This window comes from Nuphar pumila, chromosome 15 (genome assembly GCF_984573655.1).
Source record: "Nuphar pumila chromosome 15, dmNupPumi1.hap1.1, whole genome shotgun sequence".
NCBI classification, from domain to species: domain Eukaryota; kingdom Viridiplantae; phylum Streptophyta; class Magnoliopsida; order Nymphaeales; family Nymphaeaceae; genus Nuphar; species Nuphar pumila.
The window spans coordinates 2457770-2522047 of record NC_143263.1 but is presented as its reverse complement, the minus strand read 5'-3'; the positions used below and the strand labels follow the sequence as shown (position 1 = coordinate 2522047).

The following is a 64278-nucleotide window of genomic DNA, read 5'->3' as shown; positions in this document are numbered from 1 at the left end:
AGATTTTCTAGTTGTTTGCTTATATGTGGATGATTTGATCTATGTTGGATCGAATACAAAAATGGTCGTCAAGTTTAAAGAGGACATGATGAAGGAGTATGAGATGACAAATTTAGGAATTATGAAATATTTTCTTAGAATACAGGAGAAAGGAAAATTTTTTATTTCTCAAGAAAAATATCATGAAGAGTTGCTGAATTTTGAAATATTTGCAAGGTACAAAATTTTTTGAAATCAAATATGTTGTTGAAAACAACATTCAACTTGTGTGCTATACAAATAGTGATTGGGCAGGGTCACTTGATGATCGAAAAAGTACTTCAGGATATGTCTTTTGCTTAGGATCCAAAATCATATCTTGGTCATCAAAAAAGCAAAATACAATTGCATTGTTGACTGCAGAGGCCGAATATATCGCAGCTACCACAACAACCAATGAAGCAGTTTGGCTTAGAAGAATTCTTTTAGATTTACAGCAAAAGCTTGAAGGACCTATCATCATCAATTGTGACAATAAGTCTCCCATTGCTATGATGAAAAATCCAGTTTTCCATAGCCGTTCAAAGCACATTGAGATTTGTCATCATTTCATCAGCAAATTAAGCAAGCTGCAAATATGTTCACCAAGCCATTGCCCATAGAGAAGTTCAAAAATTTCAGATCCTCTTTAAGAATTACAAATTAAGGGGGGTGCCAAAATTAGTAATTTGTAATTTGGAAGAGGTGTTTTAGATTTTCAAAGAGACACCTTGCTTGATGAAATGATGCAACTTTATGTCTCTTTGAAATTTACCGAAAGGTATTAGGTTTTTTTTGAAAAGGTGTAACCTTTTGAAAGGACATGATATGTTTCTTTTAGGCTCTATATAAAGCTCTCATCCTTCTTGTGTTGGGCATGCAATCTCAACTCATTTGCTTAATAAAATATTATTATTATTTTGAGTGCATTTGTGTTCTTCTCAATCTTATTTTTTGTGGCCATAGCCATATTTAGTTGCATCAATTAGGGTATTCAAAATCCAACAGAAACATGGGCACCTCTTTACTGCAATTTACTGCATACTATAGTGTTGTGAGAGTATGGTTTATTTATAAGTAATTCCTTTTCTTAACTAGGTAATTCCATTTTTTACAACTTAGCATTGCTGCCTGTCGTTTTCTTTTTTTTTTCCTTTGATGGTAAACAATGGTGTAAACCAAAACAGTCACTGGATTACTGAGCTTTATCATCAACATACTGGAATCAGTCGAAAGCACTCTCAAACTAGACTGTTCATGCTTCATGTCAGAAGACTTCAATGGAGAAGGCTTGCATGCTTCATAGGGTTTGCTACTAAAGTAGCCGCACTATCAAAAACGACTTTTTTGAGAAATATCTGGCACATGCACCGCAGACAACGTGCTTCTCATGAATGATTAATTGATGACTTAATATGCATATTGTGATCTAGTAGACAAAAACAATTCTAATTGTTTATTGGTCAACGTTACCATGCTTTCAGTAGGCTTGTAGCTCTAGAATGGAGGATGGATGTGGATGAATTGCTTTCTGTAGGTGAGATTTTGGTAGGAGCAGTGGCTGAACAAAGAAGGAAGATCAGACGGGCTTTAACTTCATAGATGAGTTTTTTTTATCACATATAGAAGTGATTAATGACCATGAAAATTCACAGCATCTGAATCATTGCCATTTCATTTTATGCTAAAACTTGCAGTTTCCCATACTCTTGCACACACTGCATTTTCATATCATTATGTTTGTGTTAACATCAAATTTGTTATTGCAATTCAACAGTCTGCCTCTGATCTTTTGGACTGTATTAAACGTGACCATTGTAAAAAGCCGAGGAACAATGGAAATGGTGCACAGCAAGTGGATAAGCACTACAGAGTAGAAGTAATTTTTGTGCACAAGTTATTCTATCTCCACTTGGAGTGCATTTTCACCAAGAATACATGTTAATGGAAACCTAAAACTCTTGCTTTTCCACAGGGAATGAGAAAAAGTCGGTGGTTCTGTTGGTTCTTCTCCTAGTTAATTCATCGATTAGATATATGGAGGAGCATAATGGCTTCTGACATATCAAACATCAAACAAGGCCTAGCTCCGAGTGTGCAATCCACAGTTTGGGAGCAATAAGCTCAAAGATGTATTTTGTCATGTAAGCAATATTTTTTTTTTGGCTATTCTAATACTGAATTTAAGGTCATTGACATAAAATAACATAATGGATACCTACAACAAGAAGCAAGCCAATCCACTTTGTGGTGGCATTACGGTGAAACAAAAAAACGTTGTAAGGGGATATAATTCATATGTAATTTGCTGTATTTCTCTACTCTCCTGCCAATTCTAGTATAATTCTTTTGACATTGAACATGAACATGATCTTTGTGTTGGGGTTTTGTTTCAAAACTAGTGTTAGAACCTAGGTTTGCCTACCTAATTTCTGCATTTACCTAAGTGGGTGATCATTTATTCCTAAAAGTTTAGTTACACATCAAAAGAGTATGAGAACTTCACTTGTGTTGATACCACACCTAGCCCTTAGCTGAAAGCAGTTTGGGCTTTTATGGTGACTCTTTTGGCCATCTTAAGCCCTTAATTGATAGTTGTTAGGGTTGGGGCTTATATACCTCAACCCAATCCCATTTCCATCATCATTCACAAGTTCTATTTTCCTAGTGTTTTACTTGTTTTCTCTCTAGTGGGTTCAGACCTTGATTTAGTTAAGACTTTGCCTAAGTCGGGCCTAGGAACTAACCTAAGTTGAGCTTAAGTTCTAGCTTATGTTGATCATAGGTTTACCTAACATAGTCAAGAGGCTATTCAATTTTGTCTGTGTCAAATTGCTCGGTTTCACGTAGTGCAGGGCGTGACAGACCTTCATAAATAGGCGAAAGTTCAATAGTATCTTAAAAGTAAAGTTGCACAAATAACCATTGCACCAAGGATTTGATTTTAAGCAGGCCAACTGTCAATGCATGCAACACATGCCTCCAAATGCACCTGGTTCTAGCTTAATTATCATGCCCACTAAGTGAATATTTTTTTCTAACACTTTGTTGCTCAATCATAACTCCAAAGATCAAACAATTTCTTGGTGCTACATGGTCATTTAGACTTGGACATTACACTTGATGTTGCGGCGTAGTTCACAAGGGCTTTTTAGCACATGGTTAGATTGGTCAGAATAAGGCTTCGAAGTTGGAGGTTGAGAGCTCGATACCTAACGTGTCCTTTTTGCTGCAATGCCAGAGCCAACAAGAAACTATCCTTGGTGGGCAGGGTGAGAACTCGTGCAGTTTTGCTCTGTGGATGCCAACCAGGTCCACGGCCAACATATCAGCTCTTGGCCTGTAACAAGACATCCAAATCATAGGTATGGTTTCTCTAAATTGAACAAAAGATGCTGCAGTGTAAATCTGATCTTTCTGCACATGTGAATCTCAAGTTGACGGGACGTCACAAGTGCGAAACTCCCTTGCCTTAAGGTCGAAGTTGGGTGTACTCCCCATTGGATAGAGAGGACCTCAAGGGTTTTACCAACCAGCAGCCAACCAAAGTGCGGACAGTGATGGGGTTTTTTCCTTGGATTATCAAAAAAATAAAATCTATATGCATGATACTTTTGTTCCACAGAATTGGAGCTCTGTTTGAAAGACCCCCCCTCTTGACTGGCGCCCTAATTGGGACGTTTTGTAGATAACCGTTATCTGTACAACATATTTTTAGTCAGTACTACTGTTAGGGATCTGCCTAACCCTAGCCTGCTTTAAAAAAAAAAAAAAGAGTTCGATGCCTTTGAGTTGGTCACTTACCGAAGCCCTGTTGTTGACTCGTTTCCAATGCAAGCACCCAGTTGCACCTATTACAAGACACTAGCTTGATATGTTTGAGGCTGTCGACAGGTTGGATTTGCATCATGGATCAGCCTTGATGCTATCTCATTGTCATTCTACTGGACTTGGACCTAAGTTTGGGAAACAGAAGACGACCCAGAATCCCCTTTCTCTATTTTCATGATCTCTCCTTCCCTCTCTCCACCATCTTCCATTAAAATTCGACACCCAATTCATCCTCAAAGGAGAAATCGAGATCTTCCCTTTCATTCATGTAAGTTTTTCGATTCCCACTGCTTGTTTTTCGAAAAGGTGCGAAATACTAGGAAAAATTGTTGTTTTTGGGTTTATTTATTTATTTATTTGCTCATTTTTATCTTGCTTGACCTTCATTTGTAATTAGAACCAAATGTAGAAGTCCCTTCTTCGATTTCCCTGTTTCTAGTTTATGGTGTTGTCTGGACGCACCCAATTATCCGAAAAAAGTAAGATAAACTGCGAATTTTCATAGTGGGCACCACTTATCCAGAAAAGTAGGGTAGTTTGTGAAAGATGCTTGAGGATCAATTGTGTTTTTCTCGTTATCTGGTGAGTTGTATTAGGAGGTCTGCAGGTAAAGAAAAATCTGCTAACTGTAGGTGTCACTAGAATATGAGAACTACCATGTGAATTGGGCATTTCCAGCACTTTTTTTTTTGCAAATTCAACCATGTTGATGTGTTCGGCATGGTGAATTTGCTAGGAATCAACTGTTGGATATTGTATTATGCACCATAATCGGACGATTCAAGAACTGGTCCTTATAAAACCAAACATGTAGATCACATCCGTAAGGTTAGATTCAATAAAAAGAATTAAAACCCCATGAAAATCGCGGTTCACATGGTAGTTTTCATATTCTAGTGACTCGTTACTCTAGTATCTTGTTTTAACATGCTAACAAAAAAGAGCTCAGTGTAGGTGGGTGCTATTAGGAGAAGAAAAAATAATGCACCTATCGGAGACAATGCTGAGAGAAGCACTGAAAGGAGTTATTGAGATGGATTTTGAGCTTTAGTACACAAAAAGGCTAATTTGAAAAATAGTATTGTTGAGGTGGGGATGTGAATTTGGTTTTAGAGTTGTCAGTCTTAAGATTACTTAAATTTGGTATGCTTCATATAGTTTGAAGGATTTGAATGATAGTGCTGTGTTGAGTGAATGATATGATCACTGATAGGATTACAAGACTTAGCTCTAAGATTAATGTGCTCGAGCCTTTAAGACTAGCAAGAATTAATTGTAATGGAAATTTTGTTTTTGACATTCAGTCATGGTAACAGAGAACACTATAAAGACACCATTGATCCTGAAGTATTGTGACAGTGGCATTTTTTTTATGACTATTAGTTGTTTATATATGTTTCTTTTCTTCTATCCTTTCTGCTGTCTAGCTTGGTGTTTGCATATTCATCCACTTATGCCATGCACTTTATTAGGCGCTTTGATTTCTCATTCTAGCTTTACCACTTTTACATAATTTAACACAGGGAATATCATATCATCTGTAAATCTCTGCTCCTGTTGCTTAAATTTATTTATATCTACATTATTCTGTTCTTCGATTTCTCATTCTAGTTTTACATAATTTACAGCAGGGATTTATATCCTATCATCTGAAAATAGACTTACAAATTTATCTTTTGTTTTGATGAATCTCTAGCGTTCTGTTTGGATGATGCCAAAATCGGGTTTAAAAAACCAGTTTTGATGTCCAAACCTGTTTTTTTCTGTGAAACTGGGTGATTCTTAGGTTAGATGGGTAGATTTTTTTTATGGTTCCCCTCTTGTTTGCTCCTGTCTCCTATACCTATTCCTCAGGCTTCTGTCTTGAACATAAAGCTCAGAGTGATGCATCTGAATAATTCTTAAGCATTTCCAATTATATCCAGTTCTTAATGCCAGTTTGTTGAATGCGATGCGCATGGGTTGGATGAATGGGAATGAGTTCTGTCCTTCATACTCGATTATGGTTGACAGGAAAACATGTGCTATAAGAGGAGGCATTGTTGGTGGCTGCCACACTCATGTGGCTATGGTACACTCTGTGGACATTTTTATGAATATTTTCCTTCAATGTTAGAGTACATTGGAACATGGATTAAAAGTCTAATGAAATAGAGTGCTCCTACATGTTTGAAATTGTATCTGTTATGGACTCATTAAGGGAAATTGGTAGTGTATGTGGTGGAAATTGATGCAGCGGATCAGAAAATTCAAAGAACCAAATACTAACAACAAGGAACTGGGCTTCTAGAGTTTCACCTCTAGGAATTCAAGACTAAATTTCAGATATATAGAAGAAATTCCTTTTAATTCAATGATAACAATTTGACATGTCCATCACTTTACCAACATTGCAAGAAAAAAATAAGTCACCCTCTCTCCCAACTCTTATATGACACAATAAAAAAAGAAGGAAACTAAAGAAGAGATCAACTTTTGTGCTAAACTTAAATAGTAAATATGCCTAACTCTAATCCTTTGCCAACCACTTGATTTGAAGGAGATACAAAATGCTCACCAAATAGTAATTTGTAAATGCTACAATAACTGCTGAATCCTTCAAAGGTTTTCATGGGTCACACCTGCTTGGATCTGGGTCCACACTTCAATCTGCATTTGTGCCCTGCATCAGAAATCCATATGTAGAGACCAAATTTTGTTGCACCTTTTTCCCATATTTAAATTACAACTGCCAGATTTTGGGTTTAGAATGCAAAAGTACACAGAATTTGACCTGTCAAAGGAGGAACAGTGGACATGGTTGAAACTTTGACTAGCCACAGCAGCTTAAGTGGTGGCCTAGCAGCAGAATCAACTTAATCTGAATTGTTGGATTTGGACACTTGCTCGCTCTATTTGAGTTCCAGGGTTAGGTAACATTGTTTAGGCATCATATATGACAGTAATTCTAAATTTTTAGTTTTTTTAATCTTACTGGTGCTTATGTAAGATGTGTTTGATAACTTTGTCTTTGTGAACAGCACATACTGGTGCTAGAATAGCTGGCTCCTTCTGGCTGACTTTTCTCACAGGTTAATTCAATTAAAAATTTCAACCAATAAAACCCCTTATTATTGATGATTCTTAGTGGATGGATCTAGTGCACATTCTGTATTTCTAAGGCCAAATAACTCCCTTGTGATTGCTGATTCTTGATGGATGGATCTAGTGCATATCTGTCCTTTTAGAGCTGAATCATTAAACTATTGTTTTTACAGTGTTTTTCACCAATCCCTGAATCTGGTTAGTTGGAGATTTTTTGTTTAATTTTCTATTGGATTGTCTTCCTGTCATTTATTGCATTCAGATTCCTATGGCTTACTTAGATTGTATACACAGGAACTTGTGCTGAATGAAGCTTGTTAAATTTTTGTTATTCATTGGGTCCCTTCGTTGGCTTAGATAACTTGCTGTTACTCATGGAATGCCAGATGGAAACAGATGAAAAAACTCAAAATTGTTCATCTGCAAACCAACTTCTACAATGGAATCAATGGCAACTGCTGGATTCCGTTCTTCCAACTGGTGGGTTTGCTCATTCTTATGGTCTTGAGGCCGCTGTCCAAGCACTTATCGTCCTGGGGCCAGAAGATCTTAAAACACACATAATCCAAATACTAGAGAATACAGGGAGCTTGCTTCTTCCTTTCGTGTATAAAACAAACAGGTTTCCTGATTCTGAGACATGGTCCATTCTTAACAAAACACTAGAAGCAACTTTAACTAATGAAGTAAGCAGAAAAGCATCAATCACTCAAGGGTCAGCTCTCTTGAGGGCGGCTGCTTCTGTGTTTCCTGAGTTCCCAACTCTCAAGAAAATGCGAGAAGTGCTACTAAGTTCAGGAATTGTCTGTGTTCACCATGCACTGGTTTTTGGGTTGGTAAGTGGACTTCTTGGCTTCGATTCAGAAACAAGTCAGCGAGCTTACATGTTCATGACAATGCGTGATGTAATTTCTTCGGCAACAAGATTGAATTTGGTTGGCCCATTAGGAGCAGCGGTGCTGCAGCACCAGGTAGCTCATGTTGCGGAGGAAATAGTGAAGAAATGGATGAATCGGACGGTTGAGGAAGCATGCCAGGTAGCTCCTTTGCTTGACACAGTACAAGGTTGTCATGGATACTTGTTCTCTCGAATGTTCTGTTCTTGAACTGATTGAAAGAGAAGCTAGGTGCGTTCATCTTTGTGGAATCTCTTTGGTTTGAGTTTCTTCTCTCTTGAAAGTTTCCATTCTTGTCTATGAACGCATTAGTCCATTCAAGCACCAGGAGACCTAGCCCAGTTTCGTCTTTGTGAAATACCAACTCCAATTGAACAAATGCTGGAAGTGTCTGGGGACTGGAACCTCGTAGGTTTTCCATAGAAGACCCACTGGCTTGTCGATGTCAATGCGGTTGGCCCTGGCGATGTATAGTGGACTTTAGAACTTTTGGATTAATTGTAACTTATTGTTAATGTTTTTCTTTAAGTAAAAGAAAACATATTTTGTTGGGAGAAAAGGTAGTAGCTGCTAACCACTTTTCTAGCTAACCTGATTTTTAAAGGATTTTTTTCATGTTGTCCTTAAATCTGACTATACAAATGTGTTCTACGTGCTTATTTTATAGGAATCGATTCTTGGATTATCCGATTTCGGTATGCAGATAGGTTTTTATAAGGTTTAAAAATCAACGGTGTAAATTTTTTATAACTATTCAAGATATATATATATATATAAAGAGAGAGAGAGAGACAGAGAATGAGAGAGAGGGTGGTATCTGCTAACTGCTCAGCTATCCGGGCTTTTGAAGGTTTTTTCTCATGTTTTGCTTAAATCTGACCATACAAATGCCTTATGCATGGTTCATTTATTAGGAAACAATGCTTGGATCATGTTTTTTGGATAAAAACTTGATTTTTAAGCATTGAATATTTTAGAAAAGCTTAGACTGCAGGGATGGCAGTGGGGCGGGGCGGGGCGGGGGACAAGGTCTCCACCCTCGCCCTGCCTCAAGATTAAAACCTCCATTCCCGGCGGGGATGGATTTCAACCTCCACCCCCGCCTTCATCCCCGTTTCATGTCCTCCATCCCCGGTTCAAACGGGGATGAGGCAGGGCGGGGAAAAGTGATGGGGACGGGTCGGGCGGGGATCGTGGCGGGGATGGGGCAGGGCGGGGAAAAGTGTACGTCCATCCCCGCCTCCATCCCCAAGTGGGGATGGATTTTAACTTCGTCCCCGTTTCATACCCTTCATCCCCGGTCCAAACGAGGCGGGGCCCCGCTTTCCTGCCATCCCTATTAGACTGTATATACCTTATAAAAATGTACCTGTATATCATAATTGGATGATCCAAGAGTCTATTCATGTAAAAATAAAGAATGTAGAACATATCTATACAGTCAGATTTAAGAAAAATATGAAAAAAAACCCTTTGAAAGACGGATTTGTTGGGTGGTTAGCAGTTACCACCTTTTATATATATATATATATTATAAACTAAATTGAACTTCGTTAGGGAGGCTTGATAAGTTCAGTTTCAGGCAGTGCGATTGACCACTAGACATTGTGCAAGCGGTGTCCTCGTGTTCCACGCGCACTGACACCGATGCGATGCTCTTTTAGAAGTGTCTATGTATGTTACATAGTTGGGATTGTAGCTTTTTTAAAGTGATCTGTGTATTGGCTGCCACAATGTAAAGCTTGGTAGGCACTTTACATAAAAATCTTGCATCATTCTGATCATGCCCGAAACATCCATGAGTGCCAGTTGAATTTTGCCCACGGTATTGCATCGTGGCTTCTTGCTTGAAGCTGAATATGAGGTCACAGTATGCCAACCTTCTGAAAATGACAAAAACCCACATAATTTGTCAACTATTTACATAGTGCTGCTCAATTTTCCTTGTTAACACATTAACCGGCCTTTCTCTCTCTTTCTGTTTTTTTCTTGAACAGAAAAACCACTCTCTATATCAGAGACCTAGTCACATTGGCTAAGCCTGCTGTTCTTATGGTCGCTTTCCCAACAGTGCAAACCTGCACCCCTTACCTCAGTACACCCCTTGCCTCCAAGGAGTAGCTTGGCTTCGACTCGACTGAGCAAGAGTTTTTCCCTTGCCTTTATTAACGCCAGAGGTTTGACACTTTTGAGAATGAAACCCTGACCACCTGTCTGGTGGCCAAGGCCCCTTCCATGACACCAAACCCTTTGTTATCTAGTGTAATGATACCTTCTATGGCTTGGCCTGCAGCAGTACCTTCAGCGACTTTAAGATTAACAGGAACAAGCCAATTATTCTTAAAAATCAACCCTTTTTTTTTTTTGTAAATAGCCAAAACTCAAGCTGCTTTTTGTAATATACTCTCTAAGTTTTCTAAGGACACATCAGTGGGCCTCAAAGTATGTCACAATTCTAATCACTTCTAATTGAGTAGTTTCTACTTTGTTTTGATTGAAGCTTCTTCTTTTTTGGGTGCACACACACACACAGAGAGAGAGAGAGAGAGAGAGAGAGAGAGAGAGAGAGAGAGAGAGAGAGAGAGAGAGAGAGACGAACTATAACCATCAACATTACGAAACAGGTTCAACCAACATTGAACCTACCAGATAACCCACCAGGCCCAAGACATGCCAAGGAGCCCCAAAACGAAGGAAAAAAAAAGAAGAAAGAGAAATGAAAAATGAGAAAAATGGAAAAAAAAAAGTTAACAGAAAAGCACGGAACAACTCCAGTTTGTCGGCGAGCATCACCCTGGATCATGAGTGGTCCTAGTGGGCAGATTGAGAGAGAGAGAGAGAGAGAGAGCTGGTATGTGAAGTAAAGTGGACTTGATGATGTCTCTTCTTTTATCAAGAAAGCAAATTGTTCCTGTCACGAAATGTTAATAGATCACCTTTTGGGACTCCCTCTCAGGCTCAAATTTGCCCTGCTTTTGGGAATGATTAAGACAACCTCAAAATGTGAACATATAGAAATTTAGGGTTGTGGCGCCTGAGTCGATTCTTCACATATCCCCACAAGAACAAAATTTTTGTATATAAAAAATTGTCTTTCTTTTTGAAAAATGTATATACAAATTTGCAAATCTCAATAATATGCACTTTGGTGAGGAGATGATTAAGAATGCCATCTTCCTTGACGCAACAGTTAGAGGTAGTCGTAATAGAAAATACTTCCTTGCAAATTAATTTGAATACCTTGCAAAACAGCTTGTCCTCAAAAATATATTATTAGAAGCACCGAGGTGCGCATCTCTTGCAGCAAGGCTGAAGCTGGGTGTGCTTCCCAGTGGGCAAGGCAGACCTGAGGTTTTACGCCAATGACCTCATGAGTGAGTTTTTCACTAGGAAAACTCTTTTTTTTTTTTTTTTTTGAGAAGTGGAAGACTCTCTCCCTCTCTTGTATGTCAGAGATTGACTTAGAGATGTGGTGGTAACGATGGTGATGTTTGCAACCCATCCTAGGAAGTTAAGAATCTGTCAATGATTTCCATAAGTTCAGCAATTAATGAGCAATCTAGTGCCGTCCATCTCAAGGATGCATGATGCCAACATTGCCAACCCCTTGTGCTGAGCATCCTCTGTTTTAAAACGGGTCCCATTCCCAACCTCATGGTTATTCTTGCAGATTTCCATTCTCTTCACAAATATGTACCTTTCATTAACTGCTGTCAAAAATGCCAAAGCCCTTTTTTCTAGGATCTCAACTTAGAAACCCTAAATAAAAAACTTCATAAAGAACAGATAAACAAACCTCAATTTAGAAACATATAAGCTAAATCTGTCGTAGGTACAACAGGCTAAGATTAGCGCGGTCAAGTCTCCTATCCCAGCTGTGGTAAACAAAAAGGGAAAAGTGAATTGTTCCTAACCGAGCCCGGGTTCGGCATATTAAGCTGTGGAAGGGGTGACTTTTGACTCTGAGCTGAGTCCTTGGTCAAGCTCATTAGTTTAGACCTTGACATCAATTACCATATGTGTATGCGCGCACACCCCAAGGAGGAAGTGAAAAGCCAGCAGTCTCACATTCACCCTAGTGCGCCAAACATATTGGCGTCATCACATGCAACTTGTTTAGTAGAGACAAGTTCTCGACGATAAAAGTGGAAATGAACTAATGGTTCACCTTATCTCTAGTTGCTCACATGAACTTTCCCTTTCTTCAATTGCACTTTCACTCCCACCCATCCATAGCTTTCAGCCTTTCACACCACCACCAACTCACCAAGCCTTGTGAAAAATGCCAACCATTTAATGAATGAATCCATTCCACCTCATTCATCCCCCAATAAATAAGTTTCCATTCAAGAGAGAGAGAGAGAGAGAGGGTTTACTATTTTAAGCAATTGATGAGTTGAAAAAAGATGTAATGGCTGATGCAGCGTATGGGGGGGGTGGATCAAGATGGCTCCCACATCAATAGAGTGTGTGTTTGGTAGCTAATTGTTTTGAAGAGGCAACTATGAGGTGCAACTTTTATGATGGGGGACTTGGAGCAAATTGACACCCTTGACACGTAGAAAGCTTTCTCAACGGTAAACCAGAGTCCAATTTTTTATATTTTTTTGAACATCAATCATTGAGAATAAATGAAAGAGAAAATTTGTTATTTATATAAACCCATATACCCATTTTGATTTTGATTTTAAAAATCAATCATTCAGAATAAGCGAGGGAAAAAAAAATCTTTTATATGTTATAGGGGGTTCAATTTTTTTTTTTTTGAAAGGCAAGCTGGGGTTAGGTAGAGTTATTATTCAACGTACCACTGGGTTTTGAACCTGCAACCTTCCACCACAAGGAGACGTGCACTGACAGCTCTTACCAACCACGCGAAGCAGCCGTTGGTGGTTACAGGTGGTTCAAAATTGCCCACCACACACGGACGTAGAAGATGATGGATGTTAGGAGTTAGATCGTCACAGTGGGCGCCTCTTGCCACAAGGCGTTCTCTATGAGGCATGGTTAGGTGATCACTAACTTTACAAAGTACTCGAGCCACACAAAACACAGAAAATCACTACCACGTGCAGCGATTTTCTATTTTCAATACAAATACAGAAAATCACTAAACGTGCAATGATTTTCCATGTAACACACAAAATCACTGTAGGCACAGCGATTTTCTGTGTTTTGTGTGGCCCGAGCACTTTACTAAGTACTGGAGCCCGATCACTGGATCTGCTTGGGTCCCCTAGCGAGCAAGGGGAGTGGCATTGGGGTTTGGAAATGGTGACCATAGCTCAACATGGTTTTTTAGCACGATAGGTCTCTTCACAAAGCTGTTTTCTGGCGTAAAAAAAGAAAAAAACAGTTCCAAAATTAAGTGAAACCATTAGTTTAGATGTAAGAATATGATTACCATGGTTATTGATGTGATGGTTTTCCTTTTGAGAATAAGTTGAGAATAGTTAAACTGCCTCAAAATAGTCATATACTTCAAAACCTAAGTTAATAAATTCACATCGTTTTGAGATATTGTCATATACGGCAAAGAATAAAGATATCTTTGGTTAGTGGTACTACTGAAAAAGGAAAATCTACATCAAATCTTACGTTTATTTTATTGGTGGTGATGAAACTTCTATACATGAAGCAATGAAGTGGCCTTTGGAGTTTCTACATTAAATACCAAATGCATTCCATCATGAAGCAATTGCATATGGCATACCCCGCCAAAAATTGAGCACGGTTAATTTTACTATCATCGAATGGTCCTGACACAACTCTCTTTAGTGATCCCGTGTGTGCCCCAGCCAATCACTTGACACCATTTTGAGTAAGGCCTCTGTTCTGTTGCTGTGATTTAGGCTGGAAAACAAGCCGAATGACTCGAACTTGAAGTGTTCAAACTTGGCACGTTCTTGTGGCGAGCCATGGCGCGAGTTCGAGTTCATAATGAGCCCGACTTCGAGCTGACTTGTTTATAGAAAATACATTGTTTTAGAGCTCAAATAAATATGACTACAGCGCATTAGAGTTAGAAGTAGTAACATTTTACCACCAAAACTATTTTTTGGTTACAAACCAGATAGTTCAATCATATGTTCTACATATACTATATAATGCAAAATATATCTAAAATATATTGTTTACTACTGAACGAGCTCATACGAGTTAAGCCGAGCCAAGCTGACTACCTATTGTTTATTCTGCTTGCCGAGTCTATTTTATGAGTTTGAACAAGCTCTTTATGAGCTGAACATGAGCCAAGTGGCTCGGCTCGTTCCCCAAACCTAGCTGTGGGAACATGACTGAAGTGATCCCTAGATCCCAACTATCTGGTGAGAATTACTCTTGCTCGTTACTAGGGGTGCAAACGGTTCGGATTTAGGATAAGATAATATATTGCAGAGTTGGATGAGATCCCGGACAGTGAGAATTACTCTTGCTCGTTTCTAGGGATGCAAACGGTTCGTATTTTGGATCAGATAATATATTGCAGAGTTGGATCGGATCCAGAACAGCCAAAATTTGTAAAAACCTCATCCTTATATTGCAGAGACGGATCTGATCCGGGACAGTGAGAATTACTCTTGCTCGTTACTAGGAATGCAAATGGTTCGGATTTCGGGTCAGATAATATATTGCAGGATCGGATCCAGCCAAACTTTGTAAAAACCTCATCCTAAATCGGACACATTTGAAACCCTACTTGTTAGTTGTTACCTTTACTTCTTAAATTGCAAATGTAGAATGGTCCTGCTTTGAGTTGGAGTAAAACCCAGATTCGTGTAATGAGTACTCAAATCTTTGCCATGTCGAGGTGATCCCGTAAATATGAACCGATAAAGTTTTAATTGCACACTCATTAAGGCTGAGTTTTAATTGCACTCATTAAGGAAGGCTGTTAATAGGGGTGTAAACGAGTCGGGTTTGGTTCGGACCCAGGTGGTACCAGACTTGGACCCTGTTTTCGGGTATGGTATCAGGTCTGGACCCAGGTCAAATCCGGTCCACTGTAAGAAAAACCATACCCAGACCTGATAAGAACTACATAAACCAGACCCGGATCATACCTGGCAAAACCATATTTTTTTTTATCATGTTTATATTGAAAAATTTGGGTCTTAATCGGAACTCATGTCGGGTCCGAGTATGGATCTGGTATAAAATTTTGCAAACTATATCCGGGTCCATGTATTAATCGGATCTTCAGGTCCGGACCTGGGACTTATTAATTATCACCATACCCGGATCCTATAAGGTTTGGTTCGGGTCGGGTCTGGGTAAACCCAACCCGTTGACACCCCTAGCTGTTAATGGTCTGGTTGATCTGAATCTGTTCGGTCATTACATCGAGTTCCCATTGTATCTGCATTCGAATATTGTTTGATTTTAATAGGATCCAACCAGATGTGATTAAGTGGTGATAATCATAGAAATGAACCTAACAGATACACATAAAAGGGTTATATTCTAAAGTGTTAAGGCAATCAGATTGAAGACAGTCTTAACCTTTTGTCTTTTGTATGTAGTGCCTGCTTTTTCAATTTGAAAGCACTGGTATTGTAGACGGTGAGGATGTTTGGCAGATCACCTGATCTGCTCTTCAAATCATCTATGAAAGCCAAGAAATGACAAGAACTTATACGTTATCCACTAATTATGGATGAGACTCTAATTCTCATAAACATGAACTTGCTAATTTCATAAGCTTTTTTATTACAAAAAAAATCACCTTCCTAGTAAACTTCTAAACCCTAAAAATGGTTTGAATATAGAAATCCAATATCCAGATGTGAAGCTAGAAATCTGAGAAACAACATGGAATAGCTTGCCATTTGGCTCGGCTCGGCTTGACTCAGAAATTGAGCATAACGAGCCAAGCTATTAGCCAGCTCATTTATGTAAATGAGCCGAGCACAAGCATGGCAAGCTCGATTGACTTTATACTTTTATATCATATATTTATACATATATTATATATTATATACATAAAATGCATATTATATATGTTTTGTACATAGATTAAACATATTTATATGTATTATACATATATTTTATACATCATCAAGCTTAAAAAATGCTTAAAAAACAATTTTTTGTAGAAGATGAGCCAGTTTGTGATTGGCTCGCAAGGAGCAGGGGTGTAGCCTTAACGAGCCAAGCTTGAACAGTCCAACCTCAGCCTGTTCACCAGCCTAGTGATCAACCTCCACACTCCTTTGGGAGATTTTTGGGTTGAGAGAAAGAGGGAGCACATAAAAGATCAAGGTGAACACTGCCACCCTGGTCCTTCTTTCATGGGGTGAGGGTGGGCACTACCCACCCCTGACCTCAACCATATTAGGTTGTTTTTGGGTCAGGTGAGCACGTGCCCACCCTGATCTCAATATGCCACGGGCAATATCTACCTATAATATAAGGATCTAAAAAAAAACAAGTTAAATATCAAAATGGATTTAATGGGCCCAAAGCATGTCCTGCTCTTGTTCTATACCAGCCTAATTTAGACTCTTAAATTGGCTCGGCAAGTGAATTGGGCTTGAACACTGGGTGCTGTTGATCATGATCATGTCCAGTCCATCCTGGGTGGTTTAGCTCGCACCAAGATGGATCCATTTTTGATGTGTGAGGTGGGACCAATTGGGTCTTGCCCAGTTGTAAAGAGATACAGACCTAGATCCGGGTGAGACATATCCAACTCAGGCCCAAACAATAAAGATGAAAGTTGTTAAGAAGGGTGGCACTTAACTGTTTTGTTTAGGCTTGGTCCGCGTAGGGCCAGACCTGGATCTGCACTCAGATTCTACCATAAGGGGTCCTGACACTGTTTTGTCTTGGACCTGCAAAAGTCATAGTAAAAGTTGGATCAGCATTTCAAACTACCATCATTCAATTTCAACTGTACCTGTGAAAGAACTTTGTCATGTAGCTTCTTGTTGAAGCAACCAAGTATATTTTAAGATATAGCATATTCTGATATGCTTAAAGGTGCCTTAATAATGTGCACTGCTTTGATTCAAAATAGAATCCATCACTAAAAAGAAGCATTCTGTGAGACACATTGAAGATAATGCATTTGATTTTCCAGAAGACGAGAATCAAGCTAAGTTTGGAGAGTGTATCAGGTGATCACAGTCCAATACCTAATCCAAACTTGAAATATCAGGAAATTCATCCTTCAATACCATGACATTGACTTTGGTGCAAGCTAAACCAGTATATAATTTACAGTAGAGATTGAATATAACGGATGATCGGTCATATTTATCAGTTGTATTCAATGTGACCTGATCTTGCCTTGCTTTCTTAAGTAACGATGATAACAGCAATGGATAATTAATATTTGCTTTAATTTAACACTTGTATCATGTCTATATCAGGCCCATAGAAGCCAGGATCAGGTGCGATCGCATGGCACACTTTTAGTGTGACATGCACCTGGCTACCCTCCATCCGCTTTTGGGACCTACAACTGACAGACTGTCAGCCAAAGATGGAGGGTGCCAGGTGCAGCGCACACTTAAAATGTACCACGTGATATCACCTGATCCAGGCTCGGCCCATAGGGTACTGGCATTGGTATGAGTACGGGTACGGTTACGCAAGACATTAAAAAGTTTTTGGTATGTTTTAATTGAAACAATTTTAAAAGTTTGGGTACTAATTTTTAATAAACAATATTGGTACATATCTCATTATTTAGCTTGTAAGAGCAATGTATGTTAAGATATAAAAATGCTAACAAAACCAAAAGTAATTGGTACAAAGAGTAATGACATTAGGACATCATGTTCTTAGGGACTAGTTTCATATGCATTTAGAAAAAAAAAACTTGGTTTTTTTAAACTAATTTCAGTGTTTTTGAAACTAGTTTCATACAAGTATCAGGTGTTGGTGTGTGCTTGAAACGAGATACACATGGCAAAATAAAGTTTCTATGCAATTTTGATATGCACTTAATTCTCATGCATTGCATGGCTCTAACCTGTGGTACAACCCTATGATTGTACTCACATTTGTAAGATCACAAAACGATAATATTGAGACCGATCATTTATTGGACTCCAATGGTGGCTGCTAATTAAATTAGGTGGAGGATACTCGACTGTTCTGCACTTTTCCTCAAACGAATGTGTTAATGCATGGAATTGTTAATTTGGAACTTTGGATTTCATTTGTCTAATGAATGCTTTTGGGTAGGATTCAACCATTAATTCATCAGGTTTCAGGCTTTCAGGTTGATTAAAGAAAATGTAGGCACTTTCATTAGTCTGCTGAACTCCTCGACCTAATTAATATCCTTCAAGAGGCTCAAATATGTTGGCAATAAGACCCAACTTGGACAGTCAACTGCAATGCCTTGCCAAAGTTTGTTCAGACCAACTTGAAAAAAAGGAAAGCAAGAAACATAACTGACTAGTAATTTTATAATTTGCATATTTGTTGTGCCCATATAAAATTGCTTGTACGAAAACTGAAAACACAAAAATTTATACTCATCCTTATAGAGAAATCATTCTCTTTCACTCTTTTTCATTCAAGTCATCCTCGTGAAAATATGAAGACGAGAGAAAAGGAAAGCAAAAATTGCAGAAAAGGAAAACAATGACATGTAGATTTGTGAATCAAACAGGAGAAGCTAGGGGTGGCAAAATCTGACATGACCCGCCAACCCGCTTCTTAACCGGGTTCGGGTTTGGCTTAAACTGGTTTGTGTCATAAATGGGTCGACCCGCCTAACCCGTTTATTAAAATGGTCGGGTTCGTGTTAGGGGTATGCCAACCCACCAACCCGGCTGACCCATTTAATAAATGGGTTAGGCAGACGGGTCAACCCGTTTACCCGAACACGACCAACCAAACCCACCTGCCAACCTGTTTACCCGACCCGACCTGCCCGCCAACCCGTTTACCCGAACCCGACCTGCCAACCCGTTTACCCGAACCCGACCTGTTTATTAAACGGGTTAACCGTGTCGTGTTGGGTTACCTGTTTAATAAATGGGTCGGGTTGGTGTTTGCCACAGCTGACCCATTTAATAAACAGGTCGGGTTAGTGTTGAGGTATGCTGACCCACCAACCCGACACGATTGCCACCCCTAGGAGAAGCAGCTTTTTGTTTACTGATGATGAAGCCACAATACAATTCGAATCTGGTTTGAGTTTGATCTAAGTCTTCTTAATGGCGACCATACATTTACACCCTTAAGAGCAAGTTAATCAGTATTCTTGGCACTGCACTTTCACATCATTTTCTGATGGCTTGAGACCTTGATCGTGCCCCGACGATTTCCTGATGGGTATATGATCGTGGGTGAGCTATATATATATATATATATATATATATATATATATATATATATATATATATATATATATATATATATATATATATATATATATATATATATATATATATGAGAGAGAGAGAGAGAGAAGTCACACGTCTTAAAATAAGGATAGATTTTTTATTACATTTTCGTGCTAAAAAGTAGTTTTAAGCAAATGATAAAAAACTTGAATAAAAAATTTACAAGAAAGTCATTTTCAATGGCATATAGCATATCAAAATCATTTGTGAAAGTTATTAGAATGAACAAACCGTTGTGCATTGTAACACTTCCCATTAAAAAATGAATCAATTAAGTAAGAATCTGGTAAACGAAAATTAGAGAATCTAATCGATCCAAGCGTTATCAAATCAATATAGGAATGTAGGATTTAAAATGTAAATGAAGAGAATGAAAGAATTAGCCATGTTGCATGTGTTGAGTCATAATTGTGGAATCATAAATACCGAATATAGACATTCTATTGCATCTCGCAGCTATATTAGAACCGCAACAACTAATGACTGCAATACTAACACATTAAAAACTTAACTATATAAATATAACTCAAATAAAAACAAAAGAATTGTTTCCTTAATTTCTATTTTATCTAAAGAAATTCCATTGTGAATAACTTATAATTATTGCAGTTGCATGGAGCTATTGTATGGTATATTTGGAAAATGAATAGTGTTTTGGATAAATGAAAATGAATACATTTCAATTCATCAAAATGAATCTCATTCATTTTTAATGAAAATGAAAATGAGAAGTATCCATAATATACAAGAGTATGAGGGTAAAATGATAACATTTTCATGCTAACCCAAGATAAGTCCATAGTAATTACAATTAATTTCAGGATAGTTTTTTTTTGACCTATATAAATAAAACTTTGGTGTCCTTTTGAAAGTTTCCAAAATTTAAGTACATTTTTTACTTATACCAATAGGTTGGTGACATTTTGAAAATTTCACTTCACGAAGCAGTTGCCTTTTTTTTGGCTTATTCTTTTGTATCAGCGTTAGTTTTTAACTTAAATTATCCTGAGTTTTACAAAAGAATATGTGGTATCTCTTAAAAGTATCTTTTTTTTTATGACAAGGAAAACTAGAGCTGGGTCACTTAATGGGCCTGCCCCCTGTGAGGTAAACCTCGGTGGGGTCACTAACACCCAAGCCGTTACAGAGCTCACCAATTAAAGGCACCCGTGCACCTGGTGGGAGTCAAAACTGGGATGAAGGGGTTAACACCTTCTCCTCAAGCTGTTGTCACTCGGAAGACAAAAATGTGTGTGTATCTCTTAAATTTGTCATACAAAAATATTGTTACAGACATACTTTTTTCCAATAAGCCAGTATATGGTGCGACGGTCCTTCCTTACCGCCGCAAGCCTTTCTATCGTTGGGTCACAGACATAGAATGCTTCGCAAACCCGCAACGCGCCAAGCTGACCAGCCTAACGGCTAAAGGTCGTGTACCAACACCTTTTCATGTGCTGAATCATTTTCATTTGCCCTGCGCACAACTAAGCACACAACTGCCTAACAAAAGCTGATCAAACACATTTTCAAATGCATTAAAATATTCTCGCAAGAACCAACGAGTCATGAACAAAATTTTTTTTTGCACATACAATTCATTGAGGATCTGCCAACTCAATGACCAAAACAACAAGTTTTCTTACTCAACGTGAAAACTCCGCTAACTCACAATCTTGGGAGAGAATTTAAAAGTTTTAGTTGAGTCTTTCATACACAAAGGTGCAAATTCATCCAACTGAATCCAACGTGCATTCTCTGCATGCACAAGGCAAACATCATGCTCCACCTGTGAGCTTAATGCACAACTGTTAAGAATCTTTGGCTTATCTACGTTTCCTTAGCCAACTGAACAACAACCTTATACTTCTACTTGTCATCGATAAGATATCTCATATCATCCTGCCAACATCTTGTTTCTGTGTTCGGTCAACCACACTTTAATTGAAAAAATTGCTTAACCAAAATAAACCATCATTATCCTCTTCAGTGTCGCACACAATGAACAACAAGGTCTCCGTGAATCATTTTGCTTTGATACTAATTTGTCACGAGCTTACTTTTTCTCAATAAGTCAGTGTGACGCAACAATCATTCCTTATCGTCACAAGCCTTTCTATCACTAGGTGATGCACCGACATAGAATGTTTTGCAAACCCGCAACGCGTCAAGCTAGTCAACCTAATAGCCAAAGGCCGTGTACCGACACCTTTTCATGTGCTGAATCATTTTCATTAGCCCTGCAGACTACTCTGTGCGCATCTGCCTAATAGAAGCTGATCAAACACATTTTCAAATGTGTATTCTATATGTAGTATGTGTCGCTTAGTGCATAGTCATCACATACAAGCTATCACTTCTAAAAGATGCGCAAACTTTGCCTTAGTCTTCCATGCTATAAAACATACAGCAATTTCATGCGCATGATATAGCAAAACCTCGTCACCGAAGAAACAAGACCTTGCGGCCCTCAATCTGAAGACAATTTGATGATTGAACACCAAGGCGAAGAGCACCACCCAGACTCATTCACTGGTGCTTAGGCATTCACTCGCCTAGCCCCGAATTACCATACTCGGTTGAAACCACCTAAAGTGATTCCTGGGAGAATTAGCCCTAACCCACACTCACCCCATGCGTCCAACCGCTACACGTGGAAAACTCTTGCAAGCTGAGAGGTTCTTAACCAAATCCCCAAAGGCAACATCCTCTGATCCGCTGGCACTGCTTAACCAAACAATGCTTCATGTCTATGTCGCCACACAATGATGCACTAACGATGATATCGATAGCTATCGCATGTTGTGCTACCATCGCACGCCACTGATCAAGCGAGTACATACTGCACGTTCCTACACTCAATGCATTTTTCACTCAGTAGAGCTCTGCACTACACATGTTCTATTTTGAAAAATCGGCCTAAACAGAGATATTGCCTAAATTAATAGTGACAATGATTAAGGTTTTTTATCTAAGTATTGTGTTTGGCGGGTAGCTTTCTTCCTAGCTTTGATAAAGTGGATGTCAATATAATCACATACCTATCTCATTTGACTGGGCACGCAAGTCAGATGAGATAGGTGCCTAGTCAAATGAGATAGGTGGATGGTTAGTGTCACTCTATCATAACTCAAGGTCTCGGGATCGAATCACACAACAAAAAGTGCTTAAATTCTGTGGAAATTTCAATTCTATATAATCAAGTTTCTGTACAATGCAAGTTCTCTCCAAAGGGATGATTCTCGATCTAAAATAGCATAGCTGCCAGCATGTTTCTTATGGTATAAGCATTGATGTGTCATTTATAGAGTCATCCTACTGGTGAATCCAATGCATGTTAAAGAAGATATTATGTGTGAGGCTTCAAGGTCAGTTTTCTTGACCCATTGGTATCTTCTAATACATGTATAAATAAGTTCGTTGAAGTCTCGATGTTTATAAGCTTTCTAACTTAGATCACATCAATCTTCACTTTCTGCCATAGTTTTAATTACAATGTCGATTGAAGTTGCATGCCTAAGTCAAGTACTACTTGACACCACATTTGATAAGGCTTCGTTGAACCATTTCCCAAGTTAAGATTTCTCATAATTGTTGTCCTATGAGTCTTAGACACATTGTCCCTAGAAACACAATACAATCCTTGAATTATTTCTCAAGTAAATATTAGGGCACGTTTGAAAGCTAGAAAATGTACACCGTAGGGGTTGCCTACGTGGCCAGCTGGGTGATTGTGAGGGTGCTGAGATGAATGCACTAGATCAAACCCCACTGTCACACAGGTGCATCCGTAGCTTTCAAAGGCGGGTCATGTAAGACATGGTGGTTTAGGGGTCACACTAGTGGTTTTCCTTGCTTCGGCGAGGGTTCCTCATCATAAAAAGGAAAGCGAGAAAATGGTAAGAAAAATGAAAGTAGAAAATAAAAAATGTTAACTTTTCCAACCAATTCAAACAAAAGAACAATTTTTAAAGATTTCTTTTTTTAAGTTCAAATTTTTATAAGAAAAATTCCTCCACCTAAGGGGGTGGAGGAATTTTTCTTATCAAATTCTTTTTGCATTAGGGCAACTGCGCACCCACAACACACCTCATTTGATGGGGTTGCCACAAGAAGAGCTTCCTCTCGCCTCTATCTTGGAGGTGACTTAATGACTCTCTCTCTCTCTCTCTTGCTTTGAGAAGGGGCTGACCAACCCTTCCCTCTCTTTGAGAAGGCCCTTTCTTATTTTTTTATTTTTTTTATTGTTTTTTCTCAGGCTATACAAGCAAAGAAAAACTTTTTATTTAAAAAAAAAATTATCTTATCAAACTTATTATAGACAAAATTTTCTTTTCCTACTAGAGTTTTTCTTGCTTCCAAACATGTGCAACTTAAATTTATAAAGCTTTCTAGCATTTCATAGAGGTGTTGCTCACATATATACAGATATAGAGAGAGTGAGAGAGTTCTAAAATACACTCCAAATCTTAATTATTATTTAGTGTACCTCAATCATAAGGACAGTAAGGTATATATTATTTAGACTATAAAGAGTGAAAGACTAAAGCGATAAAGCGACACATTTACTACATTCTAAAAATGGGGCCATTACACAATATTCTTAAAAAGGGACATAAGCGTTCACTTCTTAAAGAAAAGGGGACTTAAGTGAAAAGGACAGTTTAGGGTCTTAGAGAAGTGCAAAGAAGAATAAAAGATCCCACACCCCCGACTCAACTATCCACGTGTCCACTCCCCATTTCTTCTTTGATAGAGACCAACACAAAAAAAAAGACTAAAAATACATAATAATTCAAAATTTGAAAAGAACCATTAGCACTTTAAGATTTAGATAAAAATGATCCTCCTCTTTTTATCCCGCATGTGCACAAAAGGGGAGGAGAAAAAAATAAAAAATTAATCATCACCACTCATCAGATCCTATTTTTTCTGAATTGGCTCGCCTGCTCATTTCATGTTAGAGAGAGAAAAAGAAGCCTCTCTAGAGAGAGAGAGAGAGAGGGAGCGAATGCCCGGTTTTTGCTGGTTGGTTGGGCTGCGTGCGGCTTCCGTTGATTCAGTCTGCGCGCGAGGTCTGGGGGAGGGGCAGAGGCCTCGGACCCAAATCACCATCTCTCTCTCTCTCTCTCTCTCTCTCCTCCCAAGATTTTCTGCTCATCTTTTCTACTTACTGGCTGCCTGGTTGCTTTGGTACTTTCTCTCTACCCATCTCTCTCTCTCCAACATGCACACAAACACACATTCTCTCTCTCTATAAAGTTTAGAGTTTTCCTCGTTCCGTTATATCCGCGGTATCCCTTGCCTTTCGTCGAATCTGATCGAGTTCCTCTCTCTCTCTCTCTCTCTCTCTCTCTCTCTCTCTCTCTCTCTCTTGGATTCCCTTGTTTTAAGCGTCTGAATAGGTCGTAGTTGACGATATGGCGGGCGTTTTGTAGCTCGAGTTTAGGAGTTCTCTCTGGTGGCGCTCATCTTGGCATTGGTGTGTGCGCCTCAGATGCCTTTGTGCTTCTTCTTTCGTGTGGTCTTTTTGAGGGAATCCTTTAGTGGGTTGTTGTCAATTGAGCTCTCGGGGGGTTTCCTCTGTGGTTGTTTTCGTTAGCTTTCTTTTCTTCACGAATTGTGCGTGGATTCTCTTCTTTGGGGCTCTGGAGTTGGGGCTGTTCGGATTTGCAATTTGGGTTATTTCTGTGTAGTTTGGGTTATGTTATATCTCTAGTTGAATTCAGAATTAGGGTTGTTGCATCGTTGGCTCTCATTATGTCTGTTTTGGGTTTTGCTTGTTTGGAGATCGAAAGGGAGATTTTGGGAGTTGGTTCTTCTTTGTGGTAATTTTCCGGAGTTTTCCAACCCTCTTCATTTCGTGGGTATGGTGAATCTTGTTAATCGTGATTTCAAACGATGGATGGCTGAAGGTCCCCCTTTTTTCAGTCGATTGCAATTTACCTTTTTTCTTTGGTTTGAGGGATCACAATTTGGGGAAGTTTCTCTAATGTTTGAATAGGTTTGCGGTAAATTTTGTTCTGATTATGGGAATTAAGCAGTGATAAGTCATATATATTTGTTTATGATGATCATTCGTTTTAATTCTTCGAAATCACAGTCCTTGTCGTGTGGATTTTGATCGGTAGAGAGTGCAGTGAATTATAATAGATGGGATCCATCAGGGTGGGGCTTTCTTCATTTGCTCATGTCTCTCTACTTGTTAGATCTGGCGATCTCCGAGCATGACTTTTTGTTCTAGATCCTAAATCTTCTTTGTTTTGGGGGAGGGTTCTGGTCTTTGTTTCAGCTGTGTCAAATATGAAATTATTTCTTTGTTGCAGACAAACTTTAATTCCTTATCCTCTTATCTTGTGAAAAATAGGATCTGTAATTTGAATTATTTGAATCGATATATAAATGTTTTTTTCAGGTTTATTGGTGGGTTATTCTACTTTTTTTTTGTTCCAGTGATGTATCATCGAAGTTGATGTTGCTTGTTGGTTCAATAATGTGGAGGTTTGGCGCAAGATTGAATTTGATAGGCAGCATTTAGATCTATCTGCAGATTTTCGATCTGGTATGAAAATTGAAAACTGAAATATTTTCAACCTCACTTTTTTCAAGAGTTTTGATTGTATCGTTTTTTTGTAGAATTGTGAACTTGTTGCGTTTCTTCTGATAACTTCTGTTCTAGTTTCTGTTACCTTATGTTGGATATCAATTCTCTGCCTTGACATATGAAATACGGTTTATGACTATAATTTGTACTGATGGTTAACATAGTGAATTTGAACTTAATTGATTCAGAATTATGAGATTCTTGGGTTGGTGCCCATCTATCATTAAGTTCATCTTTTTTTTAATAAATACCTCCAGTTTGTTGGGCTGGGGAATGGTGGCTTATTTTCGGCTTATAAAGAGCTTGTTTGAACTTGTGAGATAGGCTCGGCAAACTGAACACAAAAAACAAATGTTCGTCACAGTTTGGCTTGTGTAGGCTTGTTAATTGCAATAAATATATTATATATATTTGTATCATTAAGTGTAGATGCTAAAATGTTTGGCTTGCGAACAATAAGCTTATAATTCAAATCCGATTACTTATCACTTTAAAACAGTGTATTTATTCTGTAAATGAGCCTGTTTGAGCTTGGCTCAGTAGATCTAGAGTTCAATTCTATTGTTTTCAGCCTTGAAAAATATATCTTTTTTTTTATAAACGCCAGCTCTACTCTGTTCATTTAGCTTGGGCTTGCCATGCACTCGAGCTCGGCTTGGCTCACCTCAAGAATAAGCCGAGCTTGAACACCCTCCATGTTCGGCTTGTTTACGAGCCCTATGTGTTTGGTATAATGGTGTTTGAATGTTTTTCCATTGACAGTGTAACTGGACTGCAGGTGGGGCGGAGAACATGGGTCGGGCTACAAATGAGAGTGAGGATCTTTATCTTGCAAAGGATCAATGCAATTCACCATCAGCTGATGATGGCAGTAGTGGTGGAGTCCCAGGGGGTGTAGTTCTGAAGAAAGGACCATGGACGGCTGCAGAGGACGCAATTCTGGTAGAGTATGTGAAGATGCATGGTGAGGGAAACTGGAATGCGGTGCAAAAACACTCAGGTCTGTTCCGATGTGGGAAAAGCTGTCGTTTACGGTGGGCGAATCATCTAAGACCCAATTTGAAAAAAGGTGCTTTTACACCTGAAGAAGAGCGTCTGATAATTGAGCTCCATGCTAGAATTGGAAACAAATGGGCCAGAATGGCTGCACAGGTAGCTGTCATTATTTAAAGTAAAATGTTTTTTTAAAATATACAAAGGTTTGTTGAAAGTTCCAGGTGCTAAGTAGATGTTTAAAGCCCTTCTGCATTCCCATTTCTTCTTAGTTCCTTCTGAATATTATATTCAAATTCTGTTTTACCTCCTGAAGGTGTATAATCTCTTTTGTTTCAGTTGCCTGGGCGAACTGATAATGAGATAAAGAATTACTGGAACACCCGTATAAAGAGACGACAACGAGCTGGTTTGCCTCTTTATCCTCCTGATATGAATACACAAACTTCAAATGAAAAACAGCAAAGCCAAAATGTCAGTGAATTCGGGCTTCTTGACACTGGTCATCAGGGTTTCTTGCATGCCGGGGGCTTTGAGATACCTCCTGTTTCTTTTGACGCTATTAAAGCTGCTCGGGATACCTTGTCTTATGCACCCTCTTTGTCTGATATCCCCATGAGCAACATTCTTAGTCAGGGTCTTGGATCTTCTCAAGGTTATAACTTCCTACATCCCCCAACTCATAGTGCCAAGCGACTTCGTGATTATGACTCCCTATTCCCTGGTTTTCATGGTGGGACAAACTGCTCATTTCTGTATGATCCCCCTTTGAACCAATTCCAGAATGACACGTTTGAGAAGGTCCAACGACCCTTCTCTATAAGTTTTCCATCCGATCCTGATCCAAACAGAAGGAGCACATCTCCTCTGGGGAGCATGATGTCTGGCAGCCATGCCCCATTAAATGTCAATTTCTCTGCTTCCAAATCTCTCAGTGAGGTTGTAAAGTTGGAGCTCCCTTCATTCCAATATCCAGACACTATTCTTAATAACTTGGGTGCATGTATTCCCCCACCCCCTCTTCTGGAGCCGGTTGGTATCCAGTCTCCTCCAATGATGCCTTCTCAATCTGATTGCTCTTCACCCCGGAGTAGTGGACTTTTACAGGCATTAATTCATGAGGCCCAGGCACTGAGCAGTTCAAAGAATCAGTCCTGTGAAAGTAGTACACATTCTTCTGTGGTGCCTGGTGAGACAGCGGCCCATTCCATTGTGAACCAGTGTGAGACAGAGTGGGCTGAACTAAGTGACTCTTTATGCCAGTCTCCTCCATCTATTTTCAGTGAATGTAATCCTCCTGCAAGTGGTTCGTTGATTGCATCCTCACTTGTCAATGAGATGCCTGGTGAGGATATACTCTTCTATAATTTGCGATATTCCTGTTTTTTTCCGGTGGTTGAACACTGAATTGCTCCTTTATTGCTTTTGTAGGCATCAGTGTGAAGTTAGAAGCAGTTGAACACAGTTCAAATCCAAATATGGATGCCAATGAACTTGGAACTGATATTCATTTCACAAGGCCTGATGCCTTAATTATGTCAGATTGGTTTGAACAAAGTTCAGAATGCGTAAAAGAACCTTCAACTGTAACAGATGCTATTGCAACATTTCTTGATGGGGATTTTTGCAATGACTACAAACAACTAGATGCTGAATCTTCGACGTTGAATCAATCCTGTGGACTTGGCTCTCTGCAATGGGATCATATGCCTTCTGTGTTCCAAATGTCTGAGCAACCCTGAAACTTTTTTCATATGAATCATGCGCAGGAGGTTCATCTACAAAATGTTTGACTTAAATGGGCCAGGATTTTCCATGTGATGAAAATACAGTGATATGAGGTTTATGGTAATAAATATTGCCATAATAATTTTTCATGTTTTTCGACTATTCCGTCTTGCAAGAGTTGCTTCTCAAAAACAGTATGGGGCTCATGCAGGGTGGAGGCAGTCACAGTACTGCTACATATTCACGTTTTCATCATGATATTGAAATGACGTGCAATTGTTTGTCATTAATCAAAACTTTCTGGTCTTTTATTTGATTCAGTGTCGTTAAGTTTGAGTCCTTCTAGGGTTTGTTCTTACTTCTTAGGGCAATAAGCAGTAAAAGATGTACGCATTTGATCTTCTTTCTTGGTTGGTATCATTCTTGAATGAAAATTCTACTGAACTGTGGCCTGAGAAAGAACTTTTATACCATCTCATTTCGGTTTATCCTGATACTGTTGTTATGCTTTTATTTTTCTTTTCTTTCTTTCTTTTTTCAGACGTCAATTCTTGGTGCATGGTTCTTGGTTGTTGGGGTTATGCCTATTGCTGCCTATGAATATTTCAAGAGCTTAATTTTTTGTTGTGCCTGTTGGTTACATAACCTGCTTGGTCATTTATTAGGCTCTTTTATTGCCAGAATTTATGATTGTGCCTGGTCTTCAGAGTGGCATGTTTTTCTTTTATATAGCTGACATTGTGCTTCAAAGAAGGCTGTTTATGTCACGTGGTGTTTTTAGATCTTTGGTACATGGTAAGTTACGTAAAATGTGTGAGTTTTTTAGATTTTCTTCGCTGCTGAAGAACTTCTATTGGCTGTGAGCATTTCTATTAGCTTCGGGACCATGTGATCATATTGCTCTTGTAATTAATTAGACAAATTTTCCATTCTTGAGTTCATCAGGGATTGGATAACCTTTCAGTCTACTTAGTAAAGGTCCTATCAAAAGGTGGTTATAATGTCTTCTGAGCTTGTGTTGGTGGTAGAGGTGCTTTTAGTTTCTGCCGTGAATGGGAGCATGAAGTTCAAGTGTTCCTGTTTATCCTTCATTGAACATGAAAGTGTCTCCTTGCACATTGGGCTGGTAAATGAACCTAGCAGCTCGTGACTCCGCTCATCACGGACTCATTCATGATCAGTTTGTATAGTTGGCGAGCCGAGCCACGAACAGCTCGTTTAGCTTAAACGAGACGACCCTGAACACAGGGTGTTTGGCTTGGCTCGGCTGGTCTAGATAAAATATATTTATTTTTATGTATAATATATATTTTAAGTGTAATATATAAAAAGAAGAATGCATAAAATATCTATAAAAAGAGAAGGATGAATGAAAAATATATACATAAAATATGAAAAGTGTAATATATAAAAAATATACATATTTTCAAGTATACAACAACAACTACGCCTTCATCCCAAAACAATTGGGGTCGGCGATATGAACATATTTTCAAGTATAATATATAAAAAAATATATTCCATGTATAAATAACGTGGAATGTTTTTACACTAGCCAACTCGTCTCATTAAGGGACGAGCCGAGCTCAAGCTCAGCTCGGCTAAACACGAACACGAGCTGAGCCGAGCCACGAGCTCAATCCACTAGTGAACAAGCTGAGCCCGAACATACCTTGTTCGGTTTGTTCGGATCGTTTACCAGCCCTACTTGCACATATAGAGATGCACACACACGCGAACAGACGCACAGACATGCACATACACAGAGCGGATCCACAAAGTGACTCAACCTGGAGAATTTTGTCTTGGCATTGGTGAGGCTGCTGTGGCCTGCCCGACTTGTGTGCAGCGGCAGATGCTGCTTGTTCTTTTATCTTTGGGTGCCCAGGCTTCTTGTTGATCAATATAATTAATGTACAAAGAATTCATGTTTTGCAGCCATTCTACCTCTTTTAGTTTCAGTGTGAGACATGAATGTTGTATCATATAGGTTTGCATTGTCTTATGGGATACTCACATCATTTATCATCTAGAATAGCAGGTGTCCATGTTTCAATCTCCATATTTAAAATTCATTCTCAGGAACCTTTAGGGAATAGCAAATGTTGTATCTTTTGGCTTGCCTCTTGGAGAAGCTGTTGCTGGTTCGTGGTCTTTAAATCTATGTTGAAAGCCTAGGGAGACATGCAGTATGATATGCAGCATGGATGATAGTGTAAGGATGGATCTAAGTAGTGGAAGTAAATGCATAAACGTGGTTAGCCTAAATGAAAGTTGAAACATCATATTCTTCAGCAGCATGCGGCTATGGACTGTTGGCTTTGGGGTTTGTACCATATACCAGTCTGGTGCCATGATTTCTATGTTCATAGAGAAGTATTTGACATTATGCACTCCCAGTTGAAATATTGTAAATCATCATTAGCCTGGCTGTGGATGGAATTTTGTAGGCTGCCATGATGCCATCCTATCTCAATGTCTCTTTGTATAGTTCCCGTTTTTTTTTCCTCTATATAAAGCTAAAGTGCACCCTCAAGTCCCCTAGTAGTTGGCATCTGAAGTACTATTTGGCTATTGTTGTTGAAGGGTTTGCTTTTGTAAAGTAGCTGTACGTTGATAATTTCTAAGGGAGAATAATCATGCTGTGTGGTCTTTGTAATTATGAATGAATGCTGTTTGATCAGTATTTCCAAGATTTCAGTCAGAAATTCATACAATTTCATTGTATGTTTTAATCAGATCTCTACTTCAATCAAATTCTATGTTATAATGACATTTGATTTTGAGGGAGAAACTGCTCTTCCTTTGTGCTACTATTGCCAATTTTTGTTGTGGCATTCTCTCCCTTTTCACAAACGAAATTTGAGTTTCTGATGAGCAAAGTCCTCTTGGTCAATCATGGACAGAAAACTTGCATTTTATGTGATCCAATGACCTGCTGGAGTTTTGTATATTTTCTTTACTGGTCTAAGCATCCAGGCTATTTGGATAATAGTTATAAACTGGAAGTAACTGCATAGTCCTGTTTTTAATCTTAATTAGTCTTGAAAGAGTTAGCTTGTGGATATAAAAAATGATAAGTTTGGTTATTTTGGTGTTTATTTATTCCAATTGATTTCTATAGTAAGAAACAATCGACTCCAAAATAACAACAAAGTTCAGAAGCTCACAGGTGGGGTAGCTTTCAACATTTTTATTCATTATTTTTAATTCTTTGTTGTCTTCGTATGTGCAGTGAGGACCATTAGTCTTGCATGTTATAGTTGGTACCATCCATGACTAGTTTGTTTCAAGCATGTCTGCATATTTGTGCACACAAGAATACAACTGAAGTACAATATTATATTATGCTTGATAAAACTTCTTGGATAGCGAGCTTGCCGCAAATATTGCTGATATATTGACAATTTCATGATTTTATCATGATATTTTCAAGAGTATGACTGAAATTCATATTACGTAATGCTCTTTGAAACTTCTTGTTTTGTGAGCTTGTCACAAATATTGCTGATATTTTGACAATTTCATGTTATTGTGATATTTTCAAAGGCTGATATAATATCTAAAACACACTATTTTTAAAGTATCGCCTACTTTGAAGATATAGCATCTTTTCCATGATGTCAACTTATAGGAATTTTTTTAGCATTTTTTTATTGTTTATGTATATTATATACATATTTATTTATTTATTTATTTATTTATTTATTTACACCAATACTTTCCCAATAACTTTCAGAGTAAATCAAGAATTTTTCAAAATATCGCGAAAGATTAACGCTGAATTGACATGAGTTGTGGGTTATCAATAAGATGTCGAACTACTCTGAATAGACACGAGGAACTAGCTATAGTCACCAAGGGGTTCCGCCTGTCTGGTAGGAGCAACTAGTGCACGTCACCTTGTGTTGGGACGTTGCAAGTTCCAATCCCAATGGTATCATTGTATAACTGGTAGGGGTCTGCTTAACCCCAGCTTGCCTTTAAAAAAAAAACTATCTAGTCTTTTTTTTGTTATATTTAATGAAGGAAAATCTCGGTTCAGGTGGTGAGGGGGAGAGATTAACGCTCGCATGTCACACCTTCAAGCAGTTAAAACCCTTGGCTACCTTTCGTATCCACCAGAGAGCTATCTGCTTTGGCCTCGTGACAATTCTGCGTATCGAACTCTTGACATCCTTGAACTTGAATGCCTTAAGCCAACTCACTTGACCAGGTATACGAAGCTCATAACACTTGAAAGCAATGGTTGTCTCTAAGGCAAAAAAAAGTGTTATTTATTTCATGCATTGAGGAAGCTGCTTATGTGCCTGAGGTGTGAACTGATCCTGAAAAATGGCTCTAGAAAACAGTACTGTGGTCACGTGATGATCTCCCAACCAACCAACTTGGGGAAATTGGTTTTTGTACCCTCTCATGCTCTTCAATTTTCATGTTTGCCTGTGTCTGTTGTAGCAACCAAGTACACTTTCTTTCTTTCTTTTTAAACGATGGACTTTTGCCAGCACAACTGGGTCACTTAATGAGCTAGTGCTCCTTAAGGATATGTTTGATGGCTTGTCTAGGATTGGACAAAATGAACAAAAAAGACAAAACAAAACATTGATTTTGTTCGTTCTGTAACAATTGTTCCAAGTCCAACGTTTGTTTTGGACCATGCTTAGATGTTATGTTCTAAATGTTCGTTGTTTGATGATGATGTGAGAACAACTTGGACAATCATGGATAATGAGTTGAATTACTTTGTTTTGGATTGTATGACCTTATTGTCCACCATTTTACATGTTTTAACAAGTTTATTATGGTTTTTTGCCAGGATATGGATTCAATTACGAAATTATGTCTAAAATCATGAATATTTGCTCTTATGGATTTGGAATTGAATTTTTGCCCAAAATCTGAATTTTTGCCACGAATATAGATCTCATATTGGATGTTTGCCCCGAATATGGATCTCAAATTGAATTTTTCTCCTGAATATGAATCTTGAATTAGATGTTTTCCCCGAATATGGATTTTTGCTTCGAAAACTTAGTGTTTCTACCTTCTTCCTCTTTTGGGTCATGATCTGAGAGAGAACGACCTGGATCCAAGTGAGACCCCTTAAATTGTGAACTCGAAGAATACCCATCAGTGCATCATTCAATATTTTCTTTTTCAAGTAACCAACACCAAAAGCATGGGTTAGTTTGAGTTTGCCTTTTACTCATCCCCAACTATGGCTGATGGATCTCGTATTTCTTGCTTTACCGGCTATAGTTGCTCTTTTGACTGATCAAAACTTTTTTCATTGCATAAATAGCATCATCTAAAAGTGTAAAATGCAAGGAATGAGTTTAATTTTCCCCCTATAGTTGTAAAGTATGCAAAATAGTAGCTAGTAATATGAAAGTAAATGGAAGATCCGTCAACAAAAAGTAAATTTATATCATATTTGTCACAGAATTACGAGGAATGGAAAGCAGTTTCAAGGCAAGCCATTATTACCCTATTCTTGGAAAATAGAGCAGTTACTCAAATCCTCAAAGCTCCTATATGTTGCTTGTTATCATGTAAATGTTAGATATTTCATATGGGCCTACATATATAATTAATCACTCATCATAAATTGTCTAAGGTAAATGCCCATGTAAAGTGATCTTATAAGGTTGGTTGGGTTATATGACATCTTATAAAGTATGGTTATAATAATGTGTAGATACCTCATGTGCCCTCATATGTCAATTTTCAATTTTATGATGGGCTAAATTAGAAAGAAGACAATAGGGTGGTTACAATTAGGCTCTAGTCTCCAAAACCATATATAGTGATTGTTCTCTTTTGCCTCTCCATCAAGAAAGAAAATTGTCCCTCTCTCATCAGGTTTAGAGAAGGAAAGACCACCTATAAAGGTTTTGGAAGATCTAACACATCAAGATCTATCGGTGCAACAATGAATTCATGTACACTTTCACTATATATTTTATTTATTTGTTTTTTATCTTTTCAATGATTTAGCATGAACAAATTTAGGGATCAAGAAATATGATTTACCTAATATGAAATTCAATAATTGGTATCAGAGCCTCTTGCTCTTATTAAATCATTGAAATATTTGATTTTGTCATTGTTGGGTCATCGGAATCTCATCAGATTCGGTTTTCCTTTTTGGTCGACGGCATTAAGGACCGTTAATAATAAAAAAATTATTATTATTTTTCGCCACAGCTAGTGGTGTAGGTTGAGGTTTGCTGGGACTGACGACTAGTTGCGGGGTGGCATGCCCCTTCGGTGGGCGGCTTGCCGGATGTCGTTTGGTCTTTGATGCAGGCATCGTCTGGGAAGATGTCTGGAAAATCCTGGCAGCTCCTCTCGTGGTGGGGGAAGTCCTGGCAGCTCCTCTGGGAAGATGTCTGGAAAATCCTGAACCACCTCCAGATCTCTAATCGAAACTAGTGTCGGTTCGGACTGGACGACACTGACTAAAAAGGCAGTGCATCCCCTTCTCAGGTAATGTTGTGCCTTTAGCGAAGAAATCATCTTGCTTGCACGGACCGCCTTCACGAAATTGAATTCCACCTTAGGCATCCCTGGTGGAGATAACACAATTTTGCTTTCATGGCAAAAGATCTTGGCATGGTACTTGTGCAGCCAATCCATGCCTAGGATGACGTCAAATTCGGTCATATCTAGAAGGATAGTGCAGGCCGGATAATGTCGATCTGCCAAGACTACGTCCAAAGCTGGCACGTAGGTCGCACAAATAGTGCTCTTCCCAATCGGGTTATAAACGTTGAGAGCATTATCTAACGAACTTACAGGTACGTGCAAGAGTTCAGCAAATTTTACAGAAATAAAAGAATGAGTGGCACCGCAATCAAAGAGTACGAAAGCTGCTTGGTTAGCAATCAAGATGGTACCTTGCACAAGCTCGCCCTTGGTCAGCTGTTCGACCGTGGCAGTGTAAACGCGCCACGGTGCTTTCTTCTGGCCGCTGGACTGTGGTTGTTGCGCCTGATAAGAATGTTGTTGTTGTTGTGGTTGCGACGGTGGTCGGGGGAGCAGAGGTGCTCCATTATTCCTTCTGAGGTCGTCAGCCGCCTTCTTGCAGCACTCGCGTGCAAAGTGGCCTATCTTGCCACAGTACAGGCATCCGCCTGTAAGAAGAGGGCATGCTTGTCCGGGGTGAGGTCGTCCGCATTTGGGGCAGAAATCGCCCGCCTGCTGTCGGGCGGGAGGGTTGCCCTGAGGACGCTGACGTTTGGAAGGAGGATATGGCTTTCTTCCACCTTCCTTGTTTATGAAAGAGGGTGGTCGCTTGGTTTGACCCCCAGAGGGACATCTCTTTTGATCGTTACCCGCAACGGGTGGCTTCTTGCTTTGGGTGCTCTTGGAGCGTTCCCAATCCTCAGTCAGGAGAATGGTTGCAGCAACAGCTGCGGAGAGAGTTGATGGCATGCTGTTTAGGACCCTTGGTCGGAGTCCTTCCTTTAATCCGCGGATGAATTTACCTGTCCGCTCCCGATTATCAGCGAATAAGTTGGGGCAATGACGCTCCAACTCCTGGAACCTGGAGATGTAGTCCACCAGACTTGACGAGCCTTGGCAAAGTTCCAAGAACTCCACCTTTTTCCTCTCCCTAGCATGAGGAGGAAAATAGTTCTCTAAGAAAGCTTTTTTGAAGGACTCCCAAGGAATAAGCGAATCTGCTGAGAACTGGATGTTCCGAGTCGTGTCCCACCAATGGCGGGCGGCACCCGAAAGTCTGAAAGTACCGAAAATAGTCTTCTGGGACTGTCAAAACTTGGAAAACTCGTTCTATTTCCAAAATCCAGTTTTCAGCTGCATCGGGGTCAGGCTTGCCTGCGAAGGTTGGAGGATCGAGCTTTAAGAACTTTTCATATGATACTGCCGCAGGGTGGCTTGGTTCTGGGGTAGGTACTTGGTTGTGCGCTTGATTTCGCATGGCGCTAGCCAATGCGCTCAAAGATTCCATGATGAATCCCCGTTGATCTGACCATTCGTCAGACGAACCTTCGTTCGACTTTCGAACCATCCTTAAAATACCCAGTTGATACATGAGTCAATACTTGAAAGAGAAGAGTAATATAAAAAAGTTTATCATATTTCCGAGTAATAGAAATTACAAAAGCCCAGCAGTGCTGGTATAGGAGGGCACTTACAAAAAGTTAAAACAAAAATTGTCCACGGTACAAAAACCAACGAGTTTATATCCTTTAGGGATGATGAGAGTACTTCCTCAAGTACTCTCTTGCGATACCCGTGCGCCTTAACCCGCGTAGAGGGGGAAAATGATGCAAATCCTCATTCGGGACTCCTTGCCCGTGAAGAGGAGTAGTAGGGGAGTAATGTGGTGAGGCATCTGGTGCATAGGGCGGTGAAGCCGGAGTGTACACCGGAGAATCCGGTATGTACAGCGGTGGAGCTGGTGTGTACACCAGGGAATCCGATATGTATAGTGGTGAAGCCGGAGTGTTTACCGGAGTATCCGATATATACTGTGGCGAGTCTGGGGATGGTGTGTAAATTGGTGAGTTGGGGGAAGGCATATGAGTGGGTGGAGCGATGTCCTGAGCACTCTCTAGGGGTAATATTTGTCCATCACACGATGGTGTGTCATAAGTACCCGGGACAGAGGATGTTGTGTTTTCCAGATCTTGTGCTGCAGTCCCCCTTCTATCGTATGCTTCCTTGAGTTGACAATTATCCATCGTATGTCCTTCTTCGCCGCAGAAATTGCATCCCATCTGGGCTTGCCAGGAGGATTCTGCTTCAGAGGATTCCCGAGAAGTGTGTCGATTAACTAAAACATGATTTGGCACACGACTTCCTTCCCGAAAGTGCACTGCTACTCATGTAAGGTATACTCTAGTCTAATAGTATAGAAAAAGAGAAATTAAATTACTTACAGCGCGATGCGGATGCTCGATGACCAAGAATCACTGTTTCGATATGCTCTGATACCAAGTTGTAACGCCCCAAAATTTCGAACCTTATAAATTCCTTGAAATAGTTGGAAAATTCCTTTTCTTTACAGAGTTTATTTCTAAATCAGCGGAAACGATTTCTTTTAAAAGAAAAAGGACGGGTTTGACAACCTTGGGCACGTTAGCGAGAAAACAAAGATTTACCATGAACGATCTGCAATAATACTTAGGAAACCATTCCTTCTATTTGAAGAGAGTATCAAGTTTGTACAAAATTTGGGTTTCCTCAAGGGAAAACCGTATCAAAAACTAAAAATGTCCAGGAGAAGCACTACGAGCAGAAACAGTGGATCCTTAAATCATCTCGCAGTCGCGCCATCGCCTGATGCACCTAATCGTCACCTGTACCCATGAGATGGGTTAGTTTTGCGAAAAACTAGCAGGAGAGTACAAAGACAGAAAGAACTAAATTAGGCATAGATAATTTATGCAGCAGGTAGTAACGAGCAAACTAAGCAGATAGACTGAAGGAAATAAGTTAAGTACAACAAACTGAAAAGGTGTGCATGCTCAATTTAGTTATTACTTGATAACCGGCCATGCGGGTACATACATGGCACGTGAGTCGAAACAGTCGAGTCCAAACCAAGTGTTCATTATGTTAAGTATTTTAATATACCTCGGTTGTCTGACTGAATCCTATTCCTATGGAGACGACCGATGGTCGAGAGAGTAAGTCCCCAAGGCCTGATAGGGATGCATCCAACTTCTGCAAAAGTGTTAGGCTAACTTATGTAGCCCCTATCCCTCCCCCTATCCTTCGATGACTGGGGAAAAACGGGTCTTTTGCCCTTTTTAAAAGCCATAAATGGACTGTCCATCGGAGTTGGTACCCTTCGTCCTCTCTCTTGACGAAGCAAGGTTGAATTGAGCGTGACGGGGTTTCTTAGCCGTTGCCTCATTCTTCATGCTCTGGTTCATTAGACCGAAACGAGCATCTTGCCTATGAAGGCGATCCCACTCTTATATGTGTTTTCAACAACCTGCACTAAGCATTAATCGAGGTCATAAGACTCTCTCATCCAATCATCATAGTACTAACATGTCTCGCATGTTTTAGAAGTACGCTTACGAGAAAAGGGATACAGGTCCTTAATAGGAGCCTCGGGAGTGTGTTTCTCAAAGATATAATGTTTTTTTTAAAATCTATTTTAACATATCAAACCTTTCGAAACCACACACAATCTTGCCAACATAAGACATGTGATTTTCTCGAATCTGACATCCGATGACGCAGTGTCTGGGTGCTATGTAAGTCACGACACTGGTTTTGGTAAATGGGTTTCACAAAAGAACCTATCACCAACAACTTTTCTTGCTCCAGATCAAGGGTTTTCCCAAAACGTATCGGGTGAAAAGAGGAATAGGTATTCCTCTCGAATACTCTGAGTCTATGGCAAGGAAAAGAAACAAAAGATAATAATGCGAAAAGGAAGTGCCTGGGCGCGAAGCGCGACGGCAAACAGGAACTGCGAAAGCAAGGGACAAGGATCGCGAAACCGCGTCCTTGAATTAAAAGACAGTAAATAGTAACTATGAAAGCAAAAGCTTGGGCGCAAAGCGCGACGGCAACAGAAACAGAAAGTGCGTAAGCAAAGGACAAGGACTGTGAAACCGCGTCCTTGAATTAAAAGACAATAAGCAGTAAATACGAAAGTAAAAAGCCTGTGCGCAAAGCGCGACGGCAAACTGAAATGCGAAAGCAAAGAACAAGGATCGCGAAACCGCGTCCTTGATTTAAAAGTGTACTTATATACATATAAGTATATAAATATATCATTAAGTCCTTTCGATTATCAATTATTTAAGCTTGATTTAATTATTTAAGTCCTTATGCAACTTCTCCTGCCTTGGAGTATTACGAGAATGAAGCCGTCTACGAACGTAGGTGATTGTCGGTTTAGTTTGCGGGGCGCGAACGGGCTCCGTTGCGTAAACTGCAAAAATACGTAGTTTAGCATGCATAAAAAGAATAGATAGGGAGAAAGCTTAGTTTCTCCGCAATCCACTGCAAGGGTCATTGGTCCCTACAATTGCGAAAGAGAACGGGGTAGGGTCCAATGACCCATACCGTTAAAAGAAATGGGTGCAGGGGCCAAATGGCCCTTGTCGAGTTTTGCTTGACAAGAAAATGGGACAGGGGCCAGAGGCCCCTGTCGGTCTAAAGAGGGGCAGGGGCCATTGGCCCCTGCTGGGTATCAAGGAAAAGAGGGGGAGTGCGGGGGCCAAAGCCCCCCCCCCCCTGCGGCTTATCAGGAGAGGTGGTAAGGGCCAATGACCCCTGTCGACCCTCTGCTCGACAGGAAAGAGAGACAGGGGCCAGAGGCCCCTGTCGGTCAAGGGAGGGGCAGGGGCCATCGGCCCCTGCTGGGTTTCCAAGAGGTGAGGCAGGGGCCGAAGGCCCCTGCTTCCTTTCTTAAGGAAAGAGTAGGGGCCATCGGCCCCTACACGAAGGGAAAGGCAGGAGCCACCGGCCCCTACACGAAGGGAAGGGCAGGGGCCATGGCCCCTGCCAGAAAATTAAAAAGGGCAGGGGGCTCTGCCCCTTGCCAGCTAAGAAGATGAGGGCAAGGGGGGCGGAGCCCCCTTGCCTGTCGAAAAAAAGGGGAAGGCAAGGGGGCAGAGCCCCTTGTCTGTCGAGAAAGAGGAAGGCAAGGGGGCGGAGCCCCTTGCCTGCCGAAAAAGAGGAGGAAGGCTCGGCAGGGGCTGCCGGCCACCTGTCGGCCTTCCGGCGAACCAACGGAAGAAGAGAGGGGGGGGGGGGTGTTTACCTGGGCTGCCGAGGAGAAAGGAGGTCGCCGGGGAGGGGCTCGCCGGCGAGTGGATGCCGTGAAGGGGAGTGAGGGAACGAGGGGGAGAAAGAGAGAGCAGAGACAGAGGGGAGAGAGACGAGAGATGAGAGAGATAGTCAGGGGTCGCGGGAGGCTCGTAGGCCCTCCCCTCTCCCCTCTTGCCTTTTAATAGGGAGGGGGCGCACACAGGGCCCGCCCCGTGTGTCGCCGGAGGCTCCCCTCCTCCTGCGGGCTGCCAGTCCCCTCGAAAAGGGTTTTCAAGGGGCTGGCACAGGTTGGATCCGGGTCGGGTCTGGACCCGACCCGAGTCCGATAAAAAATTTTTTTTAACTGGTTTTACAGTTTTCATCCTGCTTCCTACGATAACTTTTTCGTCCACTATTCCAGCAAGACTTCATCCACAAGTATTTCGAAATCTTTGAAGGTGTTTTTTTTTCACGAAGCACATATTTAACTACTGAACTAATTATTTTTTTTAAAACATCTTTTGAAACACGATTTAACAATGACATGTGTGGATGTTTATATGTATATATTTATTTGTGTTTGATTGTTGTTGATTTTTTTTGTGTTTTCCTATATTTATTGTTCTGGGCTTTTTATGTATATATGTATATATAATGTGTGTGTATACATGAATGTTTTTTTCTCACATGCTAGTTTCTGAAGATAAATGATATAGGTTGTATCATTGTTATAGGCACGTAACAATGACCTCTGAAAGAGTTAAAATATACTACTTTAACAATGATCACCCTACTAGGAGATAAAATTTGTAGCTTTGATGTCTCTTAAAATCGGACATATGAAAGAGTTAATTAGCCTTCAATATAGGAGAGATGTCAAATTAGATGGTCAACATTTATGGATAGATGTCTTGGGTACGTAGTTACTCGCAAAATTGAATAAAAAGTTGTTGCTTTGGAGTTGAATAAGAAGCAGTTAATGAATGAAATGATGGAGATCCTTTGGAGAACGTACATGCTTAGTCCTTTGAAAAACGTTGATCTTTGATGTGCAGACAATAAAGAATGAACAATTGATGTTGTGCATGATCAAATTATCACTACAGAGGATGAAGAACCATGTCGGTAAGCCAATGCCAATGATAAAACTAAGTGCAAGTTTTAATTTATGTTTGAGATACAATTGCAATTATTGTATTTTTTGCATATATGCTTAATCTTGAATGTTGGAAATGCATGGATAAGTTGGAAGCGATAGATACAATGAATATTGACTTAGTTTATGTGACTGAATAATCAATTAGTGGTAGTAGTGGAGAATTTGATGATATCGATGATGATTATTATACCATGTTGATGGGAGAGGACAAAGACAATGATGACTTGAGACAAAAAAATATCGGTAAAAGTGATGCACAATGACATTTGAGAACTTGAAGACTTGAAATGTTGTAGAAGTTATATGAACATTTGTTAGTATAAGAATTGTTTTATGTTTTTACATGAGTGAGACATTGTTGAATAAGTTTTCGTTCAATGAATTCTCATACAATGAAGAGCAATTGAAAATCATTGAAGTAGAGACATCTCATTTATATTTGTTTAACGAACCACTTAATGATTGCGAACAATTCTACTGGCCAACAACATACTCAAATGATCAAAAAATTGCTATTGGCAAAAGGTTTAATGATCTCTTGAATTATTGCATGTTTTTAAAGATCATGTTATCAGAAATAATTATAAAACAAAATTCTCGAAGAGCTGCGATAATTGAGTCACTGTCATATGCACGAGACCGAACCCGCAGACTGCAAATGTTTGTTCGTGGAAGATTTATTGTATAAAGGTGAACAAAACAAAATTATTTTAAGTAAAGAAGTATGAAAGTGAGCATACATGCAGTGGATCGTTGGACAACTTTGTAATGGAAAAAGTGTCTTTCAAGTGGATTTTAGATGATATTCACAAACACATGCACGATAACTCGAAGTTAGCTTTAAGAGAAATTATGAATAACATTAGTCGTGAGGAAGGAGTAAATGTCACTTACAAACAAGGATAACATAGATGAGAACAAACTAAGGAGGCACTTTATGGTTCATTCGAAGAGTCTTTCACGATGCTTACCTTCTATTTAGATTATTTGATAAAGGCTAACCTAGGATCGTGATGCAACGAGAGCTTCAGAGCTTTCACGTCAATGGGTGTCGACGTGTTGTTGGTCTTCCAATACACGTTCAATCGTGCAGCCACAAAGAACTCAAGAAATGTTGAAACAAGGGGATCAGATCAATCGATCCGATCAATGGTTTATTATGGGATTGATAAAAGCTACAATGAATAAAGAAAAAGGAAGCGAGCAAATTGAAATGATTAAACTAAAACAATGAACGGCTGGGAATGAGAGGAATAACAAAATAAAGAAAGGGAATGGAAGTAAAGTTGTTGCAACAGAATAAGGGTACTTAAATGCAGATATCCCAAAAAAAAGTTGTTGTAGGCTGAACGTGACAGAAAAAAAGATTAAAGATAAAGAAACAGAAAATTAAAGACTGTTGCAACCAAAACTGACAGAGAAAGGACTATCAGAGTAAAAAAAGAATCAATTTCCTCCCCCTTCACGCAACCGTAAAAAGGGTATTAATAGACCGTGACTGGATCTGGGTCTCGGGTCCAGTCCTTGGACCAGAGATGAACTCTGATTGCCACTGGATCTAGGGTGTCTCGGCTCGTGCCCTTTGTGCTCGTCTGGAGTAGGTACGAAAGGACCTCTTCTCCGCGCCTCGGTTCAGTGATCCGGATCGGATCCACGACTTGGTGTCTCTACTAAGATGCCTAATGAGTGGAGGAAGAGTACTTTAGTGTCTCTATATAAGAATAAGGGTGATATACAAGATTGCACAAACTATCGTGGTATAAAACTCATGAGTCATACTATGAAACTTTGGGAGAGGGTGATTGAGTATAGGTTGAGGAAGGTTGTCATGATATCAGAGAATCAATTTGGTTTTATGCTTGAAAAATCAACTATGAAAGCTATACATCTTCTTAGACAACTTATTGAGAGATATAGAGAGAGGAACAAAGATTTGCATATGGTTTTTATTGATTTGAAGAAGGCATACGATAGAGTACCTAGGTATGTTCTCTGGTGGACAATGATGAAGAAAGGTGTTTCTCTCAAGTACATTAGTATAATTAAAGATATGTACGAAGGAGTAGTAACCAATGTCCACACTTGTGGAGGGGTGACAACCAATTTTCCTATAACGGTTGAGTTACATCAAGGATCTGCATTAAGCCCTTTCCTATTTGCTATAGTGATGGATGAGCTTACGAGATCAATTCAAGAAAATGTGTTGTGGTGTATGTTGTTTGTTGATGATATTGTTTTGATTGATGAGTATAGAGTTGGGGTTAATGCTAAGTTAGAATTATGGAGACAAACATTGGAAGCAAGAGGTTTTAAGTTGAGTAAGAGTAAGACAAAATATATGAAATGTCAGTTTAGTAAGCAACGAAGTGGTGATGGCAGTGTAGTGAAGCTTGGTGAGCAAGAAATATCGGTGGATGACTCTTTCAAATATTTGGGATCTATCATTCAAAAGTAGGGAGAAATTGATGGAGATGTAAATCATAGGATAAAGGTTGGGTGGATGAATTGGAAAAGTGCAATTGGAGTGTTGTGCGTTAGTAGAATGCCATTGCGGTTGAAGGAAAAGTTTTATAGGACGACAATTAGGCCTGCTTTACTATATGGTACGGAATGTTGGGCTGCTAAGAGACGTCATATTTAAAAAATGAGTGTAGTTGAGATGCGTATGCTTAGATGGATGTGTGAAAATACAATAAAAGATAAGATTTGAAGCGAGGAGATACGTAAGAAGGTAGGCGTTGCATCCATTGGAAATAATATGAGAGATAATCGTTTACGGTGGTTTGGACACATTCGGCGAAGGCCTAATGATGCCCCAGTTAGAAGGATGGAGAAATGAGAAAATATATTAGTTAAAAGAGGTCGGGGTAGGCATAAGAAGACTTGGATGAAGATGATAGGAAAGGATATGAATGCTTTGAACCTCACCGAGGACATGACATTGGATAAAAATGATTGGAGGAGAAGGATTCATGTGGAAGACCCAGAATGATTTTGTTTTTTGGTTTATATCGCCGACCCCAATTGTTTTGGGATGAAGGCATAGTTGTTGTTGTATTTAACATATCATAAAATTTATAAATCATATCAATTTGTGAATATATAAAAATAATACATAAATGTCAACATTGTTTGTATAAAAACATGTAATTTATTCTAAAAAATACAAACCAATAAAAAAATTTGCAATTATTGTTATTGTAGATGCGTTATATGCGTTCGTAGTTCCTCATTGACTTTTTTTGCATTTTTGAGAAGGTCAACTTGATTACATAACATCTCTTTTAACATGTGGATTTCGTCTAGTGCAAGAGTCAAATGAGATTTCACTGTGGAATCAATCTTTCTCTGCTTTGTGGCATTCTCCTCTTCAATGATCCTTTGTTTGCAGTGAAACAAATTTAGATACGGTGCAAAGGAGACGAGGTTGTTGAATAAACCCAAATTGTCGGATGACTCAACTGGCCATTTAGTGCATAATTTCATTCATGTTGTGCAAGCAAATGTCAGTTCTCGCAATGTCCTTTGCCCCCTCAACCACATCGACATTCTCCTCCTCTACCATCACATCTTCAAAGGGGCATCACTTTACCTACAGAAGCTCAAATAATTCATAGTTAGTCATATATCACATTATGTTTCAAAAAGTAGGAAAAATACTTAACAAAACTTATATCCGCACTGCTCGGTTTGCGCAACAATTTATAAATTAGCCACCTGACATATGATGACTCATCAATCTTTCACCAGTTATCTTTTCGCTACATGATCGACGAAATTTTGCAACACGTGAAAATCCATGTACACAATCACACATTGAAGGCCGTATAGTGGTTACGTGATCCCATATCCAAATCTACAAGGATTAATACACAATATAATAATCAATAATTTAAAATAATGTTTGATTAATATACAAAAATAAAAACGTCCAACAACACCAACATCCTTGTCATATTTTTTCTTACACTCTTTGCGCTACTCAATCCAGGTTTTGCAAAAACTGTATGTATGATGTTTATATCAAATTTTCACCACTGTCGATAAATAAGCATGTCCCAAAAATGTAGAGCAAAAATGCTCTCACTTCATTTTTTACCCTACTACCGGCCTTCTTTTCCATACACGGTAGCTTCTCCATCTTGCCTATCCTCCCTTAAGGGGACAAAAAGGTCTCTTAGCCATGATAGTTTAATCCTTTCTCCATTGAACACATCCTATTTCGCTCCGAAATGAATATCGCACAAATGCTTGAAATCTCTTTCCATCGATGTTCACTCACTAACTTTCCATGACATTTCAATCTGGTGATTCGTGTCACGTCCTTCTACGTGATTATCATCTCAAAATCTTTGAAATGTAATGTGTTGGTTATCAAATTTCAGAACTGTTCAACGACCTCTAAGAGGGGGTGACCCATGTTCTATTGTGTGATTTTGAAGAATTGTTGAAAATGCATTCCATGCAGCAACTCTTTCGCTTCCTCCGTTAGTCTTACGTACCACTTATATGCTTGAAATCAGTAGAACTAGTGAAAGTGGGATGATGAACCTTTTGGCTGTGAATACATGAATCAACGAGAAAATAATAGTTCATGATATATATATATAGCATTTTAAACATTGAATTAAATTAGAAGATAAATATATAATTGATACCTATCGAGGAGCACCTGACCTTGTTCATCGTTGCAACATCTTCTTTGAAGCTTGTACTTTCTCTTCAAGGATTAGATGCTCTGACTCGTGAGGTTGAGCTCCCTTATGATCGTTCAATGCACTTTCCATCTCAGCTTGATCATTGCCCTTAGCATCCAAAATAGCCATAGGACCCTAGGATACATCTACTTTCTGAAACTCACCATGAGTTTCTCATCATCCACTTGGGAAGGTACCTTCATCCTCATCTCGCCGTTGCCACAACAAATGGTCGTATCTCTAGCCCTATTTATTTGGGCATTTAGGTTTGCAACAACAGCAGAGCGAGGCAATGAACCACTTTTCTTTACCACTCAGTGACCTCCCGTTCTTTAGTTGCTTTCGGATTAGGAGACAAGATTGTGACCACAAATTCATCAACTTTTTCTACACTTTTTTTAGATATGGGCCACATTTCCTTCTGAGTGTTTGAGTGCAGTTTTTTGAATTTATAAAATGTGCCTTTTCCATGAAAAATATAGGACACTCAAACTCTTAGCATTTTATGTGTTTCAGTTTTTTTACTTACGATGTTCACACATAAATTATCTGTGAACTTCATGAAATATGTGCGATGTTTTGAAGTTTGAGCAAAGTTTGCATATAAATTAGTTGCGAACTTCATGAAATATGTGCGAACTTCATGAGTTTTTTGCGATGTTTCTAAGATTGAGAGTAACATATGTAAAATGAGGTTTGCATTAAATTATTTGTGAACTTTGTGACATGTGTGATGTTCCGAAGTTCGAGATTAACAGGAAGTTCACACATAAATTTTATGCGACTTTCGTAATATCTATACGTGAGGATCTCTTTTTAAGTGGTTGTTTGCATTACATGAAGAGCGGAACAATATATCGCCCGAAATTTACCAGTTTCGCACATGCAAGGATTAAAAAGGTCATAGTGAAGTTAGTTATTTGCGATTTTGGATACCCAGAGAATAGAAAAAATTGCATAGCATTTATGAAAACAAGTCATATTTTCCCTACAGTACGATCATTTTTTGTTTTTTGTTTTCCTGCAAAAATGTATCTTCCTTTTGCCATTTTATGGTTGATTTTTTTCAATTTGTTGTTTATATACTCTTGTTGGTCCCATGGTGTCACCTTCACGTTCCTCAAGTTCTAGCTCTTCCGGATTACCATTCACTTTTATGTCATTATTTATCTCTTTTTTTTTGTAACATATCTATCGTTTTCTAATTCGAAATCTCATGGAAATGGTTTTATCCACTACTGATCGTTGTTCCTGTAAAGCACCACTTGAACATTCACATTGAAATGCTAAGCCGATTTTGAAAAACTATTTGATATCTGTCATCAACTGAACATAAACTTGTCGTAGCTTGAACCAAGGCCGTAGAACATTGCCAAAAGGATATGGATGCCTTTAGATAATGCACTTGTCACGCTCGATTAAGTGGTTTAAATGTGCCATTGTGGAGCCAATAATGATCCAATCATATGAGAGAGAGAGAGAGAGAGCTTACATCGATAAGGTATGTCTTTTGATAAGTGTCGTGGCCATGATGTTTTATTGGTAGCAATGTGTGGAATCATCATACCAATCGCGATCTTTTTCAACAAAGTTGTTTTTTTTTTTTTTTGAGAAAGAAACAAGTCGCGATCTTTGGGAAATATATTGATATGATTATTATTTTTCGATAGGCTGATATGCTTATTATTTTTATAAATTACTTTCCATGCAGTTAAACTATACATGGGTAAACATATCTATATATTACATGTTAAAAGTTATTTTATATACTTTCCATGCAATTGAACTGTACATGTGAAAATATATATTAAATCTTACAATGACCAGGGGAGGCTGAAACGTCTCCCTCCCATCAATAGAGAGGAGCTTTACTTTTGTACCTTTTGCAGACTCTCTCTCTCTCTCTCTCTGACAACTTTTTCGTGGGTGGGGTACGTTTTGTTTCACGGGGCAGGGAGGGAGGTGCCTTTCGGATAGAAGGCATACACCCAAGGTGTCCACTGGGTCTTAACGTGGGCCCTACATTTCGCTAGAGGGGCAATATGAACAGATTTTCCATGTGAAAATCCTGTAGCGCGGTAGAAAATCAAATGAGTCTCACGTGGATGCCATAGCCGGCCACGTGGGGGCTTTCATTCTCCTGCTGGAGGTGTTTGTTTCACCCACCATTAGAAAATGAAACAGGAACGAGCATTTCGTAACGCTACTTCCAGCTCTATTCAACTGACAAAATTTAGGCCCAGTTGGTTACTTCAGCTTCTCCAAAATATAGCCATTAGACCTGGGCCTCATTTATCTTCGGCAGCCCATTTGCAACCCATACTTGTGCCTAGTATCTGCAGATGGATTTGGTTTGGGTCAGTTTGGAGTCGAACCTAATGCAGCCCAACCGTTTACTAGTCAGGTTTTGTCGTTTCAAATTGTCTTTTTTCTATGCTCCAAAGGGTTTGGCGTAGTGGGATGGGGCTAGGGCGGACGTTCTAAGTTCAAATCCTACGAGTGTCATTCCCTTGTGCAAGTGGTCATGCTGGGGGGCAAGTGGTTCACCATGATTTTACGCTGTTGGAGAAGCGACCGTAGGTATGGCAGACATAGTCCAGCCTGACCAGGTCCCTTACTCTGGGGGTGGTTTCTCCGTTCCTCATGGGAAAAAAATGTTCTTTAGAGCCTCCTCTATGCAGAACCATCCGGCCTGGGTTTGGTTTGATACCCGTTAGGGGTCTGCAAAATGAATATCTACTGGGTTTGAATTTAATCTGAATTGGATCAATTTCTTGATCTCATCAGCTTTTCTGGATCTGGCAGCTGCCAGATTCAATTCCAACCTACCGATTTGGTGACAGCCCTCTGTGGCTGCTCGTTCATCGTCACTGGTGAAACTTTGAAAAGCATGCCAAAAGGAACCGACTCATCAATCAACTAGCCCATGATTTCCTGTCTGTGGTTATCTTCCAGTACCCAAAAGATCTTTAGTGCTTTAACCACATCAGTGGTATCATCTAAAGCTTGCTTCTGGGATCAATTCAGAAAGGGAGGCCAAGAGTTGAAAAAGAACGTCTTGTTTTGGTGGGCCTTTTAATCTGGTTCTCCTTTAGGGGAGCAAAGAACCCGGAATACACCAGTTCCTACCAGTCTACTTGATCCTGCTCAATGACATGTTTGGTGCTGTTTGTGTGCCTTGGGTACATGGGCCATATGCTACACCAGCATGATGCCAGTCAGGGGGATGTGTGGATAGAACCTTCCCCATGATTGCATGGGATGGGGCCCTGCCTTGGTCACTGGTAGGACCGCAGTAGCTGTAGGTAACATTCCTTAAGTGGGTGCTTGGGTGTACCGACTTGTTTCTGACTTTTTGGTATAGTTGGGATATTGAGTTGTTTTCCATAATGCAATGTGCTAACTGGGCTCAAATTTCTGAACAAGTAGGTGTGCAAGCTATGTCTGAAAGGTCGTAAGGCTCTTAGAGGGTTTTTAAGCTTATTTTGAAAAGGCTAGGCATTTTTTTTATTTTTTTGCTAGGGTAATGGAAAAACTGCCTACCGCCCATCACCGACTGCACATTGGCAAGCTTCTGGTTGGTAAAATCCCTTGAGGTCTCCTTACCTACAGAGTACACCCAGCTTCGATCTTGCGGAACGCCCCCATATTTAAATTTTAGTTTTGATGGAAATGGGATCCCAAATTCTTTGAAAAGTATTCTTCAAATTGGCGTTCATTAATTCTCCACATGTTTGTATCCAGGGAAGGATTCTTTGGTTATGCTCGGATCCACAGAAAACCCAAATCCCTTTTAACGTTTGTTGGTTGTCATGATAATGAAAATCTCACTCCTGGTTTTTGCTGTGAATTTTGAGATTCTGACTCATGGATGCCATCAAAAGGGAATCCGATGAAGGGGAGAGGTGGAAATGTGATAAGGGGTCCCCATATCTACTTACCAAGGTTTACTCTTTTCTCATTTACAGTGGTGTTAGCGGGAGTTTTTAATGTGGAAAAGCCAGTCTATTAATTTAATAGCGTAAAACACAATTGTTAGCACGGACTATAAACTAAGAAAGATAAGCAATCCTGTTATAAATTTCGATGTACCTTTATCATTTAATGGTTAATAATATACGTGCCTTCATCAATAGAGAATGTTAAAAGTCAACACTGGGCAATCTTGTAATAGTAGATACTGTGTGTCATGCAGCATTTTAATAGATCTGGTACACAGTTTCTATCAAAGGTGTCCCTGCCAGTTTTTATTTATTATCATCTAAAGTAACATGCCACCTTGCCATCTCATTAAATTACTGTAAAAAAAATCGTCATGTTTTATACGTTTGGATCCATGCTCTTTTCTGTGGCATCAAGGCATCACTGACATTTTCTTGTGTAAGAAGTCATTCTTTTCTTGCCTCACGTGAAGAATACGAAACATGAAGAATCTAAAATTATTATCATTGCATTTTTTCAGAACCAAAAAGGCATGTTATCAAGAGGAAGCCAGTAGGAGTAATTTCATGTTGGTGCCATCATTGCCACCTTGGCTGATGAATGATGCTCAAGTAGTAGGTAAGCTGCTATCATCTTCCACTGTGTTAGCTAGAGTACTGAGTCTTGTCCATCTGTATGATCAGAAGATGACACGGGACCTTGGCGTTTTCCATGTCCAAAGTTGGATAGTGCTAAGGGACTAAGGATGACAGCGTTATACTTGGCCCTCATCATGATCCTTTCTCTTAGAAATTGAACACCAATTGACAGCACTTGAAATGGGTTGGACTCATTTAGTGCCTATTTGACATGAGCACTCCATTTTGATCCACTTATCGTGTTTCATGTACTAGTCATATTGAAAACTTCATAAAAAAGACCATCCCCGTATCTACATCCATATCCATGTGACAATTTAGGACCCTACCTAGTTCATTAAGTCGTGTCTTGTAGGCCTTATATGATTCGAATCTTTTGGATGATTAGGTAACTTTTTCTTGAGAATCCTGTTTGGACTAGGCTACTAGATTCACGTGTTCAATTTCCCAGCTCTGAAATTGATTGAAACCTTAGCTTGGGCTCATGAAGGCACACCTTTGCTAATTTATTTGATGGAAAGACGAACCGGTAGCTCTTTATGTTGTACAAGCGAGATTGGATGGCTTAGCTCCTTTTTCTGTTGGTTATATATTTACCTTGCTAGAGAAGGGGAAGTAATGCAGGTGAAAAATCAAAGTAATATTTTCCCATCAATTTCTCGATCCAAATAACAAATCCTCCATATTTTCCCTTCTTAGGCCTTCTCATGTCTAGTCCAGATTGGCAACTTGCTTTCCACAAAAAAGGACGCTTTTTGTCCAGTCAGGAAGCAAAAGAATTATATGCCAGTTCTACCTATGAACTTGGGATAACCACTCTTCCATACCCCTATCAATTCAATTCCTAGTTTCGTAGGTCCATATTTTTTATATATTTCCATCGACTTACCAAAGATTCCATAAAAAAATTTTTTTGAGGATCGTGAACTCTGAGTCCGGACCCACCATGTGTGTGTAGCGACTTCAGTCTTGTGCTGCACCCCACTTGAGTGTGGTGTCATTTACCCTACTTTTGCTCACTAAACAACGAACAACTGCGTCTTAGGTCAAGACAACCGCATCCAAAGTTTGATTCCTTCTCATCAAAAGACCAACTTGCTTTGCTAGGCCCACGATTGAATTGTGGACAAAGTCCGTGGTCAACTTTCTAACGGGTCCTTATCCAAGATCCGAGTCATCCCGTCCCTTTCTGCATCCAATTAATTATTTTACTGGCTTAAAATTAGTGGATTAGAGGGCTTCAACTATTCTAGACATGTATTCAAACACTAAAGTAATTATTGGGGGTTACACTTGGGCCACGATATTCACAAAAATGGGGCCAAAACCAAAATTCTTTGATGATCTTCCATATGTACCGTCGTCCACAGGTTATTAGCTGCCAATATAGCCATGCTGGGCCAAGTCAAGCCTAAAGCCAGAATCAGATTCGGCTGCTAAGTCTCTATTAGACTTAGCAGGGAAGTCATCTCAAGAAGAGAATTAATTAATGGGGGCTAGATGATCAAACCATGCTTTGGCATGATTGTAAGACTAAAGCCATTTGAGAAGTAAACACCTGCCCGGGTTGCTGGAGTGGCAGCAGGCTTGGGGAGAAGTTGCTGACCCCTTCGTCCTAGGTTAGACTCCCACTGTGTGCACGGGTGCCTTTAACCGGTCAGCTCCGTAAGGGCTTTGGGTGTCTATGATTCCACTCAGGGTTACCTCGCAAGGGGGTGAGTCCAATAAGTGATACAGTTCTTAGTGGCGGTTTCTCATCATAAAAAAATAATAATAAACTTGAAGATGATTTGGCTTCATAGAATAATCTATGATCACGGTCTTTAAGGTGATCAATCGTTTATTAAAAAAAGAGAAGAAAAGATCTTATGGAAGTGTGAAAAATATGACCGTATTTTTCTTCCCAGCCTACTTAATTGTTTAATCAACATATTGCACTTTCAAACCCCACAAGGCCCAAACCCTATCTTGACTATGAAAAAAGGCTCCTACAAATTTAAACTACTTACACACACTCACAAAATGCTAGGGGCGTAGCTGTGAGCACCGTCTCTACATGTGCTATGCGGTTATTATAAAGCCTTCATATGCTTAAGCCTCTATGCAGGTTTTTGAGCTGCCTGGTAGGTTCAAATGAATGACAGAACGATTCTATTGTCGTACCCACCTTTATATCATATGCCTAACAGCTCCAAGTATCGACAAACTAAGCTTTCCAATCCAAAGGTCAATGGGAGGACGCGGGGCACCAGCTATGGTAATAGTGACAGAAGTTCATCGTTTCAAATTTCAATTCACTCATTGCTTACGAAATTCTCAATGACTTTCCAACAACAGGTTTCTTTTATTGAGAAAAACTTTGTGATTACAAAGGCCCGAGATTTTGCGACACACAAAAAAAAATCATAAAATGGCCATGGTTATGCAATCAATGACCAAGGTGGGCAGGGGAGACATCATGGGTTTTACCAAGGTTGTTAAATGCGATGAGGCGAAGCGAGGCGTTGAGCCTGCGCTTCTCCTCTGAGGCGTACGCCTCTCACAACTGGTATGGAAGTGAAGCGGTGGGAGGGGAGGCAGGGAGCGGCGGAGGAGCAGTTGGCCGGCACGTGGCGGTGGATCCACCGGCACTTGGGGTTAGCACAGCCGACGAATCGGGCGGAGGAGGAAGACTTGGGGATGAAGGAGGGGGTTTTGGAGGTTGATGAGGGGCAATTTGCGCATCACAGCACGCCTCAGTACCTTGAGCGTGTGCCTTGCCTCTGAGGCGTATGCTTCAGGTACTGAAGCGCCTCTCACAACACTGGGTTTTACCAATTGGATGCCTGCGATTGCATGGTCGGTGACAGAGAGTTTTTCCCTTGGGCTAGCAAAAATGGGTCAGGCGATGCAAGAAGCTTGAAAAGATGAAATTTCCATCTTTTGCAGTAAATATAAATATAAATTATTTGTTAGTTAGTTAAGGATAATGTTTGCTGGTGTTTTCCAAACCTCCTAGTGAAACTTTTTTTTACACACCTGACCGTTCAGGTGTGATGTACGTGTTTGGTTTACTAAAAACCAACCCTTGGATCATTTTTTTTTCTGACGTAGGGCTTGAAACATCAACGGCTTACAATAATCAATCTGAATTATTTTCAACCTAAAAAAATCATATTTTCTGAAGTACAATCCAAGAATCAATTCCTAAGATCTCTTTTTTTCCACAGAGAAAGCTGGGGTTAGGCAGACCCCTACCAGTTATCAACCATACAATTTTACAATTTGGGGTTCGAACTTGCAACGTCCCAACACGAGGTGACGTGCACTAACTGCTCCGTTGGTATCAATGCCTACGGTCTCGGCAATGCTGAACACATCCTGATGTGTTCACAGTGCAATACTTTCTCTTAAAAGCTGAGAAAATTCTCATGGTTTTTATCGGAGTTAGTACTCGAAGACATGAATAGGAATATTTTTGATAAAAACTGTAATTATCTTTAATCAAATTAAGGGTAGAGCAAGATGGGAGGTGCTGATTCAGGTGAAGGGAGCCTACACTAATGCTTCCACATCCACACAACACAAAACATAACGTTCACGGGTTGGCGAATGGTGATAAAAAGTCTCAAGGGACTCGTTGGATTCGCTTTATCATAGGGGTCCAGTTTTTTCCTCCATTTGTTTGAAGGGTTTATCCTTTGGTTATCGTTTGAGAAGGCAGGCTGAGCCAGTCGGACTAGGTCTCTGATCCAGAGAGTTGTTTCTCTGCCCTTCATGAAAAAAGAAGAGGGGGTTAGCCGGCCGTATGATAATGAGCCCCTCCCCCAACTTGCATCACACATACGTGAGGAATATCGTCATCGGAGAGAGAGAGAGACTCAGACCCCACCCCTACAAACCCAACCACTCTGCAGCTGCTGTCTGCCCATACGAAGGAAACGAGCAAACTGTGGACTTCACAAAGTCAAGTTCGACGCCAGATGGTCTCACCTCCCAACGCTCACCCCTTGCTTTTGACTTTCTAGTCAATTCCATTTTTTTAAATCAACCACACACAATTGGAGAGAGATTTTTAAGTTTGGGAGCCACTCGATACAATTCTGAAAAGGATACGTATCTACAAAAAAAAGAGTACAGAGTCTGACCCCGAAGTACAACCACTCCTACCAATAAACAAACAAAAATAAAAGATGCATAAAATAAAGGAAAAAGAAAATAAAGATAAATCACATAACGCGCCAAGATTCCAACGTGGGGAAGGCCGTCGGGAAGGTGCCGAAGTCCAGGATCGGGTTGTCCGGGACGGAAGAGACGAAGGCCAACCGGTCCGGCTGCACCGAGCCGGCCTGGTTCAGCAGGAACGCCGACGTGTCGAGGGTGGGAAGGAAGCCTCCCGCGGCGGCTCCGACGTGCAAGCCGGTCTGCGGCCTCTGCGGCTCCGGTTTCAGGATGGGGGAGATTCCGACGGCCGTGACGCACCGGATTCCGGTGATCTGCTGGACCATCTGACGGAAATTGGCGGGGTCGGCGTTGATGAACGTCGTCGGCGTCTTCTTCGACGCCCGGGACTTCCTCTTGGAGATCCGCCCGGTGGGCAGAGGGGCGACGGTGGTCCGGCGGGCGGGAGGGAGGAGGGGGCCGTCCGTCTCGGAGCTGGTGGCACTCGTGGTGGTGAGGGCGTTCGGCTTGGGAAGGGAGGCGAGGGAGCCGGAGTTGCATATTTCAAGCTGGAGCGCCCGAGTGAGGGCGTCGGTCTCACGGCTCATGAATGCCTCCGAGAACCAGGAATCGACGGTCAGCGAAGGCCGGAAGGCCCACGTGTCGAGGCTTGAGCAGTTTTGGGACGCCATTGATTTCTTCTCTCTTCCTTTCCTTTCCCGTCAGAAACTTCACGGCCAGAGTTCCAAAAAAATTCTCTAAATTTAGTTAAATTAGCGATTGGAGAACCAATGCACCTATGCTTCCTTCCTGATAAGTATACCGCAGTTCAGAGTTCAAATCACTTGGTATCGGTCAGGAACCGAGACGGAATGTTGGTAACCGAGTCCAGGAAACCGGGTCAGAGGGAATAGTCTAGGCGACTTCGCGGGAGTAAACGAAAGAAGCCTCCCGGAGAAGCTTTAGAACACGCGAGAGAGTGCGAAAGAGGCGCAATCACACGCGAGAGGAAAAGCAGCGAGGAAGACGAAAAAAACACTCAGCCAAAAGGCCAAACACAAGCAAAAGCGAGAAATTTAGGGCTTCTAGAAGGAGCTAATAACCCCTTGCGCTCTGAGCTTCTAAGAGGACCAAAAAGCATCAAATCGCGCAGAAACTCTTAGAAATGCCAGAAAAAAAAATCAACCCTAACTCCGGAAAACGATCCCGATCGTTACTCACACTCTCCAAAGAAGCCTATCTCGTTGCGTGCAAGAGAAGCAAGCTCTTCACACAACTGCAGAAAGTAACCCTGCGAAAGAAGCACCGGCCGTCAACTAGCCGGAAAACGAGAAGTTCGCCCGGAATTTCTCGGTTAAAGGACACATACACACACGCACACTCCCTCTTTACCGATGATACATTCTGTTGGGCGGGAAGAAGAAGAGGAAGAGGAGGGGAGTGGGGGAACGACGATTAGGATAACGAGGAATGGCTTCGGAGGCCTCGATCAGCTTAAATAGGTGCCGACCCTCGACCTAAACCGCGTCATCGCGCTCCACGTGGCGCCACCATCGTACCATGGGTCCCCTCTCCCCCGGCTAACCCGAGCGGGGTTTTCAACCCTAGGGTTGGGTTAAAAGAGTTAAAAAAGAGGAAGATGGTGGCAACAGTCAGCGGACGACGCTGACTCCCAAGACGCATTAGCGTCAAAGCCCTCACGTAGTATAAAATGACTAAATAACCCTTAGCTTTGTTCGGTGATTTAGTGTTATCGCTGTGGGATTTTCTGATCTTAGCGAGGGTATTGTTTAGAAATTATCGCTGTGGGATTTTCTGATCTTAGCGAGGGTATTGTTTGGAAAGCATGTGGGAGGAGCCTCTCATGGGGTGGGGTTTATCCTATTGACGAAAATGTCCCCATGACTCCTTCCAAATCCATTTTTCCAGGACAAGGGTAGTTACCCTATCCGAGTCTATCTGTATCGAGTCTGGACTCGGTTCCGTTAATAAAGCTGCTCTGAGTCAATTGGGCTAGCCACAGTCTTAAGGGATATTCAATGACTGCTGGGCTGAGCTTGGGCTTGTCCTTTTAAGCCTAATTTGGAAATTTTGGAACATGGCATGGTCCAGCGAGAGGGCTGCAGTAGATAGATGTCCAAGCGATGAAGTTTTCGATCCCTTCTGAAGTTTTAAAAAAAATTGAAAAGTCTTAGTGAGCCTAGCTCGGTCAAGACTGCACTGAATCTCGTGGGGTTCATTGTCTCATCCCCTACCTGATGCATCACAATCACCAATCCTCAATGTTGAGCAAATACCCTAAGGACCATTTTTTGGATGACTGGTTTATGGAAGCGACCCGAGTTGGTCCGAGGCTTGAAACGAGTCGGTTACTAGTTTTATGTGCTGAATGTTGAGTAAGGGCATTCTGGTGATTTCAATGGACTGACTGCGCTTTGCCTTGTCCTTTAGTCCCATCAACCTAAGCCGTTCTTGGGTAAATACCCACCTTTCTGAGGACATTCTAGTAATTATGTATCTTATCCTTGTTGTTATCTCGCTGATTACGGTCCAATTTGCAGAGACCGACAGGCGTGTTTCTGCAAATGAATGAGATTATTAGGACAGTTTTATAATATTTTAATATTTGGGAATATTCTCGTCGCCTCTCTGAGGTCAGTCGTGCGTGACGTGTCATTTCGTCACGATGACGTCCCAACCCATCGATGAGGTGGAGCCACGTCATTGGATGGACGGGATCCTCGAAGGGACGAGGGTAAGATGGCATAAATTACCTATTAGCGGCCCACTTTTCAGGGAATTTACCATGGGGGGGCTGTTAATGACACAGATTTTACCAAGTTGGGGTTTCGTATTTATTGCCCATCTGACGCTGTTGGCCAGTGCCCTTAAATACAACGCTTTGTTTCTTGGGGCTCAAGTTTTTCGGGTGTTGATCGCCTTTGGCCTGTGTGCGAAAGGATGTTCGCTTATTTATTTATTTTTTTATCATGAGGAATCTTTCGAATAAGGGGTCACTTAGGGTCCGTTTGCATGTCACGGAAAGTAGGCCGTTTTCGTGTAAACGCATCAACGGGCGTGCGTTTTTTTGGGAAGCCTATAGTGACAAAACAAATACGGAAAATATTTTCTCCATGAAAAAAAAAAAAGTGGTCATTTTCAATGCTGGACCAGTGGCGGAGCCAGAAGTTTTTCGTTGGGTGGGCAGACTTTGTGGGGACAATGCTATGGTCTTGAAGGACGATCCATTTATTCGGACTAGTGGCGGAGCCAAAAAAAATTTTGTTGGAGGAACAATCGTTTGTGGAGAGATAAAACTTTAAAACTTAAATAAGTCTTTGAATTAAAATAACAATTGTTACAAACACAAACAACTAAATTTATGAACATAATAAGATAAAACCTTAAATTGCACTTTTAAACTAAAATAAAGATTATTCACTTGAGAAATACAAACAACTAAATTCATGAAAATTTTACAATTGGCATATTCTATTTTTTATATTTTGAAAACAATTCATAATTGCATCATCACTGATGGTATTAAATGTCTCTTTCTCTAAGTAAATAACCAAAGCATCATTGATCTATTTATCTCCCATTCTATTACATAGACAACATTTGATAATGTTCATAGCTGAAAATGCTCTTTTAACACTTGTTGTTGCAACTGGCAAAGTTAATGCCAACTTAATCAATAGAAACACATGAGAAAATACAATGTACTTTTGAGTTGCTACCATCATCTCTGCTATCTCCGATAAAGATTTTAAACTTGAAAACTGATCACTGTTTCGCATTTCTGCAATATATATATCCAATTGATTTTCAAGTCTAATTATGTTTACTCAATAAAAGTCCTTAGGGTAAAGCTCAGCAAGACGAATCAACTTATCTTTATCAAAAGCATAAAAAGAATTCTTTAGACTCAAGCATGCCATTGAAAGGAGGAGTTATGTATTTACTTCAGTGAAACGATCATTTAACTCTTAAAGTTGCAAATCAATAATAGCATAAAACACATCAATACGATAATGATGCAATGTGGTGATCTTTTCAACCATACGTCTTGGTCGTCCTTGAGGTGTATATGAGTCTCCTAGATCAGGAATCAGAATATCAAATCTCTGACAAAATACGGACACTTTGTTTATGAGAGAGTCTCATCCATTGTCTCTCAGACCTTGAAGGCACTGTTTTGATGTAGTGACTAAACTCATAGCATTCACAATGTCTTGATCTTTTCGTTGAAGTGCTTGTGAAAGGTCATCAGTTATTCTCAAAACTTTACACATCAAATGTAAGCAAAAAACAAATTCAAAATCTTACAACTGATGATATAAAATAATTGCATCTGAACTTTTTCCTGAATATGTATCTTCTGCAATGAAATCTAACACTTGAATAACAAAAGAATACATACTGAGTAAATTAACCAAAGCATCGTAATGTGAACCCCACCGAGTATCACTAGGTCGTTTGAAACTTATTTCTTGATTTAATCATCGTCCTGTTTCAAGTTCACCCAATGTAAGTGCTTTAGCAATTCGCATAAATTCTGCTTCTCGAATAAGCTCACATCTCTCGCATGAAGTGGAGAAAAAAGTTGACAACCTGCCTAATATATTGAAAAACACATCAAGCAATGATTTTTTTTTAGCAACACCAACTAATGCCAATTGAAGTTGATGTGCAAAACAATGAATATAATATGCAAAAGCATTTTCATGTAATATAAGACTTTTCAATCCATTAAACTCCCCTCTCATATTACTTGCTCCATTATAACCCTGTCCACGCAAACTTGATATGATTAATTTATTCTTACAAAATGTTTATTCAACAGTTTGTTTGAGTGACATAGAACTTATTTCAAGAACATGAACAAGAGTAAGAAATTGCTCAACCACTCCACATTTTTCATTAACAAACCGTAAAACAATAGCCATTTGTTCTTTAGTTGATACATCACGAGAATCATCAAGTAAAATAGAAAAAAAAATATCTCCAAGTTCCATGATAATAGCATTTGTGGTTTGTATAGAAGCAACCTTGACAATATCCTTTTGTATATCAGGAGATATTAATTTGTTATTTTCTGAAGCATTTTTCAATACAACTTTATTTATGTCATCATTGATCTTTGCAAATATCTTCAATAACTTAATAAAATTTTCTCTATTAAGAGATTCTTCAGCTTCTTTATGCTCTCGAAATGTCAATCCTTGACTTAACAAGTATATGATTTCATTAATAGTTGCTCAAAGGCAAAGTCTATATTCATCTTTCTGTCGAACACTTTGTTTATAAAGTATAGCATCAATACGTTGTTTTTGTTGCATCAAATTTTGACACTTCATTCCTGCTGAATTGTAAAAATTGCTAGAGCTTCCAACATGTTTATCAAACCTCTGCTTGTCTTTTCAATTATCAAATCCTTCAGATACGATTCTTCTGCACTAATCTTCTTTGTAATTTTTGGCCTGAAAAAATAACACCGCAAACAATATGCTTTATGATTACTTGTACTATACTCCAACCAATCCTTATACTCATCATACTAAGCTGGAATGAACCTTCATTTTTGGTGGTTTAGTTGAAACGTACAATCTCAAGGTTGACAAGGACCTTGGATAATATATGTTGTACAAACATTATCTTGGATATTAGGATGATAACTAGAAATAGAATGATGAAGTGCAGGGTCTGCAGGTAACTCTGATTCATCAATTTCTGTTTTTCATCAATTCGAGTTACAGAAGATTTATCAAAGATTGACCTTTTCATTATAAACTTATTCATTCCTATGCAACGAAAAAAAACAAGACAATGTTCTATAAGTCAAATCTCATTGCAAAAAAGGATCGAGCAAAATGAAAATGGCAATCTTCTATGAGGCTAGGTATCAAACTATGTTTTGTAACTAAGCAATGAGTATCAACATCATGATATGAGCTGAATCTAAAGCTCTCAATCATCAAGTGAAAGTAAAATTCTAGAGAAGGGGGTAGCAGGTACCGTAAAATTCTCTAAAGTTCGAACCTGATGTGATCTCTGGATCTTCCTCTTACGTGAAATAATCAGTTTACCTCTATCAAGAAGAATGGCCAGCGTCTTGTCCCAATGTTAAAGCATGCATAAAGAAATTTCAAGTAAGAAACCTCCTCTACCTTCATACCAAATACAACAATTCATCTGTTATCTCGAAGGAACTAGTCAGCATTTGCAGGTAAAAGAGATACAACTCTATGGATATCCATCACCTACCCTATCAACATTTCACTTTTAATGAGCACAGTCCTACCATAGTTACAGTTCATTCGCCCCAATTAGAATAAAAGCTACCTGCATATCCTAAATCTAAAATAAGAACGGAGAGTTGAAATAACTCAAAGTTGACACTTTGATCCAAACAACTCTTCACGTATATATAAATAATTTATGATCCACTTTAAAGTTTTGTTAAAGTGAAGTTCTAAAGATGAAAGAGCCACTAGGGGGAGGGGGGCAAGTTATAAGTAAAAATACATAAGCAGCATGCCTTAGCTCTTCAAAAGTTACAGACACCTCATTCCATAGCTAGTTGACACGGGACAAGCTATAATTGAAAAAGACCAGCAATACGTCAAAAGTTGCAATATCTGTTTGGCACTCAGAAAAACTTATTTGAGAGAACTTCCACCAGTGTGTTCATATAAAAGCCTCCATGGATATGCTGTGAAATACACATTACACGAACTTTCCTTACAAGCCACATGTTGGTTGATTCACAAATTTGTAGGAAGAGGATTTGTATTGGCATTAGGAGAACATAAAGTTACTTTAGTCAGAACATTATGGACAAAGAAAAGAAACCATTAACATAAAATACAAGACATAAAACCCTTTAATCTTTTATTTTATTTGAGGATAAAGAAAATTCATATGTGTGCCATCGAACAATGGAGATGTAACATGCAAACCATGTGTGACATCATGACCATAAGAGAAGTCATACATATCATCTGATTGATAGTAATCACCCTCTTTAATAATCTTGTCTTCTTGTAGCTGATCATACTCGGGGTATAGTTTAGACTTCACATTGCAAACCGCACGCCATTCATTTCTATCTGACTTCCTTGTATTTAGATATGAAGTATAGTAAACTTGTTGAGCTTGCGAGGCTAATATGAATGGGTCATATGTTCCAAACCTTGATTTATGATTCACCTCCACAATGCTTGAGGCTTTGTCGACTCTTGTTGTTGTGAGATCAAATTAATGACACTTGAATAAAGTTATCATGTTATTTATGCATAAGTAAGCCAACTCCATTATTTTTTCAATAACACCGTAGTAGTTAAGTTCATTTTCACCGTAACTACTACCCTTGACACACACGCCACTATTTATCGTTGACTTGTTTACACTGTAGTCTTTTATATGAAATCGATAACCATTTACGATGTATCAGTTGTTACATTCCTTAATCATTAACATCACCATGACAGACCTACAAGGATAAACAATGACTGTAATCATGACTAATTAAGTAATATGTTGTTGTTTATACAAAAAAAATGCATGTCATCATCCTTACCAACTCTTTGAACCATGCCCCAAACTTATTTTCACGTTCTTTCTGTACTTCTGAATCAGTGAGATGTGAAAGTTCTCCTCGCAACTCCAGATTAAATCCTTTGCCATTAACAAATATTTATATTACCGAACCATGTACGCACGTATAAAATTTAGTGTTATATATTAAGTATACTTACTCGATGTAGGGGTAGATTACTGAGCAATTAAAAAGAAGATAGATTTGTGTTGCGTCTTGCTCTCGATCTTCCAAGAGTCTTGATTGGGAACTGTCAAAGGCATGCCCAAGTGGTTTAAATATCGATAGTTTGTCAGCCACAATCAATTGTTCTTCATCATCATTACGAGGTGGGCAAGTGTAATGTGTTGAAATGTGAGGTTCAAAATACATAGATGAGAAATTTGAAATCTCTTTTAAAGTGTACGCCTCACAAATTGAACCCTCCACTCTTGCTTCATTTTAAACTTCTTTTTTTAGGTCAAACATGCATCTGTCAACAATATACATCTCGTAATATAATAAATTCTTAATAGCATTAGAGAGAAAAGTATAAATAAAAATATACCTTTTAAATTTGTGCATCCACTGATATTACACAAGACCACCAACCCCGAGTTCATATGGAAAATGTATGATCACATATTCCATAACATCAAAAAATGTTGGCAAAAATATCTTCTCTAGCTGACAAATAGTAGTGATGATAGAATCCTCGAGATTCTTTACTTCAGTTACTACAACTTTCGATGCACACAATGTTCTAGAAAATCTACTCAACTCAGATAATACCCCTAATATGGATTTGTCTAACATATCATGTAATGCTAGAGGAATCAAGCGTTGCATAATGATATAACAATCATGGCTCTTCAACCCATATAATTGTCCATCGTCTATCTTTACAGTCCGAGCAATATTGGAGACGTATCTATTTAAAAATCTCAACTGTCTCAACCACTGACATATCTGCTTTACTTGATCTGATCTAAGCACATACATTGTCTTTGGTTTCAGTACTTTGCCATTGTACTCTTGGAGTTCCATTTCTGATCTTTTACATATTACTTTTAAATCCATACGGGCCTTCGGATTATCCTTTGTTTTCTCTTTGACATTCATTATCATATTGAATGCATTATCAAATACATTTTTCTCCACATGCATCACATCCAAATTATGTCGTATCAATAAGGTTGGCCAATATGGTAGTTCAAAAAATATAGATTTCTTTGTCCAATTATGATTCTTCCCAAATCTAAGGAAGGGCGTCGGACTATGGGCATCTATCAGTCCATATGGAAAGTATTGCAATTATCTTAAAATCTCTATGTCAGACAACCGTGTAGGTGGACCTTCTATTTCAGTTGTGCAAGCTCGAAACACATTCTTTTATCATCAGAACAGATGGTCACTGGGTAGAAATCGACGATGACAATCAAACCAGCACAGCTTCATTTCATGCGCCAATCTAAAAGATTTTGTATCCTCCATGCAGTACGGATATGCCAATCTCCCATATGTGCTCCAACCAGATAATATATCATACACAGGGAAGTCACTAATTGTCCATAGAACAACAACCTTCATATTAAAGTTTTATTTTTTATGGGCATCGTACATGAGAACACTGTCATCCCATAATATTTTTAGTTCATCAATCAATGACCTTAAATATACATCAAGATTTTGGCCTGGAGAGGTCAGACCAAAGATCAATAGAGACAAGAAAAGATTTTGAGTCTTCATATACAAGCTTGGAGGAAGGTTGTATGGGGTGACAAATACAGGCCAACACGAGTATGGGGTTGATCTACCTCCAAATGGATTAAATCCATCTGTACATAAACCTAGCTTAACA

The 64278-nt window shown here is 39.6% G+C and overlaps 2 protein-coding genes and 1 pseudogene across 2 annotated transcripts; 2 read left to right on the top strand and 1 right to left on the bottom strand.

Moving 5' to 3' along the window:
• The first annotated feature begins 4059 nt into the window (after positions 1–4059).
• Positions 4060–8039, top strand: LOC149814121 (urease accessory protein F-like). The gene is made up of 2 exons (XM_089990126.1): positions 4060–4117; positions 7228–8039. Exon 2 carries the CDS (start codon positions 7308–7310, stop codon positions 8037–8039), a length of 732 nt encoding a protein of 243 aa, XP_089846252.1. The 5' UTR covers positions 4060–4117; positions 7228–7307.
• An 18549-nt stretch (positions 8040–26588) lies between these two features.
• Positions 26589–28531, top strand: LOC149814120 (transcription factor GAMYB pseudogene; annotated as a pseudogene).
• Positions 28532–54906: 26375 nt separating this feature from the next.
• LOC149814119 (calmodulin-binding protein 25-like) lies at positions 54907–55530 on the bottom strand. The gene has a single exon (XM_089989883.1). The coding sequence runs from the start codon at positions 55528–55530 to the stop codon at positions 54907–54909; it is 624 nt and encodes a 207-aa protein (XP_089846009.1).
• Positions 55531–64278: the final 8748 nt, after the last annotated feature.

What these genes read in the sequence shown, in the direction of transcription:
- LOC149814121 (XM_089990126.1), top strand. Translation starts at nt 7,308, where the DNA reads ATGGAATGCCAGATGGAAACAGATGAAAAAACTCAAAATTGTTCATCT.
- LOC149814119 (XM_089989883.1), bottom strand. Translation starts at nt 55,530, where the DNA reads ATGGCGTCCCAAAACTGCTCAAGCCTCGACACGTGGGCCTTCCGGCCT.